The 72,089-nt window shown below is 39.7% G+C and overlaps 2 protein-coding genes across 16 annotated transcripts in view; both read right to left on the bottom strand.

The window, feature by feature from the left end:
* Positions 1–13,179, bottom strand: part of BCKDHB (branched chain keto acid dehydrogenase E1 subunit beta) — a 284,540-nt gene extending 271,361 nt beyond the window's left edge. For 2 of the 9 annotated variants that reach the window (XM_073789379.1, XM_073789380.1), the window contains exons 1-2: positions 12,939–13,177; positions 1,343–1,420 (exon numbers count right to left, since the gene is read on the bottom strand). In XM_073789379.1, the coding sequence (XP_073645480.1) occupies positions 1,343–1,420; positions 12,939–13,134 (274 nt within the window). In that variant the 5' untranslated portion in view covers positions 13,135–13,177. Of the gene's footprint in view, positions 1–1,342; positions 1,421–12,938 lie in introns of all 9 variants that reach the window. The other 7 variants (XM_073789378.1, XM_019929353.3, XR_012324710.1 and 4 more) reach the window with 6 other exon arrangements.
* A 9,220-nt stretch (positions 13,180–22,399) lies between these two features.
* TTK (TTK protein kinase) lies at positions 22,400–70,166 on the bottom strand. 7 transcript variants are annotated; one of them, XR_012324708.1, is made up of 24 exons: positions 70,017–70,166; positions 68,750–68,890; positions 66,188–66,410; positions 65,711–65,817; positions 63,368–63,511; positions 62,584–62,695; positions 62,348–62,420; positions 62,163–62,257; positions 60,188–60,275; positions 58,995–59,115; positions 54,508–54,656; positions 47,270–47,406; positions 45,784–45,910; positions 42,233–42,325; positions 38,648–38,805; positions 38,366–38,517; positions 36,874–36,998; positions 35,223–35,303; positions 32,020–32,196; positions 31,428–31,512; positions 31,028–31,125; positions 29,215–29,326; positions 27,773–27,837; positions 23,608–27,565 (listed from the first exon to the last, which is right to left on the bottom strand). XR_012324708.1 is itself a non-coding variant. In XM_033867468.2 (23 exons), exons 2-22 carry the CDS (start codon positions 68,886–68,888, stop codon positions 29,240–29,242), a joined length of 2,571 nt encoding a protein of 856 aa, XP_033723359.1. In that variant the 5' UTR covers positions 68,889–68,890; positions 70,017–70,166; the 3' UTR covers positions 22,400–22,881; positions 29,215–29,239. The 7 variants fall into 7 exon arrangements, 6 of the variants coding, with proteins under 6 accessions (XP_033723359.1, XP_073645478.1, XP_019784901.1 ...); XM_033867468.2 differs by lacking the exons at positions 23,608–27,565; positions 27,773–27,837 and adding an exon at positions 22,400–22,881; XM_073789377.1 differs by having other exon boundaries at positions 23,608–27,837.
* Between the last annotated feature and the right edge of the window lie 1,923 nt (positions 70,167–72,089).

Genomic DNA, 72,089 nt, shown 5'->3' with positions numbered 1-72,089 from the left:
CGACATCAGGGACACTTTGGACTGGTTAATTCTTGTGTCATAGTGGCCTGTCCTGTGCATTGCAGACACAGAGCAGCACCCCGGGTCTCTATCCAGTGGATGACAGTGACCCCACACAGAGCTGTAACAGCCTCAAGTCTGTCTCCAGACATTATTAACTGTGAGGGGAGGAGGGGGGATTAAAATCCCCAGTTGAGAAAGAAACACAGATCTGGAATCTCATCTTGTTTTACCCATGAAGGAAACGAGGCCAGAAAAGTAGTAAAGTAACTTAACAAGTCAGAAAGCAAGAGGCAGACCTGTGACTCACACACCAGGCTCCTGAGTCCCAGAGCAGCGTTTTTGTTTTTGTTGTTGTTGTTGTTGTTGTTTTAAATACACGACATACAATGAGAGTCAGCAATCGAAGAGCTAAAGGAACAGCATTTCAAGCTGAGAGAACAGTCACAAATAGGAAAGTGGCAGATTGCGTGAAAGAGAAAGGAGGCAAGTATGACGGATGTAAGGAACGAGGCAAAGAATAGTATAGGTGAAAACTGAGGGGCACCTCGTAGTAAGGCAAAGAGAACCAAACAACGGGTATTCACAAAGCTGAATTCCAGTCCCATTAAGGCACCTCATCGGCTTCGTGGACCTCAGGAAAATAACTCACCCTTCTCTACGGGGCTACATCAGTCATTCTCGGTCAAAACAAAGGAAGGTCTAACCATCCACTAGTCCAGCTCTCACTTCCTCCTAAAAATGAACCTGTTTTCACTTGACCTTAAAACCAGAGATTCCCAAGTAGAAACCCAAGGTACACTAAATATACATAGGAAGTCAAGTCAGTCAAATGTAGAAAATACACAGTGGGACAACTGGCTTTATAGCAATAATTTAATTTAATAAGATAAAGTTAATTATAAATAGTACAGTTATTTCCCAAAAAATCTTACAAGTTGAATGACAACGTATCCCAGAGGAAAGCACAGAATCAAACCTTCATTTTATAAATAGATAGCTGAACGAAGTGGTATTTTCCGTTTTTTTCTACATGCTAGAGAAACAGCAGTACTTATTCAAAAAACCCAGAAGGTATTAATGTAATATAAGGAGCGCACATACTGTGGGAGAAAGTTAACTTAATGATGCCAGATATAAGTGCGAACTAATTCATAATAAGAGGATTAAAAAATGTGTTTAAATATCATAATTTGATTATTTAGCCTTAAGCATTTGTTCAGGTCTTTTAAAAATTTCAAGTAGATATAATGTTACCCATTGAGCTCCAGACAAATATTTCTAGCAAATCTTCAATTCTGAATTAACACAACTACCACAGTCAAGCACAAAGGAAGTTTACCTGCAGTAGGGTCTTTGGCCAGTGAGTTATCTAAGGCACTTGTTACTGCCTGGAAGAGATTCATTTTCTGAGTTTGCCCTGTGAAAATTAAAAAAAAAAAAAATTCATGCATTGTAACATATGTAAAAAATAACCAGTTTCTTAACTGTTGATTAAAATTTAATTAAAGTCAAGGTAGATGGGACTTCCCTAGTGGCACAGTGGTTAAGAATCCACCTGCCAATGCAGGGGACACAGGTTCAAGCCCTGGTTCAGGAAGATCCCACCTGCCGCGGAGCAACTAAGCCCGTGTGCCACAACTACTGAGCCTGCACTCTAAGAGCCCTCGAGCCACAACTACTGAGACCATGTGCCACAACTACTGAAGCCCACGCGCTCTGGGACTCACGTGCCGCAACTACTGAGCCCGCATGCTGCAATTACTGAAGCCCGCGCACCTAGAGCCCATGCTGCCCAACAAGAGAAGCCGCCGCAATGAGAAGCCCACGCACTGCAACGAAGAGTAGACCCCGCTCGCCGTAACTAGAGAAAGCCCACACGCAGCGAGACCCAGTGCAGCCAAAAAAATTAAATTTAACTTAATTTAATTTAACAAAATTAAAAAAAAATAAAGTCAAGGTAGAAAGAAAGGTATAGAATATATTACGCAAATTTACTGAATTATTTACAATGATGCAGGCTCTGTAGAGGATACAAAAGCAATACAAACTTTAAGACACTTGTTGAAGAGGCAAAATTTAAACATATTAAACAATTTTAAAACGAGTATAAAAAAAAGGAGGAAGGAACATGACAAAGTTGAACGAATGTGTGTAGACAATAAATAAAAGCTATGGAAAGTCAGAAAAGGGAAGCAGCCAGAGTGGCAGCGGTCTGGGAAGACGCCCTGGATGAATCTTAGGAACATAAGCCATAACAAATACACGTGACCAATGTCATGTGCTAAATGTGCCAATAAGAACAAATGGTCATGGGCCACAGAACAGTGAGGAAGGCTAAGACAGCTGCGGCGCCCAGCGCTGCTGGTGTGTGGGGAACTCTACAACCCCACGCCTAAGCACACCAGCTTGGCCCTTCCTATTTCTTACTGCTCAAGCAGAATCTCTGTGAGCCAGTCTCTGTCTCCCTAAATGGGTTGCTGAGAGGATTAAATGGAACAACACATGTAAAGCACTTAGAACAGTACGTGAGACAGTGAGTGTTGAATCAATATTAGCATTAATTGTCAGACTCTGGTCTGTGAATGTGGCCTTCATCTGGACCTTGGCATTATTCTGAGCGGTATAAAGCTTTATGTGATAAAGTTCCAAACGTTGGAATTCAGAAACACCATGATTTTAGGGCTTTGCTTTAAGCCTCGGTGCTGCCCAGTGCCCACAATCGTCCCAGAACTGTAGGGTCAGATCATCCACAAAAGCACTACTCAGAGCAGAAAAGGCTTCTGCCTGAACCTTCTCTGATACACAGGACCCGTCTTCATGTTACTGCCTGATCCATGCACCTTAACCCATAGCCATGCTGATATCAAATCCCTCCAACACCTGCTGCCTACCCTGACTACTGGCCCATCTAACCTCTGTGAACCCCAGTGGCCTGTGCATCCCAAAAGCCAAGGTCTAATTCCCAGGGTGGGTCACAACCATGACTGCTGTTGCCTTCAACCCTGCAGCCCAGAGACACTGACTGATCAGTCATCCTTTTCCTGGAGGCCCATCCCTGGAGTGCCCTGGCTCCACAGCAGGCTCTGACCTAGGACACCTGCAACCTTCCATCTTCCCCGCCTTCTGATTCTCTGTCCAGCTCTGGGCTCCCACCTGTCTCTGATCCCTTCCACACTGTTTAATACCCAGGCTACAGGTCTCGGCGATACCCAGTCAGATCTGCCCTGATGCCCTCTGAGCCCAGAATAAAGCCTGGTTCTACTCTTATTTCTGGTGTAGAGAATAGGAATTTATTCAAGAAATCACTGTCATATCACCATCACACCCCATGTCCATAATTACTTCATAATGTATTTTTCTTAAAGGCTAAGCCATTTAATAGATACTTTCCTTAAATCCTTCTCCATTCTATAAAAACTCTTAGAAGGGTTGACTGGTGCCCAGCATCAGATGATAATCGTTTAGGGTAAACTATTTTCCCAACCACCGTGACATTCCCACTCCTTCACCTCTTTCATACATTTCCTAAAGTAAGATTTTTATCTAGGAAAATCTAATGAGGATTTTCATAGCTAAGACTCTAGGGAGGATGAAACTGCCGAAACGTCTAAACTGGTTCTTATTTCAAGTCTGCTGACCGTTTGAATTAATACTGAACGCCTCTAAGACATCTCATCTCACTGCTGCTTGGCAAGTTTCCAGTAAGGAGAAAGCAAAGACTTTAATAATAAAAATCAAACAGAGTGAATCTGAAAAGTATTGCTTGATAACCACAAAGAATTTGTTCATCTTGTATGAAAATAATTTACAAGTAAGGGTATCTAAATGTTATATTTCCACGTGAACACATAATCTTTCCCTCCTGAATACTTTTTTTTTCCCAAACAAAGTCAGAATTTTGGGGTTTTGGATTAACTGCTATTCTACTAGATGCTTTTAAAAGCTTTAAGTGACAATTTTTAGTAGAACAACATCTACTTGTGATTCTTTTTTAATCTGCAGTGTGATTTATGGATGGGTCTGAAAGAAATCACAAGTTATTCAGAGGTAACATCATTTAAATATTTATTTTCCTTAGAATTACTTATTTTCCTGGGGGTTACACCAAAAACTATTGATAAAGTATGCCTAAAGTTCCCTCATGATAAGATAAGCACACCTGGAGCATGTCTAACCAAAGCTGTGCCACTGGTAAGACCTTAAAAAGGAGAAAAGAAAAAGGCCTATGAACACCACTACAAAATTATTAAACCCAGTTGCCAAATCACACAATTACCAGTATCAATAACTGGCTGCAAAATTTCAAAGCCAGACTGACGACTCTTCTTTTCCAGGATAAAAAGTTATAACAAAATGAACATAAATATACACAGCGTGCAATTTCCCAAGCCAAGGATGCAAGCTAAAGGGTACCCATTGGTAAAATGGGGTTTTATGGTTGGAACTGAGCTGCTTACTCAAAACTGTCCTAAGTAGAACACTGTGAAAAACCGGGTCACCATCTGGCCAGTAGGCACATGAAAAGATCTCAACTTCGCTAATTATTAGAGAAATGCAAATCAAAACTACAATGTGGTATCACCTCACACCGGTCAGAATGGCCATCATTAAAAAGTCTACAAATAATAAGTGCTAGAGAGGGTGTGGAGAAAAGGAAACCCTCCTACACTGTTGGTGGGAATGTAAATTGGTGCAGCCACTATGGAGAACAGTATGGTGGTTCCTTAAAAAAACTAAAAATAGAACTACCATGTGATCCTACAATCCCACTCCTGGGCATACATCCAGAGAAAACTCTAATCTGAAAAGATACAGGCACCCCAATGTTCATAGCAGCACTATTTACAACAGCCAAGACATGGAAGCAACCTGAATGCCCATCAACAGAGGAATGGATAAAGAAGATGTGGTACATATATACAATGGAATAGTACTCAGCCATAAAAAAGAATGAAATAATGCCATTTTCAGCAACATGGATCGACCTAGAGATTATCATACTAAGTGAACTCAGTCAGAAAGAGAAAGACAAATATCACATGTTGTCAGTTATATGTGGAATCTAAAATATGCTATAAATGAACTTATTTACAAAACAGAAATAGACTCACAAAGAAAACAAACTTATGGTTACCAAAGTGGAGGGGGGGATAAATTAGGAGTAGACAGCAGATACAAACTACTATATATAGAATAGATAAACAACAAGGTCCTACTGTATTGCATAGGGAACAATATCCAATATCCTGTAATAAACCATAATGGAAAAGAATAAATTTTAATTTTAAAAACCAGGTCATCATCATTGCTGCAAAGACAAAGTGGCATGTTGCTGGGATGTAAGGGACACAATAGAACATAAGGGGGCAGAGGTTCTTAACTGCCTTTGATCAGAGCTATGTGCTCAGCCCTTACAACAGTATCTGACATGCAATAGGTGCTCAATAAATATTTGTTGAGTGAACAGCTGAACAAATAAACCTATGAGGCTGTTTCTTAAAAATTAATAAACAGGGCTTCCCTGGTGGCGCAGTGGTTGAGAGTCCGCCTGCCGATGCAGGGGACACGGGTTCGTGCCCCGGTCCAGGAAGATCCCACATGCCGCGGAGCGGCTGGGCCCGTGAGCCATGGCCACTGAGCCTGCGCGTCCGGAGCCTGTGCTCCGCAATGGGAGAGGCCACAGCAGTGAGAGGCCCGCGTACCGAAAAAAAAAAAAAAAAAAAAAATTAAAAAACAGACAAAGCAAATTGTTCATCAACCACTTAAAAACAAAGGAATGGGATAGGAAAAAATCTACCAGTGTCACAATTCAAAGACAAATTCCAGGCCAAGGGGAGTGGGGGAGAGGCAGTACTGCAGTACCAGTCTGATGAGTAGTACTCAGTTATTCTGAGTAACCATTCCATATGCAGCATGGGGTAGCACTGAAGGGAGAGAAAGGCCATCAGCAGAGCTAGAGCACCTGAGATTTAATGGGTCACACGGGTGCCCCAGGAGCAGTGTCCAGAAATAACCCAGGTCAACAGCAGCCCATGCTGACAGTAAGTGTATCTACACTTAGACCCCGAACAAATACAAATAAATACACAGCTAAGACGTGGATTGGGGTCTACTTCGGAAAACGAAGCTTCCACCAACACATCCAGCGCTGGTTCTGCTCTGGGCTGCCTGGTCCCTGGTGGAGACCTGTGTATCACAGCCCCTCCTCGTTGTGTGCCTCTTAGAAACCCCCGCGTTGAGCACACTGCCTGACACATACATGACAGGCAGTACATGCCTGTTGAAGCACGACGCATGCGTGATTTCCATGGCATAATCTGGCATGAACCACACTGTAAAATGGGAGGATGCCTAAGAAGCTACCTGCTTTCCCCCAGCAAAACCTCTTCCACCCCTCCGGATACCCTACTCTCCAGGAATCTTTTGCTAGGAGCCACGTATATACCTCTACCCCATTCTAACCCCTATTAAAGGGTGTCCCGACCTCTACCCCATAAAGTAAGTTTCGGGGAGAATCCAAGTAACAGGGACAGAACATTTTATATTGAAATGTAAATGAAGGGTCTCCAAACGCAAATGCCTTTTGAAGGTGCCCGTGTTACTGCATATCCACGAAAAGGAAGAAATTAACAGTTGGGGGTGAGGTGGGCTCATGCTAACATCTGCCAAGGCATGACGCCCATGGTAGGACAACCTGCGGCGCTTCCCTTACCTTTGCTGGCCCTAATCTACCCAGTCTCTATGATTCTTAAATCCATCTATATTGCTGGGTACTCACAAATGGGTCTCTCCAATCCAGACCTCTCCTCTGTGCTCTTGGCTTTTTTTTTTTTTTTTTTTTTTTTTTTTTTTGCTCTTGGCTTTTATATCCAACAGCTGTCAGTTCTCCACTTGGGTGTCTTGGGCTTTTCTAACTCAACCAGCACAGAACTGAACTCTTGATGTCCACTCCCAAAACCAGTCTTTCCACTTTAAAAACCGCACTAGATGGCACCCAGGTGCCCAAGCCAGAAACCAAGGAGGCATCCTTGAATGTCCTCCTTTCATCCATTCTATGTATCTAATCCCCTAAATCCTACTTCCATTGGGCTATTGTGAGAATTCAGTGAGATAACTACTATCAAATGTCCCAATATTTAGGGAGCATCTACTCTGCACCGGTTACCTTCCCTCTCCCCTAATTAGGGAGACCTTTCCAGCACAATGCGTGTCAGGCACCAGTAATTGTATGGATTATCTTATTGAGTGCCCCCAGCGACCCTCTGAGGCAGTGCAAATGAGGAAAACAAAGCTTATGAAGACTAACACACATGGCCAATGTCACAATGCTACGTTGTAAAGTGCGGCTCAAATTCTCTATCACAGCACTGTTACTTGAGGATTAAATGAATCGATACACGCAAGGCACCCAGAATAGCACCTGGCACACGGTGAGCACGGATCCAAGTGTCCGCTCTCATCGTTATCTTCATTCTGTGGGGTACCACGAGAGGTTTGGATGAGCAATGATAAAGTCAGTCAGCACAGGAAACACAGAGTAAGAGGAGAAAAGAGGAAGGACATTCACTGAGGGCAATTCTAAAAAAGATGAGGAAAAGAGACCTGGAGAGAATTCTCTGGCCCCAAGGGTTTCTACCTGTGACGTAGTTGTTTTGGTGCCAGATCAGAACTCACACCACCTTACCTCACTCAGAGTGTTCTATTCCGTCAACACTGCCAATGCTAGAGACTGAATGTTTGTGTCCCCCCAAAGGCAGATGTTGAAACTTAATTCCCAATGTGATGATATTTGGATGTGGGGCCTTTGGGAGGTGAGTATGTCATGAGGGTGGAGCCCTCATGAATAGGATTAGTGCACTTACAAAAGAGACCCCAGAAAGCTCTCTCACCCCTTCCACTATGTGAGGACACAGTGAGAAGATGGTTAAGAACCAAGAAGCAGACCCTCACCAGACACTGAATCATCTGCCAGTGCTGTGACCTTGGACTTCCAGAACTATAAGAAATAAATTTCTGTTGTTTATAAGCCACCCAGTCTATTGGCATTTTTTTTTAATAAATTTATTTATTTATTTTTGGCCGTGTTGGATCTTCGTTTCTGTGCACAGGCTTTCTCTAGTTGCGGCAAGCGGGGGCTACTCTTCATCGCGGTGCGCGGGCTTCTCATTGTTGTGGCTTCTATTGTTGTGGAGCACAGGGTCTAGACGCGCAGGCTCAGTAGTTGTGGCTCACGGGCTTAGTTGCTCCGCAGCATGTGGGACCTTCCCAGACCAGGGCTCAAACCCGTGTCCCCTGCATTGGCAGGCAGATTCTTAACCACTGCGCCACCAGGGAAGCCCTATTGGCATTTTTGTTACAGCAGCCCAAAAGGACTAAGACATCTCAACACATCCAAAATTTAAGTCACCCTCTCCCTCTCTGAAAACGTGCTTCTCCTCTGCCATCCCTCATTTCTATCAGTGCGACCACCACTTGACCATCCTTTCAGCCTCCCAGGTTGAAAATGTCAAGTCACCTTCGATACACCTTCCCCTGACTGAGCCCCCGCAGGCAAAACGGTGCCAGAGCCTCCCAAACATGCCACCATTTCCACTGACACTCACCAAGTTCAAGCTTCTCATGTGGACAATTACAATATCTCTCTGACGCATCTCTCTGCCTCTTTACCTTCCCTTCACCAATCCATTCTATAAACTTGCCCAGTGATATAACACAAGGACATCTCAGGTCACCTTCTTGCCTAAAAACACTCAATGGCCCTCCACCGCCCACAGAACCACATTTGAATCTATACGTAATGCACGGGCGCAGTGAAAGGCACGTTAGAGATATTCAACCTTTTCTTCTCCCCAAACTTTATTCCAGCTTTAGAGGCCTCCATTTACTTTTCCTAACTTGTTTCCCACCCATTTTCGTTCTCCTCCAAATAAACTCACTACTTCCTGTTCCTCACATAAACTCCATGCTTTCTAACCTCTCTTTGCTCACACTGTTCCCAACCCTAAAAATTCTAATACCGGCAAGAAGGCCGTCATCCCATAGTACAAAGATTCTTCATTATGCCGTTGATCTTTGAAAGCTGCCTACTGTCCCCTACACAGGACATCCCCGACCACAGTGGCCTTCTCGACTCCTACAGCACATCTCACCCCACCTCAGGGCCTTCACCCTTGCTTGTCCTTGTTTCTTCCTGGAAAACAAGCTTCCACTCTGGTCCTTGCAGAGGTGATTCCTTTATCAATCCTCACTGTGCAGCTTAAATGTCACCTTCTCAGAGGTGACCATGACCACCACTCTATTTAAGGAGTCCCTTTCACATGTCAAAATAACCAAAATAAAAGAATAAAAGTTATCTGTAGCACGCATGAAAGGCAGAGAGACAGTAACATAGAAAGGCAGAGAGAGAATAGGTATCTTCATTAGTAGGTACAACAGTACATGTGGGAGACTTTGGCATTAGACACATCTGGGTTCAAATTCTTGTGCTGCTTATCAGACTCGGGCAGGCCACCAACATCTCTACGCCTCAATTTTCTCATCTGTAAAATGAGCATAATATTCTCCAGCTCACAAGGTTACTGTGAGAATTACAGACTGATGTCTACCACAACACCTGGAACAGAGCAGCTGCTCAAGAATGGCAGACAGTATTAGCACTGAGAGAAGAAATAACTCCGTGTACAATTTTTAAAATACACAAAATACCCAAGTGTGTGTGTGAGCGCGCGCTGCAGACACACTCACACGCATGAGCACATACGATTCTGACACCAATTCCAAAGGGCATGTGTCTTTTTAACACATCACCAAGCAAGTCTGCAACACCAGCTGGGTGTCCTATAATGCATCTCAACTCCTACAGATTAAGGGCTCAGCCCTACAAGACCGCCCCTCCCCCAATTCAGATGCCAACACCAAGTGAGGTTGTCACCTGTGCTTCTGACTGACCAGCTTAAGATGGGAGGTTCCCACAGCTCCTCCTTGGGTTTGATTAATTTGCTAGAGCAGTGCACAGAACCCAGAAACATTTTACTTACTAGATCGCTGGTTTATCATAACTATAATAAACTATATATAACTCAGGAGCAGCCAGATGGAAGAGCTGCACAGAGCAAGGTGTGTGGGAGAAGGTGAGGCGCTTCCCTGCTCTCTGAGAATGCCACTCTCTCAGAAGCTGTTTGGGGAGGGGGGAGGGTTAATTTTTAATTTTTATTGTTTTTGGCCACACTGCGCGGCTTGTGGGATCTTAGTTCCCCAACCAGGGATCAAACCCAGGCCCCTGGCCGTGAAAGCAAGAGTCCTAGCCATGGGACCACCAGGGATTTCCCTCTCTGAAGCCATCTGAACCCTGTCCTTTGAAGTTTTAGGGAGACTTCCCTAGGCATGATTGATTAAATCATTGGCCATTGGCAATCCACTGACCTGGAGGTCCCCCTACCCTCCCCAGAGGTCAGAAGGGTGGGACTGAAAGTTCCAAACCTCTAAGCACATGGGTCACCAGCCCCCGTCCTTAGGTGACTTAGGGGCTTTACCAAAAGTCAACAGTAACATAACTAAAGACACCTTTATTGCTCTCATCATGGGAATTTTCAAGAGTTCTGTGCCAGGAACAGAACAAAGACCAAATATGTATTTCTTACTACAAATCACAGTATCACAGTACACCTGTGATTTTAGCATGACACCCAGTACTCACACTCTCACACCTCAAATAGAAGTATGAACTGGTAATTTGAACTATGCATTAAAAATCCATTAAAGTGTTCATATCTTCGAATCAGAAATCTCATCCCTGGGACTTTATCCTAAAGAAATAATCTCAGATACAGTAAAAGATACCTGAAATGTTTCTATCTGCATTATTTACAACACAGCAAAACTGTAACAACAAAAGCATAAAGGTAATTATTAAAAGTTTCCATTTACTTACCGAGTGCTTCTTAGTAGTCAGAGACTGTGTTAAGTACATTATGCACGTTATCCTTATTTAGTCCTCATAACAACCTTCCAAATTAGATATTATTAACTCCTTATAAAGAAATTGAGGTTCATGGAGGCTAAGTGATGAGTTTAAAGTTATAGGTAACAGTGTGAAGATGGAACCTAACCTAATCTGATTTTAGAGCCAAGATTTTAACCACTGAATTATACAGTGTTTCTGCTCGACGGAACACGTCTTTTTTTTTTTTTTTTGGCCATGCCACATGGCTTGTGGGATCTTAGTCTCCCAACCAGGGATAGAACCTGGGCACTCGGCAGTGAAAACACGGAGTCCTAACCACTGGACCGCCCAGGGAATTCCCAGAACATGTCTTCTTCCAAAGAAGGTTATAAAAACTATATAACAATATGGGAAAATGCTTCTGATTAAATAATGCAAATTGTATCTGTATTAAAACTACAATTAGGGGAAACTTTTATTCCACTCATTTTATTAGTGGAATACATTAATTCCACTAAACTGAAAGGAAATACTTAAAGGATACACCCCAAAATATTAGCAATATTTACAGTGGTGGGTGGTGAGATTACTTTCTTTTTTTGCTCTTTTCTATTATCCAAAATATCTGTGATATGCTTTTATTATTGTTATAATAAGAACAAACATTTTATTATCATTTTACTCAAGTTTTAGTAATTTCGTAATTATGGAAGGAGGTTAAGAAGACCGATGCTCTATTTCTCAAGTATCGGGCTAAAGTTTCTTTGCTTTGAAGACAGAATTCGAGGTCCATCTTGTTGAATAGAAAAAGTCGCTATTCGCCTTTATGGTGTCTACTATTTCACAGAACCGGAACACCTCTTAGTAAATAGTTTCCACATGCAGTTTAGCACATCGTTTAGAATGGAAGCTCTGGAATCTGAACAATTTGATTCCAAAGCTGATGCTACCACTAACTTATCTGTGTAATCCAGGACAAACCATCTCAAGGCCTCATTTCACTTAACTGGGAATAACAACATTACCTACCTCTTAAGGTTGTCCTAAGCATCAAATGAGAGGATGAATGTAAACTTCTCAGCCCATGCCTGCCTGTGGTAAGTGCTCAATAAATGTTCATTTTTATTACTCACAAGCAAATACTGGCACACTTCCCAAAATGTCAACTCTAGCATGTGAGAAGTTATTAGCCAAGGAAAAGGTAGCTGTTTTCTCATTGTTTCCAATGTTCTGATGACAGACACTGGATCTGTTGGAGATTACAGAAAACTCGCAGAAGAAACCGTAAATGTTATGCAACTGTCATACCGTGAAGCGTGAGAGGTGCTACGTGTCTGCTGCCGTTGGAAGCACTTGAAGGCTTCCTCTGCCCATCACCTACATCGTCACCTACATCGCTTACCCCTCCTTGGCTAAGTGGCAGCCTAGCCCAGCACAAGCTTAGTACTAGGCTCAGATAGGAAGCTGGATGTTTTCTGTGACCTTGGGGAAATCAATTCAGTTACTTTAGTCCCTCCGTTTTCTCTTACCTACTAAAGCAAAAAAAAGGGGAGGGGCGCTTTATTTATTTATTTTTTTAACATACCGATGCCTGTACTTTGTGGCCCAGCAATGGGCAAGCTGGGGCAACTCTGGGGGTCGGGGGGCACTTGGGAAAGCAAGGATAGAGAACGGAGAAAGGGAGGCTGTCCCTGGCACCACCCCTCCACCCCCAGGCCCTTGCACACCTGGTGTGCCTTGTCACCCATCTCGAGGGTGCCGAGGGGCTGCCTCTCGAGGGTTGAGTAGTCACAAAAATGTAGCAAGGAGGAAATCACAGTCAGACCCTAAGGTAGAACAAGGCTCCGGAGGGCAGGGCAGGGATTATGCCAGGATGCAAGGAGGTCAGCCCGACGGACCCCGCCCAGAACAGGCAGGGCGGCACCCGTTATGACCTCCCGCGGGCCTGGGAGTCTGGGTTGCGCGGGAGCGGACAGGGCAGCCGCTAGCTCACCGTACTCCAGTGGCTCCGGGTCAGGCTGGAAAGTGAAGTGAGCCACCTGCCGCCTCTGGGCCGCATCCCCGTCGGCCGAGGCGGGCTGCAGGAAGCCCCGCAGCAGCCCCGCGCCACGCAGCCGACGCCAGTGTCCCTCGGCCCCGGCCGCGCGGAGCCGCAGCAGCCTGCCAACCGTCACCGCCGTCGCCGCCATCCCCACACGCCGCCGGGGTTTGCAGGCTGCGCCGCGGCCCGCTGCCGGCAGGGAGGGCGGAGCGCCGAGGCGGCTTCCACACTGGGTGGACCGAAGGGGCGGCCCCGTGAAGCGAACCAATCGGAGCTCGGAATTCGGGGGTGGGAAAGGCGACGAGAAGAGCCAGCAGTGTTTGCCCGTTGTGCGCATGCGGAAAAGGGGCAGGTGCGCTCCAATGAGATTGTTCCTGGAGGCGGAGTCCTCCCAGTGTCAGCTGCCAGGGTCCGGGAGCAGAACGCGGTTCTGCAAAGTTCCACGCTCTACCTGGGTTTGTTCTTTTCCAACGTAATCTGCGTTGTGAGGTTCCGATGGCTTTTCCATTTTAAGATTTATATTTTCTTTTGAAATGTAACCCTTTTTTATCCTCTTCTGCTCTTTACCTTTATTATCATGTAAGTAAGGGATGGAAAGGGTTACCGATTGGCATTGGTTACTGGCTTTGAGTTTCAGAACACTGCGGGAATCGCTGCTCTAAACCTGCGCTCTTTAGTCAAACCCTCCCTGAGTATTTAATAATTTTGTATAGATTTTTATTGATTTTGTTTTTCTGGATTTAAATGAGAGTGAAAGAGGTAAATTTAGATTTCATCCTGCAAATCCACTTAATACGAATTCGGATGCAGTTTTGCCCAGGTACAGTGAAAATAGCTGATTAGCTTAGAAACCTGGAGAATTTGAGAATTCATTAATTCACGTTTAAAATAATCAACTTTGTAAATTTTCCTTTTAAAAATTCAGATGTTTAAAAGGATACCTACTCTGTCCATGAATTTACAAATTATAGCAAAATATGATAGAAACAAGAGTGAAAGTGTTTCCATCAGATGAAGGTAGGAAAATACAGGCCCAAAGCAATATGAAGAAGGAAGAGGGGGAAAGATTGTCTCCCTTCTGCTTTTCCTGGCCTCCCAATCCATACTTGGTTTTGCAAGGACGCAAAGGACAAGAGAGAAGAAATGGGGTGAAAGGAGAGACAAAGAGATGCACCAGCTGCCTGTTTTCTGATTGGAATTAAGAGACAGGAATTTAAAACTGCCCAAAGGAGAATCAGAATTCTGTCACCATTATTCCTACTCCCATGTAAGCCCCAAAATTTAACATTGCGGGGATTTTTAATCTTGTCTTTTGTTTTGTTCACCTCTTCTGTTTCATGGTGTATGTGTGTGCATGTGTACACGTGCGTGTGCATGCGTGCTATATTATGTCTTTTATTTTCATGTGAGTGAAGGATTTTTTATTTAATTTTAATGAAGGAGGGGGTAACAAAATTAAATTACATTTACATAGTCAAAATTTAATTTTTAAAAAAGAGGATAAAGGGCTTCCCTGGTGGTGCAGTGGTTAAGAATCCACCTGCCAATGCAGGGGCACAGGTTCAAGCCCTGGTCCAGGAAGATCCCACATGCTGCAGAGCAACCAAGCCCGTGCACCACAACTACTGAACCTGACCTCTAGAGCCCGGGAGCCACAACTACTGAACCCACGTACCACAGCTACTGAAGCCTGTGCGCCTAGAGCCTGTGCTCCGCAACAAGAGAAGCCACTGCAATGAGAAGCCTGTGCACCTCAACAAAGAGTAGCCCCCGCTCGCCACAACTAGAGAAAGCCCGTGCACAGCAACGAAGACCCAACACAGCCACAAATAAATTAATTAAATTAATTAATTTTTTAAAAAAAGAGGGTAAAAAGCAAGGATAAAAACCAATCAATCTGCATTTTCTCAGTTTGCTGATAGTCTGGGGAGCTGGGGTATTGAGATGATTTAGGCCTGGGGGAAAAAAAGAAAAATAATAAAAGGACTGGTGAGAATTTATTGAACCTCTGCTATGTATACCAGCTGGAAACAAGCTGCCATTGAGACAAATATGTTCAAGATATAGTCTTGCCTTTAAGAATGTCCCAGGTGGCAAAGAAAGGAGACAGATTACATGACAAGTATAATCCAATGTGATGGGGCCCTAGGACAATGTAAATAAAATGAAACATACAAAGAGCAATAAACTCTGCTTTTGTTAAGTCAAGAATGCTTCCAGAAGTAACACTGAGCTGCACCCAAAAGATGAGTAGAAGTTACCAGGCAAACTAGGGAGGAGAAGGCATTCCAAACCAAGAAAAAAATGTGAACAGGCAAAGAAAACATAGTGCCTTCCAGGAAGAGAAAACAACTTGGTACTATCAGACTCAGGGTATAGGGAAAGATACAGGAATTGACAGAAGTAGGGAAAAAAGATTAGAGGGAGATTTTGGAGGTCTTCATATGCTGGTCTAAGAAGTTTGCATTTCCAGCTGTATTCAGTCAGGAACAACAAAGAGAGCACCTAACAGATGTGTCCGCCAGCAAATCACTTTTTGGGGGGTGGGGGGTGGAATTTCTCCTACCCTCCACCACACTATCTACCCAGTAACCATGGAAATGTCTATGTTATTAAAGTGGGACCCACCCTGGCCACATTTCATTGATACTAATTTGGGAAACTGACTGTTATTTTCTGGGAATTTTGGAAAAGTACTTGAGAAAGAAAGATAGGCTATCTTTCAATGCCACTGGGAGATGCAAAGACAGTTTTCAGCAATCTCGTGGACCAGAAAAGGTAAAGAATGTGACTGTATTTGAGTTCCTAACTCTGTTTGTTCTTGAAGCCTAAACACTTTCTGGTGCTGAAGTTCTGTGAGATGCCGTGATATTCTCAAAATAGATTCTTCTCTTTGCTTAAGCTACTTCCAGTTGCATTTCTGACACCGTAACCTCCCTAGACACATACAGAGCCCTGGGGAGCCAGAGTTCAAAGTTGCTGGCCGTTCTTCAGAATGACTCTTGACTTAATTTCTGTCCCTGAGCTGAACTACTTTGCAGCCTGTACCTGTTTGAACTCAGCGTGCTTTTGGACACCCATCATTTATAGCAACATAATATTTCATAGTGATACAGCCTTATATCCTGGCCCCTGCTCCCATTCAAACTCAACCAGAGGCATCAGGGAGGCAAGTAGCCAAGGACTCAAACTCTCGCTTTAGAATTTTAAAATAGATTGTAATGCTGATGGCCAAAATAATCATTTGAGAAAAGAGTGTGAGTTTTTAAAGACTGGTTTCTCAGTATTAAACCTCAAGAACCTGAATGACTTAGGGAACAAAATTTATGACCTAAACAAAAGATTATAAGTAGCCTGCTAATTTAAGAGCCAGTCTTTCCCACCTTCCATGGAGGTAGAGCCATAGAACGCGGAAGAACTGTAGATGGGCCTGGAGGAGCATCACACGGTCCTCAAACACCCCTCCAGGGCATGGCATTTGGAATAGCAGAATGTTTCTTCTATATGGCCAACCCGGATGCAGATATGGTCTAGGGAACTTGAAGAGGCCCAGCAGTCAGAATGATAAGGAACTTATATCCGGAATATACTTTTTAAAAACTCTTAACAATAAACTGATAAATTACCCAGCTAAAACATAGGCAAAGAATTCGCATTCATTGACAGTGGGAATGCAGAATGGTTTGGAAGACAATCGGGCAGTTTGGGGTTTTTTTAACTAGACATATTCTTACCATATAATCCAGTAATCACACTCTTTGGTATTTTCCCAAAGGAACTGGAAAATTATGCCCAACAAAAACCTGTCCACAAATTTTCATTGCAGCTTTATTCATAATTGCCAAAATTTGGATGCAACCAAGATGTCCTTCAGTAGCTTATTGGATAAATAAACTCTGGTACATCCACACAGTGGAATACTATTTAGCAAATAAATGAGCTATCAAGTCATGAAAAGATATGGAGGAAACTCAAATGCATATTACTAAGTGAAAGAAGCCAATCTGAAAAGGCTACGTACTGTATAATTCCAACCATATGACATTCTGGAAAAGGCAAAACTATGGAGGCAATAAAAAGATCTGTGGTTGCCAGGGGTTGGGAGTGGCGGAGGGATGAATAGGCAGAGCACAAAGGATTTTCAGGACAGTGAAACTGTTCTATGTGATACTATAATGGGGGTAAATGTCATTATACATTTGTCAAAACCCATTGTACATACCAAGAGTGAACCTTAATGCAAACTATGGACTTTGGGTGATGATGACGTGTGTAGGTTAATCAGTCATAACAAAAGCACTACTCTGGTGTGAAGTGTTGATAGTGGGGGCATCTGTGTTTGTGTGAGGGCCAGGGGTATATAGAAACTCTCTGTACTTTCCACTCAATATTGCTGTGAAGTTAAGCTGCTCTAAAAATAAAGTCTATTTTTTTTAAAAGAGGCAACGGTTTTGAATAGACATTTCTCCAAAGAAGATTTACAGATGGCCAATAAACACATCAAAAGATGGTCAACATCATTATTCATTAGGGAAATGCAGACAAAACCATGAGGTTTCACTTCACATCCACTAGAATGGCTAAAATAAGACATCTATAGCAAGTATTGGTTAGGATACGGAGCAACTGGAACCCTTTTACATTGATGGAGAGAATGTAAAATGTGTAAAATGGTTCAGCTGCTATGGAAAATAGCTTAACCATCCCTCAAAATGTTAAACATGGTTTTATTATATGACCTAGCAATTCCACTCCTAAGAGAAATGAAAACATATGTACACACAAAAACCTGTACACAAATGTTCATAGCATCATTGTTCATAATAGCCAAACAGTGGAAACAATCCAAGTGTCCAGCAACTGATATGGGTAAACAAAGTATCATATACCTAGATGGCAGAATATTATTTGGCAATAAAAATAAATGAAGTACTGCTACATGGATGAACCTTGAAAACATTATGCTCAGTGAAAGAAGCCAGGCACAGAAGACCACATACTATACAATTTCATTTGTATGAAATGTCGAGAATAGACAAATCAATGGAAAGAGAAAGTTGTGGTTCCAGGGACTGGGGTAAAGGAGTAGTGGGGAAGGGCTGCTACTGAATATGGAGTTTCTTTTGGGGGAGATGAAAATGTTCTAAAAGTAAATAACAGTGATAGTTTTCAATTATATCTCAGCAAAGCTGTTGCTTAAAAATCGAGTCATAGAAAAATACATTTGTACACCAACATAAGTGGGTTAGGGGATCCATCCCCCTACAGCATGTGTTCCATAACATGTATGTTAGTTCACAGACTGTTTGAAATTTGTTTCAACTCAGGACTGGGCATGCTTAGATGGAAGAGCTCCATGATTTTTCTTGCTTTGCTGATTACCACAAGGAATGATCCTATTGGGATCAATCTGAAAAGAAAGTCCAAAATACAAAGTGAATGTATTATTTTCCTAAGGCTTCTGTAACAAAGTACCACTCACGGTACAGAATTTTTCTGTGCCACAGTTCTGAGGCCAGAAGTCCAAGATAAAAGTGTTGGCAGGGGCTTCCCTGGTGGCGCAGTGGTTGAGAGTCCGCCTGCTGATGCAGGGGACACGGGTTCGTGCCCCGGTCCGGGAAGACCCCACATGCTGCGGAGAGCTGGGCCCGTGAGCCATGGCCACTGAGCCTGCGCGTCCGGAGCCTGTGCTCCGCAGCGGGAGAGGCCCGCGTACCGCAAAAAAAAAAAAAAAAAAAGAAGAAGCAGGTCAATAAGAACAAGCAAATGGGGCCATCCACCATGACACTCTTCCTCATACCTATTTGGCTTCTGCCTAGACATACCCGCCTCTGAAACAGTCATCTTAAAGGAAGAAAGGAGTGACATTCATTAGCCCCTTCCCAGCACTCATCTCTCTAGACTGATAGGAAACATTGGACACTCCTCACCAGCCATTTTCCCTCTTTTCGTCTGCCACTTCTCTTTCCCCTACCACTGTTACTTCCTTCAGAGGTTCCTCTTCCTCCTTTCACCCTTCTCAGTGTAAGTATCCTTCCCAGTGCTGTCCTTGAGGCCATCTGGGTAGAAGCTGACATCCGCTTCTGACACATAGGTTGAAGCCTATTCTGTAATTTGGAGGATTAGTGTAAGTTTTTTCGTGACTCAGAGTGAAACTCAGATTGGGGTAGCTTCTATAATCATTCATAGAGTTTGGGTTTAATTGGCATTCGTTCATGATTAAATTCAGGTTATGCATTTTCTGGGGCAAGGATGCCAAAGAAATTATATTGTGTCCTGCTCATGGGGGGGATATCAGAAGGCAAAAAGGGTATGCCCCAGTCAGCTCTCTATTTTCACCAGGAGAAGGAACAGAAGCACACCATTTGCTCAGGAGACATGGCTTCTAGACCAGGTTTTCTACTGGCTTTTGTGACCTTGGAATAGTAACTGAACACACTCCATGTTTCAGAGTCCTCATCTGTGAAATGCATAATAATTCACTTAGCCTCTCTTAGGAAAATCAAATGAAACTGTAAACACAGAAGTGCTTTGAATAATATTAAATGCCATACAAATGTAAGGTATTATTATGTCTAACAGAACGCTGAGAAAATTGCGATCTATTGGCAATGGGGCAAATTCCATGGCTCTCAGCACTCATCCCTGCCAGTAGGATACTCATGTTGACAGTCACATCATCTTACCAAGTAAATCAAACTCTAGCATCCCACAGGACTGTCATTAGCCTGGCTTTAGATGTCCCAATATCTGGGACATAGCAAGTCTGCCTCTTTATGGAAACGGCATTCAGAAACCTCTCTCAACCCTCCCACTATAGATAATCCCCTCTTTTGCTATTTATTTATGTATTTATTTGGACCCTCCAGTGTAGAGAGTTAATCCATACTCATATTCTTGTCCCATTTATGGCACAGGCTCATCGCTAATACGTGTAAATATCTTCTCTTGATTTTTGTGTAAGTTGATGTATTTTTCCTTTCTCCACTACCATTGCCTTTCCCCAAATATGCACCTATTTTAATTTTTGACATGTATCATTTTATTTGTACATTTCCTTATAAAATATGTATTGTTCTGTGTGCCCTTATTTTAATTAAATGCTTTTGTGCCCAAGAGTTCTTTCTGTTTCTCACTTTCTTCGCACTGTTTTCAAGGTCTGTGCATGGTGGCCCATGGACACCTAGTCTATTGCTGCTGGCATTTACCCCTTTGATTCCATTTCCCCTGTGACAGACACCCAGATTGCCTCCAATTCCTTGCCCATAAGTGTGCTGTCATGAACATCCTTGAATGCTTCTCTGTGAATATTTGTTTAGTCTCACAAGAAGGGGCAAAGTCAAGGAATAGATGCACTATCTAATCATCAGAATCACATGATGTGGGGCAAGAAGCTCATTTGTGTATATTAAAATGCACCCATGACGGGCTTCCCTGGTGGCACAGTGGTTGAGAGTCCGTCTGCCGACGCAGGGAACGCAGGTTCGTGCCCCGGTCCAGGAGGATCCCACATGCCACGGAGCGGCTGGGCCTGTGAGCCGTGGCCGCTGAGGCTGAGCGTCCGGAGCCTGTGCTCCACAACGGGAGAGGCCACAACAGTGAGGGGCCCGCGTACCGCAAAAAAAAAATAATAATAAACAGCAATTAAAAAAGAAATGCACCCACGAGCAGTAAGACTTTCGGTAAGTCTTAGAACAGTTTTGGGCCCGTTTCCTCATTTGTACAATGAGAATATCAGTGAGATTATATCTAAATAAATATCTAGTTCTCCACTTCTTCCACTGCCCACTGCTGACTGCCCTCTGTGCCTGAGCTGTCTTCTTCAGCAGTCACAAATAAATTATGGAAAAGTTGTGTATCTACAATTTTTTTTTTTTTTTTGCAATATGCAGGCCTCTCACTGTTGTGGCCTCTCCCGCTGCGGAGCACAGGCTCCAGACGTGCAGGCTCAGCGGCCATGGCTCACGGGCCCAGCCGCTCCGCGGCATGTGGGATCTTCCCGGACCGGGGCACGAACCCGTGTCCCCCGCATCGGCAGGCGGACTCTCAACCACTGTGCCACCAGGGAAGCCCAAAATAACCCACATTTATTAAGCACTTGTTAAATGTCTGACATTGTGCTAAGTGCTTTGAAGCATCATGACATTTACTGCTCAATCACGCACGGTTTTATGAGTTTCATTTCGTAGGTGGAAAAACCAAGGCTTGCAGAGATTAAACAGCTAGGGGAAAATTACACAGTACATGACACAGCTGGGGTTCAAATTCAGATCTGAATAACTTCAAAGCCAGTGCCCTTAATGATGCAAACAAAGGATATGGAGAAACTTTCAGGTGAGGATCTGAATTATACTTCAAAGTTCAGAAGAACAGACCGGCATTAAAGGCCAAGCCTATGCTAGTCAGTGTGACAATTGCTTTTACATCATTATTTCAGTTCATCTCAGTTATTAAACATTTTTTAGAATTAGGTCTCACTTCTGAAAATTTGGGATCAAGTTAGGTATTAATTATTCTCACCTAGATAAAATAAAGATTCATATAATATAGACTCTTAAAAATTAGTAGTTATTATTTTTTAAAGCTGTAGAGATTTAAAGAAAAAATAAGAGGCCTAGGATGGTCGAGTCAGAAGATCTGGATTCTAGTTTCCACTGTGAAAATAAACAGCAGTGCATCACTGGGCAAGTTGTTAACTTTCAGGGCTCAGTTTCTTCATCTACAGAGTGACACAGAGTGGCCCGAATGATACCATTCTAAGAAGGTGAACTCAGGGAGGAAGCAATTCCCCGGCTCCTGGAGGTTCACGAATGCCAGAATCACTCAGCTTACAAAGTGAGGAGTGAAAAAATAGGAGGGAATCAGGAAAGAAATCGGCACGTGGTTGGGATAGGTATGGGAAAAGCAGGGAAAAAGGGAGACAAAACTGTTTAGACTTTCAATCTGTGGACTGAAATGGCAAGGAAAAACAACAAAAAAGGAGAATGTTGGACATAGAGCTGTCCTGATTATCAGAAGATACAAAATCAGTCTTTGTTATAAGCAGTGGCTGCTTGAATTGATCCCTTCCTGCTTGTTCCGTTGCCCCCAGTCATAGAAGATTAAGCAGCACGGACCAGCTGATGAGGACAAAATAAACACAAAGATTTGCAAGAATGCAAGGAAAGTGGTCTGGGCAGTGACCCAGACAGATTGGGTAACCTGTGATTGCCAATGTCTTTCAACCTGACCTGACCCACTTAGCAAGCCAGTCCCTGGCTGAGCCCTACAGCATTGTTTCAAGTGAGTCATTTATGCAGACTCACACCCAAACCAGAAATTCTTTTTTTTTTTTTTTTTTTAACATCTTTATTGGGGTATAATTACTTTACAATGGTGTGTTAGTTTCTGCTTTATAACAAAGTGAATCAGTTATACATATACATATGTTCCCATATCTCTTCCCTCTTGCGTCTCCCTCCCTCCCAACAAACCAGAAATTCTTGCCCAGGACCAGAACCACAACTGCTGTCGCTGCTATGCCACACTGGCCTGGGGGCTGTGAACTTTGCCGCACTAAGCCTGGCTTCCAAATTTCTGGGGTGAGCGGCATCTCCGCTCCTACCACAAGGGGGCCCTCTCCAGCCAGCCAAGCGCGTGGAGCAGAGCGAGCCTCAGCCTGGGGTGGGGAGAGCATCTGGGGGTGACAAGCAGTCAGTTCTGGGGAGTCTGCATGCGAGAGAGAGCCAGGGAGCCCCTCAGAGTCGGGGAACGATGGTCCCCGCCCTCACCTGCTTCCCAGAGCTGTGGGCACACACAGGCTCACTGCTTGCCCGTTGTTCCTGTCAAACTTCCAAAGCGTTTGCTCTCCTGTGGCGTCAGCGCAGACTAGAAAGTCAATGCCAGGACATCTGGGCTACAGCAAAAAAAAAAAAAAAAAAATTCCCTTCATATCTTAGGAAGAGGAGAAACACAGAAATAAGCACCCAGGGGCAGATACTTCAGTGTACTTCATTTATTTGAACACAGAAATACTGCATCTGGGACCGTGTCCTGTAACGCCTCTGGAAAGGCAGATCCTGATTCTGTGTGCAATCCTATCAGTCAAGGGCACGCCTGGAAGAAGGGTCTGCCCCTGTGAACATCCTTGGCTCCTTGAATACCAGTGTCGCAAACCAGGTCACGCTGAACAGGTGATCGCCATCAAGGACATCTCATCTTGTCTAGTGCTCTAGGGGTTATTACAGCCGTCTGCTGGGCTAGCCACGGTTTGCTAAAACGGCTCCTATTGTATATCCTCCGTAAGAAATGTCTTATAATTCTCCCTTTCCAGGAAGAAAAGCTTTTATTCATGTTTCCAACCAGGATGTATCAAGTGGCAACTACAGGCCAGACACTGTGTTCAGCGCTGGGGATACAGGAGTGAACAAAACCAATAAAAAGGTTTGCATTCTGGGACTGGTATTACAATGGAGGGAGATGAACAGTAAAAAATCAATTATAGAGAATGTTAGAAGGATAAATACTATTATAAGTAATAAAGAAAGTAAGGGGATTATGGAGTACAGGGAACAGGGGGATTATGATTTTAAATATGCTGTTTAAGGAGGGTCTCATTAGCAAACTGACATTTGAACAAAGATGGTGTCACGATGTTTATTTATTTGTGGATTTATATTATTAGTTATGTTTTTGGACAAACATTAACTTCCATTCTTTAAAAACAAAACAGCTTTGTTAAGGTTTATTCTGAATTATTTTACACAAAATAAAAAATAAGGAAATATGATTGTATATTCACGTGATAGGACATTTCATAGGAATTAAAATTATATTTATGAAAGGTTTAAATGACTTAGGAAAATGCCTATGAGAAAGGTAGGTGAAAAAACAGGAGTATAAAGTTATTAACATATTATCTCAATTGTGCAGATATGCCAAATGTTATCAGTAACTAACTCAGGGTGATGGGATTAGGTGTAACTTATGCTTCTTTCTACTTACTTTTCAACTGGATTAAGATGAGACTATTTTCAAGGAAAAAAAAAAAAAAAAGGAATTCCCTGGCGGTCCAGTGGTTAGGACTCCACGCCCTCAGTGCTGAGGGCCTGGGTTCAATCCCTGGTCGGGGAACTAAGATCCCACAAACTGTGGTACACCCCCCCCCCAAAAAAAAGAGACCTTTTTCCTTTTATAATAACATTAAAAAACACACTAAATGGGGCTTCCCTGGTGGCGCAGTGGTTGAGAGTCCACCTGCCGATGCAGGGGACACGGGTTCGTGCCCGGGTCTGGGAAGATCCCACATGCTGTGGAGCGGCTGGGCCCGTGAGCCATGGCCGCTGAGCCTGCGCGTCCGGAGCCTGTGCTCCGCAACGGGAGAGGCCACAACAGTGAGAGGCCCGCGTACCGCAAAAAAAACAAAACAAAACAAAAAAACACACTAAATGAACAAACTAGATAGTCCACAAGGACCTACTGTAGAGCACAGGGAACTCTACTCAATACTCTATAATAACCTATATGAGAAAGGAATCTGAAAAAGAATAGATGCATGTACATGTATAACTGAATCACTGTGCTGTACACCTGAAACTAACACAGCATTGTAAATCAACTAGACTCCACTATAAAATAAAAATTAAAAAGAAAAACCAACCCACTAAATGACAGATGCACAAGGAAAAGCCTCCATCTATGACTGCTTTCCATTTATCAAAAGAAATGAACTGGAGGAGGCAACGTCCCAGGTTTATTTGGGATGATCGGTCCCATGGAAGAGAAGAGAGGCAGCATGCTCGAGCCTCCCCAGATATGGCTCCTAACCCTTCTCCAAAGAATCTCACTCCTCTCCCTGCTTTCAATACCCCCCACCCAGCCCCACCATCACCACAGACTCCACTAGACTTTTCTCCCGGCTAGAGTTAGCTAGCCCACCATTGCTCTGTGACTAGTTATCATTTTTCTTCACTGGCACATGCTTTGAAAAAAGCATATTGTACCTCCGACATATTAGATATCCTATAAGGACATAACATATAGTAGCCTTAAACTAAGTGGAGACTTTGTAACAGAGTTTGGGCTGGGCCCTCTGCTTCACTTGCTCCAGTGCCAAGGAGACTTTGTAACAGAGTGTGGGCTGGGCGCTGTGCTTCACTTGCTTGAGTGCCAACTGTGTCAGAATGTGAACGGCCATCCACAATCACCTCCTCCTTACCCTATCTGTGCCTATAGAGGCCTTTCTGACCTTATTTTCTCAAATGCACTAATTTTGTATATTTCTAATAACATAGCATACAGATTATGTATATATTATATGTATTCTATACATAATTTTTACATTATTATAGCTCTACAAACATTGTAACCCAATAAAGGTTATTTCTTACTTTAACTATTAAGCAACTAAGTAGTGTAATTACTCATACATTTTCCTCTTAGGTACAATACACTTTCTCCAAAGGTAAAAGTGGAGAAGTAGAGGAGAGAGGAAGGAAGGAAGAAAGAAAAGAAGGAAGAGAAAGGAGAAGATTCATGGAGAGCATCCCCAAGTTGTTTGTAACTACTTCGGGAAAGTAGCATAAAATAAAACCCCTCCAAAGTGACGTAAGAAAATAGAATACTTCTATTCTCTTTGTGCCACTCAATACCCAGTAGTCCTGGGAGGCCCTGAACTACAGGGTAGGAACACTTGATTGAAGCAAAATAAAAGAGTATTGCTATATCTTCTGATAAATTTTAATTGGTGCTGTTCATCATATATTTCTAGCTCTTTTTTTCTTTTTCTTTTGAACACATGGTTATTACATTTAACCATGTAAATTCTTTAGCCAATGAATTGTGAGTGGAAGTAAAGGGTGTCACTTTCAAGGGGTAATTTTAAGAGAGAATGTATAAAAAAATGATAAACCACAACCAAGTGGGATTTATCCCAGATATGCAAGACTGGTTCAACATTCAAAAATCAATTAATGTAATTGCTAGAGGACGGAAGAAATGAAAAGTGCCCACTGAGCTGGAAAGGCATCTTGAGACGGACAAACTGATCCATACAATCAGCGGACCAGTTTATTTTATGGTAATTTAATCATTGGGTGGGATTGGGATTGGACAGATAATGACCCGGAAGCATTCACAGCTGCACTCGGCACGCCGAGGGGCCACTGGGACAATTTTATAGTTAACTTAGGGTATGGGGGGTAGGTGCTTGGAAACAAGACAGAGTGCAATCCTGCGCAGGGTCAGCAGCAGGACAGGAGAAACTAGAAGGGCCCAAGATGGTGTCAGTTATAATAACACACAATAACACATCACATCAACAGGCTAAGAAAAGATAAATCACATGACCATTATTGATCGATGCGGAAAAAGCATTTGACAAAATCTAACACCCATTCACGATAAAAACTTTCAGCAAGCTAGAAACAGAGAACTTTCTTAATTTGATAAAGAATATCTATAAAAAACATACAGCAAACATCATACTTAATAAAAACTTGAGGTTTTCCCCCTAAGACCAAAAACAAGGCAAAGACTTGGCGTCACTCCTTCCAACATCATACTGGAAGTATTACCTACTGCAATAAGAAGAAATAAAAGGTATACAGATTGGGAAGGAAGAAATAAAACTGTCCTGTTTGCAGATGACGTTATCATGTACGTAGAAAATGCAAAAGAATCCATAAAACCACTCCTGGAACAAATAAGCAACTATAGCAACACTGCAGGATACAAGGTTAATATATAAATGTCCATCATTTTCCTATATAACAGCAAAGAAGAACTGGAATTTGAAATGAAAAACACAATGCCATTTACATTAGCAGGCCCCAAAATGAAATATTCATGTACAAATCTAACAATGTATGTACAAGGTCTATATGAGGAAAACTACAAAACTCTGAAGAATGAAATCAAGGAAGAACTAAATAAATGGAGAAATAGTCCATGTTCTTGGACAGGAAGACTCAATACTGTCAAGATGTCAGTTCTTCCCAATTTGATCTACAATTGGGATTCAATATAATCCCAATCAAAATTCCAGCAAGTTACTTGGGGATACTGACAAACAGATTTTAACTCTTTGTGAAATGGCAAAACCCCCCAGAACAGCCAACACACTACTGAAGGAGAAGAACAAAGTTGGAGGATTGACACCACCTGACTTCAAGACTTACTGTAAAGTGACAGTAATCAAGACAGCGTGGTATTGGTGAAGGAAAAGCTAAATTGATCAATGGAACAGAATGGACGGCCCAGAAATAGAACCCCATAAATATAGTTAATAGATCTTTGACAAAGAAGCAAAGATCTCACTAAAGAAGGTATCAGGTGGATGGCACGTAAGTATATGAAACAATGCTCCACACATCAGCTGTCATCAGGGAAATGCAAATTAAAACAACAATGAGGGGGCTTCCCTGGTGGCGCAGTGGTTGAGAGTCCGCCTGCCGATGCAGGGGACATGGGTTCGTGCCCTGGTCCGGGAAGATCCCACATGCCGCGGAGCGGCTGGGCCCGTGAGCCATGGCCGCTGAGCCTGCACCTCTGGAGCCTGTGCTCCGCAACGGAGGAGGCCACAACAGTGAGAGGCCCATGTACTGCAAAAAAAAACAAAAAAAAAAAAACAATGAGATACCACAACACATCTACTAGAGTGACCCAGATCTGGAACACTGACAACACCAAATGCTGGCGAGGATGTGGAGCAACAGGAACGCTCACTCACTGCGGGAGACAATGCACAACGGCACAGCCACTGTGCAAGACCGTTTGGCACTTTGTTACAGAACTAGACATACTCTTACCATATAATCCATCAGTCATGCTCCTTGGTAGTCAACTCCTCTGAAGCTGAACACCACACAAAGCCCTGCACACAGATGTTTACAGCAGCTTTATTCATAATTGCCAAAAACTGGAAGCAACCAAGACGTCCTTCAGGAGGTGAATGGATAAACTGTGGTCCATCCAGACAATGGAATACTACTAGGCACTAAAAAGAAATGAGCTCTCAAGCCATGAAAAGACATGGAGGTGCATGTTACTAAGTGCACATTGCTAAGTGGAAGAAGCTAATCTGAAGGGCTATGTACTGTATAATTCCAGCTATATGACATTCTAGAAAGGGCAAAACTATGGAAACAGCAAAAAGATCAGTGGTTCCCAGGGGTTGGGGGTAGGGGAGGGATGAATAGGTGGAGCACAGTGAATTTTTCAGGCACTGAAAATATTTTTACAATAGTATAATGATAGATGCATGCTATTATACATTTGTCCGAATCCCTAGAACATGCACCACCAAGAGTGAACTAGGTATATGTATACTATAGACTTCGGGTGATTATTACAGGGCGTCAACATAGGTTCCTTCAATGTAACAAAAGTACCACTCTGGTGGGGATGTTGGTAATGGGGGAGGCTGTGCATGTGTGGGGCAGGGGTTAAATGGGAAATCTCTGCACCTTCCCCTCAATTTTGCTGAGAATCTAAAACTGTTTTAAAAGCTAAAGAAAAATTTGGGGAAAAGAATACTACATGGTAATATCCTTAAGTAATCTGTTCGATTCAGACTCAGAAATTCTGGGACCACATTTGTAATTACTCATTACCAAGCAAGTCGTACAATTGAGGTCATGCCCTATACAGACTACATCTTAGAATCCAGCATGATACTCTGAACACCCAAAACAATAGATACTATGAAGAATGAAACGGAGAATTAAGAAAGCCAAGTGAAGCCCTAAAATGCTGGAGTATTATCGGTGCCATAAAACAACTGGAAATCTATTTTAGAATTTGAACACGCTGGAATTTTTTTTCCCCCAAAGTTAATTTACTAAGGTCTACTCTCATGTTTCCCCTTAATCCATTTTTATTAAGAATTCTGTTGCCTCACCAACAATATATTTGCTTGAAGAAAACAGTTCTACAACTTTGACATTTTAGTGTCATTTTATACTATACAAAGCCTATTTACATAGTTCTTCAGAAAATATTTCCACTTTTCACCCACTATTCCAAGTGTGAAAATGATATCAAATAGATTAGATTTACAGGGAAGCACAAAAGAGAAAACAATTCTACAATTTAGTACATACAGTGTCATTAGTGGTTTTTTACAGTTTTCTTTTGAGGGTAATCCACTGAATTTTTCTGCCAATGACATTTCAGAGTGAAGTTGTCTTCAGGAGTAGATTTCCACACAGAATCAAGAGTATAACAGTCCAATATATTTTACAGGTGATACCTGACAGTTTATGAGTAGGTGCAAATCATTTTTTTCCCCATTTTTTTTCCAAAGTCTTGGATGATGAACAGGAATCATGGCTCTCACCACCACTATAGTGCTCATATAAAGTCTGAAATTAAAAACACACATCTGATTTATAACTTTTAAAATTCAATGTATTACCATATCAGATTAACAATGGTTTAACTCCACATCTTCTAATATGTAACAAATTTCTCCCTTGTTCTTATAATTAGGAAATTATTTTATACACTATTGGAGATAATGAAAAATTTTTAAACAGCTAGCTTGGCCTAAGAATCAGCGATCATGCAATGCAGATCAATCTTTCTGTAAGAAAAATGTAACATAGCTATTTATAAGCATATATATGCATCCTCAAGGCCTTCTTAATCTCCCTTACTTTTTCTTTTTCTTTTCTGTTTCAACAAACCTCTTTTTAAATTGTTTATTTTTATTGAAGTATAGTTGATGTACAATATTGCATAGCAAAACTTTTTTTAAAAATTGAAGTACAGCTGATTTATAATATTGTGTTAGTGTCTGGTGTACAGCTAAGTGATTCAGATTATATCTATATCTGTATCTATCTATCCCTCTCTCTATATATTGTTTTTCATATGCTTTTTCATTATAGGTTATTACAAGATACCTTACTTTTTCTTAAATAAAGCCAGTCTTAGATAAATTCCTATACTGTAAAATACGCTCATCAGGAAATATACTTTCAGCTGATATTTAAACTAAAGAATGGAAGACATTTAAAAAAAATACAACTGCTATACAAATAAGTATAATTAGCTATATTAAAATCTACATATTTAGTAAAGGACTTAAGGCTAAGCCAACATCTAATTTATGAAGATGAAAGGTATCTTTGCCATCAAGGAACACATAACCTTAGTGATAAAGGTAACCCACCTCAATTTTATTTATAAAAGACTTTAAACAATACACTGGTAGAAATTTAAAACATAGAGATATGAAACATAGAGAAAAATTACAAAACAAATTTTGTCCAATTTCAATTCCTAAAGCCATTGATTTAGCTATCAGAACTTGAGAAAATTTAAGAAAAAATTTATCTTATATCATATGGATACAAATATAATGGTGAATATATAGTAAATTCCTCCAAAACTGTATCCAAGTTCTTAACATCTTAGATTGGTGTTATCCCTATCCATAGAGCTAACAGTGATTTTAGTTTAAGCTCCCATAATTTTACAATAATGTTATAACTGATATATATAACTAGTAACTAAAGTCAAGAAGCATACCTAGTGTTCTGGAAATGACTAGGTGTTTGATGTCAGTGAGATCCAAAAAATTATGGTATAGATATAAAGAGGCATTGGGAGACTAAAAGATTTGAGACATTTGCTTTGAGAAATGTACTGACTGCTATATACAGCCTCACAGAAGTCATTACATGTGACAAGTACTGTGATTTCTCTACGATGGTTTAAAAATAAAGTTGGCTAGAAAAAAATGAATTCAAAAGCTGTGTTAAAAATGGTGTTGATTTAAGCTTCCTTATTGAATTTATTCCAGTTGAGACCCAACAGCAGTCTTTTCAATGCACCCTGTATGACAATCCATTTTCAATTGTGCTGTCTGCACAGTAAGAATATAAATCAAATAAATCTATATTTGTCAAAAAGTACATGTTAAGTATCTAAATACAGAAACACACTTCATAGCTGATCTGATGATTGGGCCAACTTTCCTTTGCATTACCTGTTTAAGTGTCTAACTCACTAAATTATACAAAACGATTAAAATTAGTGTAGACAAAGAATAGACATACTTTAGCAGTTTTCAAAATGGAGTTAGGAGAATTCAGGCCAACAAGTTGGCCCAGAACATATTTCATTTCTTCAGTGGTTCCCTTAGCCATCTGGTTCCCTGTAAAATAATATATATAATCAATAGCACACTGGTATCAAATAAGAAAAATATAAGTTCATATATAAATATGTATTCTGTTTAAAAGCACAATAACTGGCATTCTTGTAACTTATCACTGATCATAGCCCCTTACCTAGGATAGGTAAAAATGAATGACAGCAGGTAGAGAAAGGTGATCTCATTTATTTTAGTATTTAGCATTAAGGAATATCCTTAAGGAAGGAGGCAGGCAGGAGGAGAGCAGCCAGAAGGCTGTTTATATTAGCAATCTGGTAATAAACTTATTTTTAAAGAAGTACCTGGATGAGTTTGAATCTGAACATATGGATGTGCCAGGAGCTCAGGAATGGAGATCCTCTGTTTAGGGTCCCTTATTAAGCAACACTATAAAAATAAAGATAAATTTTTTAAAAAAACGAAGCAAGTTTTCTTATGCAATATTGATACAGTATTTTCCCAGACTGCATCATATTACAGAAGTTGCTTTCTAGAGAACCTACTTAGAAATGACAAAATTATTTTACACGTCATTTTTGCAAAATCTCCAAGTATTCATAAGTTTTAAAAACCTTCAAAGTGAACTTAACACATCTTTAAAAACTAACTCAGTAAGCAATTCCTCTCAATAGACCTCTCAGTTATATCTAAGCCAGTTACATAATTCCAATCATTTCAACTATTTCTTTTTCTTTCTTTTTTCTTTTCTGGGTGTGCCATGCGGCTTGTGGGATCTTAGTTCCCTGACCAGGGATTGAATCCGGGCCATGGCAGTGAAAGTGCTGAGTCCTAACCACTGGACAGCCAGAGAACTCCCTCAGCTATTTCTTTAAGTAAACAATTAAGTACTACATGAAATATAGCTCTTCTATATGTATATACTATTAATGTTACCTTTAACACATCTTGAAGATCTTTCTCTGGAATATCAGGAAATTCAATTTCATGATTAGGGTCAATTATGGCATGTAATTTAGAAATCTGATTAATGATATGCTGAAACGGTGTTTTCCCGTAAGTCATATAGTACAAAATGCAACCTAAGGACCAAACATCACTTTTGGGGCTTATCTAAGTTAAAAAAAAAAAAAAAGTTACTGTTATTTTAACATAAAATTAAAATATTATACACACACACACCCCCCCTAATATTTAAAATCATAACTAAATCTCAATAAATGTCCAACTATTAGACTATGTTCATGACAAAACATCCTCTTCTCGTTTTGATTACACTTGGTTATTTTATCAAAAGAAATGAACTTCAGTTTAAATCTTTCAACAAACTCATAATCAAAATATTTCAACTGAAACAAAATATGACATTCTTGTCAGCCTGTGAAAACACAAAACTAAAAACCCTAAGTGCACATTTTAAATTTACATGTTTTCCCCAAAATTACTGAATTAAAATAAGTTTTTATATAAATTCATAAGTATGTATGGATTTTAAAAAGGTTATTTAAGTTGAGCTATCCTAAACTTAAGAACACAAACTATAGAGCCAGACTGGGCTGCGCTGGGCTTGAATCCTGGTCTTATCACTAGCTAGTAATTCTACATGTCTCTGTTTCCTCATCTCTAAAACAGAAATAACAAAAGTACGTTGTCATGGGCCTTAAATGATGTAACCATGAGATATGGGTAAGCATAGAGAATAGTTTCTGGTACAGTAAGTACTCAATAAATATTACTTATTATTAAATGTTCTTTGTATTAAATAATCTCATTAGAAATAATGTGATATTATAACATAATTATGCTTTTGACTTTTAAAAGAACATGATTAAGACCAAACACAGAAGTGAGCATAATAAATGAGAATGGCTAAATTCCTCTTTTAAAAGATACTCAATATGCATTAAAACAAAATGTAACCACATGCTCTACACAAAGGATTAATCTAAACCAAATGACACAGAAAGGTACAAGGAAAAAAGAAATGGACATCTATAACCAAATGCAAGAAAGAAAAAAAAAAAGGAAATGAAAGCAGAGACAGCAATATTAATATTAGAAAAAGAGAACATGGCAAAATGCTTCTAACAGAAGAGAGAAAGCCATTTTACAGTGATAAAAGGTACAATCAACGAAGAAGAGATGACAGTTATGAACTTCTATGCACTGAAACCACATTTAATAGAACTATATAAAGCAAAAATTGTATTAAATTCTTTGAAGGAGGGCAGATTTAAACATGCCTTTCAGAACATGATAGAATAGATCCCGTTATCTGAACACAAAGAAAACTGAAAATTAATAAAAAAATAACCTGCTCTTCCTCCAATTTAACCACTTGGAAATATAAGTCCATTTCTAAATACTAAATCATGAATTAAAACTGGAAAAATGGCTGTGGCCGTGTGGTTTTCAAACTCTCCAAAGCCCGAGATAAGACAGACAGAGCAGCCTGGTAGCAAAACCATAAACATATGGAAAATATTTACAATAAAAGCGGAACGTGAATGGAGACAAACTACCCACAGCCACAGGTCGTGCGTGGTAGAGGCATTTGAAGCAGAGAGGAGAGAGGAGTAATGAATGGGCCCAACAGACCTCAGAACAGGAGCCCCAGATGGCCAAGCCTATTCACCGGAAAGCAGTTCAAGAACAGAGGGAGACTGGGAGGGGCTTTGAGCTCTTCCATAACAAGGATTACCTCCCATGTTGGGATAAAAATTTATCTTCTATTCAGAATCACTAGTTGAGATTGACCAATACGACCTATTTAAGTACTGAGTTGATAACTGAAAAGAATCTGAACACTACATGCAGTTCAAAGTAAATTTTATTTTAAAGTAACAAAGAATGAAACAATTTTAAAACTGAAATTAGAAATTTTGGAAATTAATGAAAATAAGAAACACTACCATAAAACCTAGAAGTAGCAGCTAAAGTAAAACTCAAAGTAAAATTCAGTTTTAATGTTTTAATTATAAGGAAGAATACTAAAATTAAATTAGCAATTATTTAAATGCAGAAGCTGGGGGGAGAAACCTAAAGGGAATATAAATAACAAAGATAAAAGCAGAAACTAATTAGAAGACAAATGAAAACAGAATTAATAAATGAAATGAAGACCTGGATCTTTAAAATTAACAAAACCCTGGCAAGTCTAATCAAGAAAAAGAGAAAGACAAATCTAAGTATTAAAAGAAAAGGAGAAGCTAAAGAGGTATAAAAAGAATTTTTATAAGAGAGACTATTTGGCATAATTTTATGCCAGCTATTTGAAAAGATATTTAGAAGCCACAATTTCCTAGGAAGGAAAATATAATTTAGTAAATGAAAGCACATTTATTAAGCAATTGTTTCAAGCTGGACAATGTACTAAGTGCTCTGTATTCTTTCTCATTTAATCCTCAATTACTTTTAAAATAGGTACTGTGTGCAAGCCTAACTTGCAGATGAAGAAACTAGGCAAGTTCAGTCACAAAGACAGTTGATAAAGAGGCAGATCTATGACTTGAACGCAGGTACTGCACAGTGGTCTGTGCTTGCATCCATTTGAGGACACTGGTATAGAGAAAGAAGGATTAGCTTGGGAGCCAGAGGCACCATGGCAGGCGGAATGGACCCAGCAAGGGGCACCAACGAGGCTAACACAAAAGCTCACAGAGGTGGTGAAATAAGAAAAGTGGGAAGGCACCTGGGAATATTACCTACTAGAGTTGTTCTTGGAAACAGAAAATTAACAAATGAAGAAACGGTAAATAAAATTTAAGAATCAGAAAGGAAACAAAGGTTATCAGTTCACTGTTATTTAATTTAAGGTGCCCGTATCAGAGCTAATTTAGTCTTATTTTTTTTCTTTATTTTTAAAACTCAAAACACATCCTGTGTGCATTTCTTACAGGAGCACATTGTGAGGCATCACCATATTAAAAGCGCAATATTAAAAGAACAATCTCAAATCAATAAAGAAAAGTGAAACTGAATCCCATGACAGTTTGCTTAATAAAGCAAGGTCTCTGTAATGGCCTAAAAAGTTTTAGAACTTAAAGAAATAAATTTTCAGTTATCTGTTAAGTTCATTCAGAGACTAGCCCATTCCCTATTTGTGCCAGAGAAATGGTATGTAAATAACCTTACGGTACCTTCGATTTGGATTTCCCATTTTCTCTTGAGGAAGACATATCTTTGATTGCTTCTGGTGGCATATAATTAACTGTACCAACCTACTTGCCAAATCACAGAAAACACAGAAATCAATGAAAATACTTCATTCTGCTTTAGATTTTTTAAAACACGAATGCCAGATTTTTGGCAACTTGGAGAGTTACAGGTTTCAGTTAATATATTTGAGAAACTCTAATAACTGAGAAAAATATTAAGACATAAATTTCTTCACAATTCCAGCAAAATAAATTAGATTCATAATAAAAATAATTGACTCCTTACAGAATGCTGAGCTATTTCTTATGGTGGGCAGCAACCATAAATCTTTCCAGGATAAAATTATATTAATGGCCATAAACTTTGAAGGAATTGATCAATCGCTCATTTCTGTGCTGGAATAGACCCAGAACACTTTTTTATTTTTTTTATTTTTATTTATTTATTTATTTTTGCCGTAAGCGGGCCTCTCACTGTTGTGGCCTCTCCTGTTGCGGAGCACAGGCTCCGGACGCGCAGGCTCGGCGGCCATGGCTCACGGGCCCAGCCGCTCCGCGGCATGTGGGATCTTCCCGGACCGGGGCACGAACCTGCGTCCCCTGCATTGGCAGCCGGACTCTCAACCACTGCGCCACCAGGGAAGCCCCAGAACACATTTTTAAATAAACCAAACAACAACCAAAAATCTAGCTTTGTCTCCCTGGGCCCACGTCCAAATAGAGATGAGATGGGTGTCTGCATTATGCAAGATTTTCCACAGCAGGAGTATGCCAACCTTACACTGCATTCATTTTATTCTAAAATGATTCTGCTTTCAAACACAGAATACCTATACTTTAGAGCCTTACCATAGACGATATCGTCAAGCTGATTTACAACTAAATGTTCAGCCATATTTTTGATCTAGAAAGAAGTGATTGTCAAATAGAATTGTTTGAAGGGCATGCTGCCCATCTACTCCTGAAAGAATCCAGTTTTACTGCTAGGATTAAGGAAGATCCACGTCAGCAATCTGTATACATGAAACACACTGTCTTGGCTCCAAGCAGGATTATTTTTAGTCATTCTTTGGTTGTCATCACCTCAGTTTTTAGGGGGACACATTTATTAAGATTGCTATTGCATATCCTATTATAAAAATGCAGCTGAGTATATTTATTATGGTGTTTCCAATAGGAAGGCCCAATTAAGAATTTTTTTTCAAATGTAAGTGATAGGGAAAGCTTTACTTCTCTGGAAGAATGAAATAATTTTACCTTATGGACAATGAAAAACATGAAACTGCAATTCTCTCTTTGGTTGCTACCAGGAAACTGAGACAAAGTTTCAGGTGAATTTTAGATAATGACCAAGATGATTTCCAAGGCAGATATTACTGCTTCTCTACCTCAGCTATAGGAAAATCATTCAAAATTGCTGGATATATTTCTACCGGATCTTGACTTTCTATACTAAAATTGTCTTAATCATGTGATTAATTTGTTTTTTATAGTTATAATATCTGTTCTTGTAAAAAGGCTTCAAATCCTTTGAAAAATGAAGTAGGGAAAAATAAAATCCTCATTAGCAAAATAATACTTCAAAGGTGAAAAGGAATTGAACTCTACTGTGTGGTAACCAGCCATTCATTACCTGAGAGTCTTTAACAATACTTGTTGTATCTGGTTGCATTTGGTTTGCAATTCCAAAATCAATTAGCTTTAGCATTCCATCAACTATCAGAAAGTTAGCAGGTTTCAGATCACTGTGAACAATACCTTCAAAATAAAAATCCATTATAATATTAGACCATGATAAACATCCTAAGTACAAAAAAATTTCACAATCTGCTGAGTTGATTCCTTTAATTAGTCAATCAAATTAAATATTCACTTTTAATGTACACTACAAACATACAGCACTTGCTACGTGCCAGGCACTATTTGAAGTTTGTCGCTTGTATTGAATCATTGAACCCTCATACCAATGCTGAGGTTAAGTACTATTATTATCCCCACTTTTAGCTGAGGAAACTAAGGCAGAGTTTAAGCAATCTGTTCAAGGTCACACAGCCTAAGTAACAGTGTCATGAGTTGAACCCAGGCAGTCTGGCTTCAGAGTTTATGCTCTTAACAACCACTGTGATTCACTGCCCACGAGAGAGCACTGTAAATTACACTGCCAGGTGGTAGGACCCTAATGCTCCTGACATATCCTTCCCTACAGCCTGATCTTCATCACTGGTGAATTATCTTTTAACTTATGGGACGGGAGACACAAGGAGACGATTTACAATTACCTACATTATCAGTTATTTAAAATAAGGAAAAGGTAAAGGCAAAGAAGCCATAAAAAGAACCAAGGCCAAGTAAGGTGAAAGCCAACCCAGAATGTAGGGCTAACAGTTAAAAAAAAAAAAGTAAAACCAACTCCCATACAAGGTACACAATACAAAACAACTAGGAGAATAAGTGAAAAAAAATCTCAGATTTTTAGGATACCTGAACCCCAGTCTCATATCTGCTATAATCCAAGTATTTGGAGACCCAGGATTATGGACTATGTTAATACTGACAAAGATACATTTCGTATTATGCATGCTCTATGGATGTGGGGATTTGAGTTCATGCACTATATCCTCTCGTTAACAGCATTTTTTTTTAATTAATTTATTTATTTTTGGCTGTGTTGGGTCTTCGTTGCTACGCGCGGGCTTTCTCTAGTTGCCGCGAGAGGGGGCTACTCTTTGTTGAGGTGCGCGGGCTTCTCATTGCGGTGGCTTCTCTTGTTGCGGAGCACGGGCCCTAGAGCGCACGGGTTTTAGTAGTTGCGGCGTGTGGACTCAGTAGTTGTGGCACACGGGCTCAGTTGTTCCGTAGCATGTGGGATCTTCCCGGACCAGGGATGGAACCCATGTCCCCTGCATTGGCAGGCGATTCTCAACCACTGCGCCCCAAGGGAAGTCCCTGTTAAGAGCATTTTAAAGAAATGGTTTTGTCCCTTCATCTTTATTAAACTTCCAAATATTTAGTTTATCTAGCCTAAAGGTGCCAATAACCAATACCTTAAAATTATAGGTGTATTTCTCTAAGATAGCACTACTAATGAATATTTTAATTTTACATACGAAGAGATTTTAAAATACCATGTTGATGAATCGTGTGAACTGCCTCCAACATATTTTTCCAGTAACTCTTGCGTTCCCATGGATTGATGGATTTTTTCTTTTTAAGCCAAGTATTAAGATCAATATTTCCACATTCCATTACCATGTAGATGTACTGATCTGTGATTTCACTGGCATTAAAAACAAACAAAAACAACAAAACAATAAATGGTTAGGTTATACTACTAAGATTTACAAAGTATTTATCTTAAGAATTAGAGAAAAAAAAGTCTCCTTTTTAAGTTAAAAAAAAATTCTTACTAATCATAAAGTCGGATGATTTTATCACTGTGTTGTTGTAGTTTATTCAGATAAGCAATTTCATTCCGGTAACTATCAATTGTTTGGCTATCTGCTTCTTCTAAGTTCACATACTTTATAGCATGTATCTGTTTCTTTCCATTCAACACCTGAAATACCTATAGAGTAGAACAAATGAAAAAGGTTAGAATACACTATTTACATACTGCCACAATATTTCTACATTAATAGATAAAATCTTAGATTAAGGATTATTGATGTGAATAATTTAAAATGTCTGGGTTTATTTTGAGTATAGAAGGAAAAAAAGCATGTTAGGAGAGTAACAGTACATTCTCAACTACCTATGACAATGGGCATAGGTAGTTGCCCTATCTACGTATAAGAAAGGTAATTTAAATTTCATATACATTCATAACACTCTGTTAGATGTTGCAACCAGAAAAAGACATTAAAAAATGCTAAGGAAGACTAAGGGCTGTAATAAAGATAATTCATGGCACAGATGGTGTTTATTCCACTGTGCCTGGAGTTGACAATTTCATTCATGTGGTCGAGAATATTTTAAAATAGGTACTAATTGTAAGCTATCAGTATACTCGGCTGTAAAAAGTAGATCAGGTCCAATTTTCAAAATCAAGTTGACAGGAACAAGATGTTCCTGTCAGCATATTGAGGTCCAGGTCAAATTGCTCTGGCTATAATGACAGTCAACTTCTAAGCAATATTGATAAGGCAGATAGTACATTTCGAAAACACTGCTAATGTGTCTAACTTTCAGCAAACGTGCAACAGGGATGGGGCTTCTAAAATGCAAGAATTCAGATACAAAATGCTAGTGTAAGCAAGAAAAATTACATTCATTTATCTCCTTGCACCCACTGAAGTAAAACATCATTTATTTAAAAGCCATTAACCATGACTATCCAGCAGATGCTGGCAAGAAGTGAGAAAAGAGCCAAAGTGTAGATGAGGTTCATGCATTTCAAGTGCACTGTTAAGCAGAGTCTGTCAGGTACAGCTGAGTTACCTGCATTTTAAATACAAAACTCTAACAAAGTATTACTAGTTTTACTTGCACAGAAAGCAAATTAGAGGAGGAGGGGCATAAAACAGTGATAGGGCAAGAAGCGGCAGAAAGTAGCAAGGAAGAAAATTTTAAAACAGCAGAAAGCCATTTTGTGTGAGGTAAACAGTCTTATAGTGTCAGAGTTAGAATCTGTCAGTTTCATGGAAAGTTAATGAAAGAACTAGAAAGGTTAGTGTTTTGAACATTCCCACTAGCCCTATGAATTTTCTAAATTCTCTTAATAGGGTGTAAGTTGGTCACTGTCTATACTCTAGCATAGACAGCATAAACAATGTTAGTTTCATCAAGCATGTTACCCTCTTTTCCCTGAGGCGTGATGATTTTGTCAACGCCGTCATAATAATTAAATAATAATTCAATCGCACTAAGAAAATATGGGTCAGTCATAGCCTTATCACTTGGCCCTTGACTTAAGTAAGCTTACATTTTCATTATCCTCCAAGGAAAAAATGTTTAAAACACTGTTAAGATTATTGTACATCTTCTGAAAGCATGCTACTAAATAAATAAATATGTTGGTAAAAATCAATTCCATCATCCTTTTATTCCCATGCCTAAAATGTAAGGCAAGGAAGAGAACAAAGGAAATGTACACAGAAATTAATATTATTGAACAACTGCTAAACATGGTAATGTATACACCTTATTTATAGTAAGTTAACAAGACATCTTAAGCAAGTCTAGTTATTGTCAGCTGGCTTAAAAAATTATAATAAAACTTAAAATGAACCAAACAGGCTGTGTTTCATGTATCATCCTTAACAACTTAAGAGTAGCAAAAGAGCTGAGGAGGGCTTTTCATTCAACAAACACTTCAGTGTTTGCTATTTTTCCAGCCACTGTTCTAGATAACGGAGCAAACATTGGTGAGCAAATCAGACAAACACCCCTACGCTGATGGAACTCACATTCAAGTGCAAGGGGACACAAACAACAAAACCAAATAAGTCAATTACAGAGCATATTAGCAGATGAGCTACAGAGAAAAATAAAGCAGGAGAGGGGAACGGAGCTTGCTGGCAACTGGAAGGTAGGAGTTGGGGTTGTAGAGCATGGTCAAGGAAGCACTGATTGAGAAGACACTAGAGCAAAGATGTGAGGGTATCGAGGAAAATCGACTCTTATGCTAAAATAGGCCAGGAGAGCAAGGACTGAGTCAGCGAGACTAGTTAGAGGGCGACTGTAACAGTTCAGGTGAAAAGATGAAGCTACTTTGGCCGAAGGGATAATAGTGGAGGTGGTGAGGAACAGTCAGATTGTGGACAGACTTTGAGGTAGAACCAGTAAGACTGATGATTGGCTGGGTGAATGTCGAGAGAAAGTGCAGTCAGTGACGACCCCAGGCTGCTTGGCCCAGCAACTGGAAGAATGAAGCTGCCATTTACTGAAATGGGAAAGACTATGAAGCAGCAGTTAGGCTTGGGACATATTAAGTTTTAAGTATCTATAGACACCCAAGAAGAGACGCTGAGCAGTCAAATTGGATACGTAAGCCCGGAATTCAAAGAAGAAGTCTGAGCTGGAAATACAGATTTGGGAATTGTCAGCATGTACATGGTACATGAAACCACGAGACTGGATGAGAACGCCAAGGGAGTGAGCGAGTTTAGATAGAGAAGAAAAGAGAAGAAAAGCCAAGAACTGAGCTCAGGGGCTCTGCACCATTCAGATCAGGGATATGAGGAGGACAGAGAAGGAACGGTCGCTGGCCAGGAGGAACACTGAAAGAGGCGGAGTGGGAAAAAAAGCTTCAGTGAGGAAAGAAAAATCAACTGTGCCAATTGCTAGGTAACCCACAATCAAGGCTAACAATTAGTTTTGGCAAAAACATGGAGGTCATTAGTGATTTTGATAACAATTGTTTGGTGAATAATGAAGGTAAAAGTAAAAATCTGATTTAAGTGGATTTAAGTGAACAAAATGAGAAGAATTGAAGATGGGAGGTTTAGACAACTCTTTTGAGATCCCTTCCAGCCAGAGAATTAGAACCATATACATTTAGAACCCAGATAAATTTAGGAAATGATCTATTCCAAATCTAGAAATTCATGTGTTGCTAAATTCTGTTTCTGAAAAGAAAAACTCAGAACAAAACAAAACCCATTAATCAAATACCTTGCTGAATCATCCTAGGCATAGCAGTTATTCACATCACAGTCTGACTCACTTTTAGAAAGACTCTGGTGATAATACGAAGCTGTCATTTGCCACCCCCAAGTCAATGTTAATGTTATTTAGAGAAGAAATATGGAATCATAGGACATTGGAGGGAAGAGCAGGGAACTGAAATTAAGAGGTGGGTCTAAAGAAATATGCCATTTGCTGAGGGGAGGGGATGGGGGGAAGGGATGGGAGAAGGGGATGAGAAGGAGTTTTTGGCTCAAGGGAAATACAGGCCCCTAGAAGTTAAGAAAAAAGGCCTCAAAAGGTAAAAAGACAAAGAGAGGAAAGTTTAAAATATTTTTATCCATTCCTTAAATATTCAGGATACCTACCTTACTTGAACCTCCACTTCCTAGCTGCTTCAGTATGGAATACATTTTTCCGTTAACTGAAATGCATTCATTTGCTGAAGAGGATGCTGAAATCTAAATCATTAAAATAGATAAGGATTCAAATGTTCAGAGAACATGCCTGAGAAACTAGCTTGCATTTAGTACAGTGAAATGCTTCCAATTCTGAAATTATCTTAACTCTTAATTAGATGTCACAATATTCCAATATTTTAAAGAAGCAATTTACATACTTTAGTCAAAAAAATAAACTTATTAAATTAATATATAGGCAAAGTTCCAAAGTCTCCCCTTCCAACTTGCCTTTACTTCTTAACATAATACATAAATAGAAAATTTAAGGGGGAAAAAAACCCTCTTAATGTCCAACACACAAACTCACAAGCTATCGCTTTTCATCTTTCTTACCTGTTCTTTTTTCTTACACAAACCTTTTTACTTACATACGTACATATATAAACACACAACTTTAACTATATATTTTTTTCTCCTGGAGCATTACATTATAAAGGAAGCAGCATGCTAAGGTGCTAAGAGTTCCAGAGTCAATCAGACAAATGCAGATTTTAGTGATGCCCCCTTTATGCTGGGTGATATTCAACAAGCTGCTTATTTTGAACTTGAGCATCTTCCTCAGCAAACTCTCAACCGATGTACTACATACAACACGCCTCCCCTCTCTTCCCTGATGCTAGACCATCTGTGGACCTATAAACGCTCTGAACAGATGGAGTGTGTGAGGACTTACTCTGAGCTGACAAGGAAGCTGGAGACACAGAGAGTGCCTGATTAGCTGATTAACCAAGTTGAAACAAGGTCTGAATAAACCTCAATTCAACTAAGTCCTGCTTTACAGCCCAAATGGTAGAATCTTTCTCACATGCTCTCCTTCTACATAACATAAAAGATAAGCCTTCTCATAATTCAAAAACAGTCATGTATGCACCCCAATGTTCACTGCAGCACTATTCACAATAGCCAGGACATGGAAGCAACCTAAGTGCCCATCGACAGATGAATGGATAAAGAAGATGTGGCACATATATACAATGGAATATTACTCAGCCATAAAAAGAAATGAAATTGAGTTATTTGTAGTGAGGTGGATGGTCCTAGAGTCTGTCATACAGAGTGAAGAAAGTCAGAAAGAGAAAAACAAATACCATATGCTAACAGATATATATGGAATCTAAAAAAAAAAAAAAAGGTTCTGATGAACGATTTTAGGACAGGAATAAAGACGCAGACATAGAGAATGGACCTGAGGACACGGGGAGGGGGAAGGGTAAGCTGGGACGAAGTGAGAGAGTGGCATGGACTTATATACACTACCGAACGTAAAATAGATAGCTAGTGGGAAGCAGCCGCAGAGCACAAGGAGTGCTTTGTGACCACTTAGAGGGGTGGGATAGGGAGGGTGGGAGAGAGACACAATAGGGAGGGGATATGGGGATGTATATATACATATAGCTGATTCACTGTGTTATACAGCGGAAACTAATACAACATTGTAAAGCAATTATACTCCAATAAAGGTGTTAAAAAAAATAAAAAAAGATACGGTTTCTAATTTCTTTAATCTAGGGCTGAACAACACCGTTGAGTCATGAAGTATGTTTTCTGTAAGAAAGTGTTAGGCTTTGAAACATGTACCCATTATTTGTCATTGAGTTGTAACTTCATCACAAGTCTTCACTGCTCCCTCCCCTCTCTTGCTTTTGGAGCTTCCTCTCCTACTTAAACTGAAAATTTCTGAGAGGAAAGGAAGCCCTTCAATAGTCTTTGCCCCTAGCTGCTGAAAGTTATTAGATAAAGTAATTCTGACCTATTTCGGATTCAATGCCGATGTGACATTCAGTCTCCTACACCGGACATCCCGCAAGGCGCTTAGTCTAAGGTCACTTCACTTCCCTTCTCCAACCTGTGCCACAGCTTCCTATCTATCCCTCTTGGGGCAAAACTTAAAGGGCCCAGCAGAACCCTCAGGGTCACCCCTGCCCCTTGGGGAGCTCTAGCCACACTCTGGCCTCCTTTAGTTTCCTCCCGACACTGGCCTCTTCTGGAAGGCTCCTCGACCCTTCACTCGGTCATGTCTTCTTGGCTTTCAGAGTTCAGCTCAAACAGGCTGAACTACTACTACATGACTAGTAGCTCAATGAATGCTTTTTGAACGAACGTGTGGGCAAACCTGGTCATCCTGCTCTGTCTCCTTTATAGTCATTATACTGCTGAGTCAATCAGAGTTCAGCTCAAACAGGCTGAGTTACTACTACATGACTAGTAGCTCAATGAATGCTTTTTGAATGAACATGTGGGCAAACCTGGTCAACCTGCTCTGTCTCCTTTATAGTTATTATACTGCTGAGTCAATCCTCAAAGCACTATTATCTCTTTCCACAGTGAGTATACTCTACTGTTGGCTAAATTTTTTATTCCATTATTTTTAAAATTATGGTAAAATTTACATAACACAAAATGTAACGTCTTAACCATTTTTAAGTATACTCTTCAGTGGGGTTGAGTACATTCACACTGTTGTACAACCATTACCACCATCTACCTCCAGGACTTCTCATCATCTCATACTGAAAAAACCCTGCACCCCTCAAACAGTAACTCCCCATTCCTCTCTCCCTCTAGCCCCTGGTACCCATTGTTCTACTTTCTGTCATCTAGTTTTTTAATCTCTTGATTTGTTTAGTTAATCACTTGTGGTTTATTTGGGGTTTTTTTTGCTGTTTTATTTAAACAATTGCTGCTAATTCTATTATTTACTAAGCACCAGGCTCTGTTGTAAGAACTACGTATATATTAACTAATTTAATCTTCACAATCATCCTATGGGGTAGATAGGTTTATTACCCCCATTTTAAAGATGATGAAATGAGCACAAGAGTTTATTTAACTTGTAAAAGGTCACATAGCTGGTAAGTAGTGAGGCCGAGAGTCAAGGACAGGCAGTCTCCCTTCAAAGTCTATTCTTTCTACCAATATTAAGCTGCTTTTCAGATAGTTATTAGAAACAAATTTTAGTATTGATGTCGAGAGAGTCTCTAAATAATTTTTTTCCCAGATGGCAATACCTTACCAGCCAAAAATTTTTTACCTTATCAATACTTCATAATAACTACTTTATAATATATTCTAGTAGTATCTCATATTGCTATTCTGATATTCTTAAAAATTTACTTGTATATTAAACAGCCAGTGAAATGAAGCTGCTCACTAACAGCTGGTTTACATTGTTGAACAGAATAAAAAAATAGCCTAGATTACAGAAGAAATTTTATCTAGCTACTCAAACTAGATACTTCGGGCTAGTTAGTGAAAAAAGCTTCATTAGCTTCTTCAATAACTAACCTCTCAAAGTCATAAGGCACCTTTACGAGAATAGCAGAAAAGAGTTTTGCCTAATGGGACTAAGAATGGACAAGTCTTTAACACCATTCTTAAAAACTAGATCCTGCAAAAATAAAACCTTTGAAACTGATCATACCTTAACATGTACCATTTATAAATAAAGCTTATCAAACCTGCAAATTTTGAAGTGGAGTAACGGGTACTTGCTGCTGTTGCTGCTGGAAATAGGGAAGGTGGCTATATGGTGTTGACAACTGACAAGCAGGTAGAAAGTCGTTCTTTACAACTGGAGTCCTGAAACTGGGAAAGGTATTTTTCAAAATTTAAAACATTAAAGCTTTGAAAACAAGATTCTGACTCAGATTTTGTATGGTGGATATACATTTACATGTGTTACATCAAACAGAATCCAAATGAGTTTTCCTAGTACATCTGAATTATTTATCCTTGAGACACCATCACCAGAAATTTCAGTTTGGGGGAGTTCTTTCTGAAAGTAATTTTTTGTCCCCAGACAAGAAATCCTTATTAAAATAAATAAGATGTCATTTAAAATATAGAGTTGGGGTTATTTTATAAAATTTAGCCAAGGCAAATCTCAGCCTGTGGCTGATCACAGATTTTATGAGTGCTCTTAACGATAACGTTCTACACAGCCTCCTGGAAGTATGTGAAAGCCAATTACATCAGAGGAGTTTGGCCTTTGAGCATAAAGCAGCTCAGCTCCCGTTCGTGCTTTGCTTGTCTTGTCCACTGTTGTATTCTCAACACCAAGAATGGTGCTTGGCACAAAGGAATTCTACAAGTATTTGTTGACAGTAAATAGTTTTGCAAGAAATAACTATATACCTTGTTTAGTTAGCTATCATTCTTTAAAATATTCTAAGTATAATAAAATTAGGTAATATATAGCAAAATTGTATTAAGTAGGAAAGAGACTAGGTTATAAAACCCCAAGGCCAGTTCTAATTAAGATCAAAGATTACATTATGAAAATGAAAAGCAAAAGGCATCATGGATTTCCGTTATGCTCTAAGACATTAAAAATATAGCCCCTAGTTATAGGATATGCCACATCCCTTTCTTTCTTTTCTTAGAAATGCCATTGATTTGCTTTTCAATATCCCTTGTGTTTCCTGTCAATCAACACCGACCAACTTCTTCACTCATCCCTCACTGCCCGCCACTCCGGTCTTGAACACCACCAGAACTATATGAGCTGCACCACCAGCAGAGACCAGCACGCTCCAGTTAACACCTCCTTTGCCGTGTAATGTATCCACACTTTACCCGCTCTAAGAATGCTAACCTTTAAAATCTCTCTCTCAATTACAGAGAGTTATCCGTGTGGCGATGCATGATTATCAAGAAGTTTTGCATACTGAGAGTATTTAAAGGTACTGCCTATAGGTAAGTATAAAAAGTATAGAGTATATATAGTAGGTACAGATTACAATATGACAGAGACTTTCATTACAATCCTTAAAAATATATCGTAGCCACCTTCCCCTCCCCTTTTACAGATAAAAAAACTGATGCTGAGAAAAATAATATGAATTTGGAAAGTCTTTAAAGTAAAAGAGCGGGATCCACCTCCAGATCCATTTGGCCCCGAAGCCCATAGTATTTCTATTGTACCAAGCAAAGAAAAGTAGTTACCAGCTCATATAATCATCCAAGACACTGTTGCTGGGTGTCTTACAAATAGATTTTGGGTCAATCCATTTAGGTGTTGATATCAGTGGCGACTGCTTTGAAACCAAAAGGGCAGGTTGCTCAAAACTGGTTTGTTTCTGCTAGACCAAAATAAAAAACACCACGATTTTGGGTTTTTAAATTAGTCACCTGTTCAACAGTTTCACAAACATAACTTCTAAAAGAAAATTAACATATGAAATACAAAAGCATGCTCAAATAGGTAGACGTATGTGTTCCAGACTTTCACTAACTTTTTAGTACAGCTCTTTTACTCTAAATTTTGAAGCCTGTTATATTTTCCTCAAAGGGACTACAAGTAGAGGGAAGGTACACAGCATTGTTTAACAAAACAGGATCTAATATCCTCTCCCATTAGGGCTACTATCACTAGCATTGAACTTTTATAATCTAAGTAAGTACTCTGTGCTTCAGAAAACTAGTCTTTCTTTAATCAGTAAAATCATTCCCTACTTTTATGTTTGGAGGGAAAATGACCAAATACTAATTATTTAGCAAAATTTGAAATGGCAAATACCTATCTAGTGTTCTTCTTTCTCCCTTGTAAAAGACATAGAGCTTGTAGAATTTATCTCATACAAATCCCAAAGCAATAATGAACATCCTCTAGAGTAGAGATTGGCTGAATCTGGCCTGCTGCTTATTTTTGTAAATAAACTTTTATTGGAACACAGCAATGTCTATTTGCCTACATCTTGTCTGTGGCTGTTTTCATGAGATAATGACAGAGTTCAAGAGTTGCAGCAGTGACCATCTGGCCTGCAAAGCTTACTAGGCTTTTGCAGAAAAAGCTTGCCAACTCCTGCAAACCACATTTTGCTTGAACGCTATTAGTGAGCGCTCACTACCTCTACTTCAATTTGGGGACAGCTTTAGCTGTTAGCAAGTATTCACAGATATTTAGGTTAAATCAGCTTCTATATTATAATTTCAACCCACTGGGTCCACATTATGCTCTGGAGATCCACAGTGGATAAATCTATACTATTTTCTGCATTTCAATCCTTTGAGTTTTTGAAGATAGCTAGCATGGCCACTGTATCTCTTTTCCTGGGTAAATTTTCCACTTCCTTTAAGACTTCCTCATATATATATCTGGATTAGTGGTCAGGATGGTATTAAGAATCTGTGATAGTAAGATTATTAAGCAAGGTAAGTGGAATGGTTGTACTCATAGACTGGGATGTTTGCATTTGAGATTTTGGAGATCAGAATTGAGAATATAGGAATGGGTAGCTAAGGTGACATTAAGAAAATGGGCATGAGGGAGGAAGAAGTTATGAATCTGGAGGCCAGGTGTAGGACTAGCGATACACAGGGGTGAGAAGCTAACAAAACGTGATGATAGATGTTGGGTTGAAGCTGAAAGAAGTGGTCCAGAGCCTAATGTTTTCAAAGAATGATGGGGAGTCACTAGGATGTTCAGAGATGATGGCAACGAGCAAGACAGGAGAGCATGTCCAGAAGGCAGGCGCCTCAAAAGGACAGGGTTTTGGCAAGAGAAGAAATGGTCTGGACATAGCTTCGGGGAGCTTGTAGGTAAGTGAGATGGGAGACAAAAACAGCCTCCACTTGAGGGCTGCTGCAGAAGTAGCAACCTCAAGAAACTGCCTAGTTTTTTCTTCTTTACCTAAGTGTACTATTCAGTGGTTTTTAATATATTCACAAGAGTAGGCAATCATCACCACTATTTAATTACAGAACGTTTTCATCATCCTAAGAAGCAGCTCTGTATTAGCAGTCACTCTCATTCCCCACTCCTCCTGGGCTCTGGCAACCACTAATTTACTTTCTGTCTCTATGGATTTGCCTATTCTAGACATTTCTTATAAAAGGGATCACAAAATATATGGCCTTTTGTGACAGGCTTCCATCATTTAGCATGTTTTCAAGGTTCATCCATGCTATAGCATTTATCAGTACTTCATTACTTTTATTATTGAATAAAAAAATGAAATAATAAAATCAGAGTAACACATTTGCTTATTGACTCACCAGGTGATAGATATTTGTGTTATTTCTACTTTTTTACAATTATGAATAATGTTGCCATGAACATTCATGTACAAGTTTTTGTGTGGATATATATTTTCAATTCCCTTGAGTATATACCTAGCAGTAGAATTGCTGGATCACATGGTAACTGTATGTAACTTTTTGAGGAACTACCATACCATTTTTTTTTTTAAATTCAGGACATTCTAATTTCAAATTAAGCACAATTAGTAATTATGATAGGTGTTTTACTTTTTAATATCTTCCCCCCAAAATTCTTAGGAATTAAATGTTATAATGAGCACTATAATTGATACGATCATAAAAAAATGCATGAATAAACATAAAATAACTAAGCGTACAAAGCAATTTTTATGAATAGCGGAACAACGCAAGTTGGTGGTTGATGAAGCAGCATATAGATACAAACCTGGAGGGCAACTAGCAGGCAGAGGAAAACTAGACCTCACGTGCAACCAGGAGTAAAAGGCAGAAAATTACTAGTAGGAAATCTCTTTTAAGAAGGCACATTTAGATTTTTTTCTTAAGTGTAAATTTTCTCAACTAGCACCTCATAATAACTCTGGTAAGGTGGTCACCATTTATTTAGGTCTCAGAATGGTCCTCTTCTGCCTTGACCCAAGAAGAAGCAGTGGAGGTAAGTTATACTGCTATACCATACCATTTCAAGTGACTGCACCATTCTACATTCTCACCAGCAGTGTATGAGGGTTCATTTATCCACATCTTCATCAACACTTATTACTGTCTCTTTTTAATTATAGCCACCTTGGTGTGTATGAAATGGTGTCTCATTGCAGTTTTGATTTGCATTTCCCTAATGACAGATAAATAGTTTTAAGTCCCTTTACCATTCTACCGGTTTACAAGTTTTAAAAAGAAAAAAAGAGAAAATGCTGTTTGTCCAAGGTTCAACCTGTCAGGATTCTTCTCATCTAACATTTGTTACCTACTCCATTACTTAGATCAACAGTTCTCAAAGAGTGATCTAGAAATAGCAGAAAGAGAGGGGTTCCCAAGATCTTTTCCTGGAGTCTGAGAGGTTAAAACTATTTTCATAATCATACTAGGACATTATTTGCCTTTTTCACTTTCATTCTTTCATGAATGTAAACTAGAGTTTTCCCAAGGCTAGAAGGCACGTTATAGTGAAATAGATTGAATGCAAAAGTAGATACAAGAAATCCAGTCTTCTGTTAAGCCAACCATTATAGAAATTGTAAAAATTGTAAAACAATATCACTCTCTTCACTGTAATTATTTTGTTTTGAAAAATACTTATTTTTCAGAAGGAACATAGCTCAACATAATAAATCCATGTATGACAAGCCCAGAGCAGACATCATACTCAACGGTGAAAGCTTTCCTCTAAAATCAGGAACAAGACAAGGATGCCCACTCTTCACACTGTTACTTAACATGGTATTGGAAGTCCTAGCCACAGGAATTAGACAAGAAACAGAAATAAAAGGTATCCAAATTGAAAAGGAAGAGGTAAAACTGTTACTATTTTCAGACATGATATTATATACAGAAAGCCCTAAAGACTCCACCAAAAACACCTGTTAGAAACAATCCCATTAAAAACAATAAAATACCTAGGAACAAATTTAACCAAGTAAGTGAAACACTTGTATACTGAAAACTATAAGACACCAATGAAAGAAACTGAAGACACAAATAAATGGAAAGATATTCCGTGTTCATGGATTGGAAGAATATTGTTAAAATGACCATAACTACCCAAAGCAATCTACAGATTCAATGCAATCCCTATCAAAATTCCAATAGCATTTCTCACAGCAATAGAACAACCCTAAAATTCATATGGAACCGCAAAAGATCATGAATAGACAAAGCAGCCTTGAGAAAGAAGAACAAAGCTGGAGGTATCACGCTCTCTGATTTCAAACCACATCACAAAGCTATAGTATTCAAGACAGTATGACACTGTCATAAAAACAGACACACAGATCAATGGTGTTGGGAAAACTGGACAGCCACATGCAAAAGAATGAAACTGGACTACTTTCTCATACCATACACAAAAATTAACTCAAAATGAATTAAAGACCTGAATATAAGACCTTAAAATATAAAAATTCTAGAAGAGGGCTTCCCTGGTGGCGCAGTAGTTGAGAGACCGCCTGCCGATGCAGGGGACACGGGTTCGTGCCCCGGTCTGGGAAGATCCCACATGCCGCGGAGCGGCTGGGCCCGTGAGGCATGGCCGCTGAGCCTGCGCGTCCGGAGCCTGTGCTCCGCAACGGGAGAGGCCGCAACAGTGAGAGGCCCGCGTACCACAAAAAAAAAAAAAAAAAAAAATTCTAGAAGAAAACATAGGTGGTAAGCTCCTTAACACAGGTCTTGGCAATGAATTTTTAGATCTGACACCTAAGGTAAAGACAAAAGCAAAAATAAATAAGTAGGACTACATCAAACTAAAAAGCTTCTGCACAGCAAAGGAAACCATCAACAGAATGAAAAGACAATCCATGGAATGGGAAAAAATATTTGCAAACCACATATCCAATAAGAGGTTAATATCCAAAATACACAAGGAGGGGCTTCCCTGGTAGCACAGTGGTTAAGAATCCACCTGCCAATGCAGGGCACATGGGTTCGACCCCTGGCCCAGGAAGATCCCACATGCCATGGAACAGCTAAGCCCATGCGTCACAACTACTGAGCCGCACTCTAGAGCCTGTGTGCTACAACTACTGAGGCCCATGCGCCTAGAGCCCGTGCTCCGCGACAAGAGAAGCCACCGCAATAAGAAGCCCACACACAGCAACAAAGAGTAGCCCCTGCTCGCCGCAAACTAGAGAAAAGCCTGTGCACAGCAACAAAGACCCAACACAGCCAAAAAAAAAAAAACCACAGGGAACTCATTACAACTCAATACCAAAAATCAAATAACCAACTTATAAATGGACAGTGGAGGTGATTAGATATTTTTCCATAGAAGACATACAGATAAATAGCCAACAGATATATGAAAAGATGCTCAACATCACTAATCATTAGGGAAATGCAAATCAAAATCACAATGAGATATCACCTCACACCTGTCAGAGTGCCTATTATCAAAAAGAGAAGAAATAAGAAGTGTTGACAAGGATGTGGAGAAAATGGAAGTCTTGTGCAGTGTTGGCGAAAATGTAAATAGAACTACCATATGACCTAGCAATTCTACTTCTGGGTATTTATCCAAAGAAAAGGAAAACACTAACTTGGAAAGATATCTGTACCCTCATGTTCATAGCATCATTATTTACAATAGCCAAGAAATGGAAACAACCTAAATATCCATTGATGGCCGAATGGATAAAGAAAATGCAATACATAAACACAACGGAATATTATTCAGCCATAAAAAGGTATGAAATCTTGCCATTTGTGACAACACCAATGGACCCTGAGGGCATTATACTAAGTGAAATAGCTAGAGAAAAACGAATACTGCATAGTATCACTTACATGTAAAATCTTACATGGGGAAAAAAAAACCCAACAACAACAAAACACCAAGCTCACAGATAGTTTGGTGCTTGCTGGGGGTGGGGATGGGTGGGTGGGAGCGGGGCTGGGTGAAGAGGATCAAAAGGTACAAACTTCTAGTTACAAGATAAATAAATCATGGGGATGTAATGAAAAACGTGGTGACAATAGTTAATAATACTGAATGGCATATTTGAAAGTTGCTAAGTGAGTAGACCTTAAAAATTCTCATCACAAGAAAAAAAATTTGTAGCTATGTATGGTAAAGAATATTAACTAGACTTATTGTAGTGATCATTTTGCAATAGAGTTGATCTTTGAACAACTGGGAGATTAGGGGCACCAACCTCCCATGAAGTCAAAAATCCACATATAAGTTTACAGTTGGCGCTATGTATCCACAGTTCCACATTCTCGGAATCAACCAACCAAATATCATGTAGTACTATAGTACGTATTTATTGAAAAAAATCCATGCATAAGTGGACCCACACAGTTCTAACCCATGTTGTACAAGGGTCAACTGTATATACAAATATACAAATATCGAATCATTATGTTGTACACCTAAAACTAATATAATGTTGTATATCAATTATATCTCAATAAAACAAAATACTTATTTTTAAGTGTATCTACATTCACATGTAAAAAATTTATTCTTGTTATTTTTAATAAATTAGTAAATATTTAAAAAATGTATTGGCTTTACTTTCTAATATAGCAAATACAGATAAACATAGCCTACGTAAACCAAAGCTCTTTTTTCCCCCATTTTTGGCCACGTCGTGCAGCTTGTGGGATCTTAGTTCCCCGACCAGGGATTGAACCTGGGCCCTTGGCAGTGAAAGTACGGACTCCTAACAACTGGACTGCCAGGGAATTCCCGCAAAGCTCTTTAGGAACCTCGATGATTAAGAGTATAAAAGAAGGCACCAAGACCAAAATATTTGAGAACTGCTGAGTTAGAATACAACCGAAAAGTAATAATGACAAGAGTATGGCCATGGACTACATACAGGTATGGCTCTCTACCAGATCCTTGCTTCTGAAATGGAGCCCAGCCAGTGGGAATGATCATTCAACCTATTATGAATTCACATTATCTAGTCTATATTTTTCTATTTTATCCATGAGGACGACAATAGGAAATTGTCAAATGCTTGGTACAGCATTGCACTGGTTTAGCCATCTGCATACTGTTTTCTGTAAAAGGTAAGATAGTAAACATTTTCAGCTTTGCAGGCCAGGTGGTCTCTGCTGCAGTTACTCAGCTCTGCTGTTTGTTACAGTTCAAAAGCAAGCACAGACTGTAAGTAAATAAACGGGTATGGCTGTGTTTCAATAAAATGTTGTTTACAGACAGGCTGGGAACTAGATTTGGCTCCTAGGCTGTAGTTTGCTGACCCCTGCCCCAGTCTACCAGCATCCAAAAATACTATTGAAAACAGAAAAGAATTCAGCTTGACATATATTCTTACTAAACTAAACCTTTATTACTGATCATTGTTTTGTGAATTAAAAGCAAAAAAACAAAAAAACACACACTTGAGCAAACTGCTCCACTAAATATGGTACACAAGAATTTAATAAAAGAAGAAAACATTTAAAATGATCATCACATTATGAACAATAGCAATGCTACACTTGAAAAGGAAAGTTACCTCTGTATCAACTTTTGAGATTACCTCTGAAATTTGCCACTGATTTGAAGATGCAGCAGGATTCTGGTTTACACATTCTGACTTTCTCTTAGATGGCCATTGTTTCTGGTTACTTTCTGGAACCTTTGGTTCTTGATGTTCTTTAGTTTCTGAAATTGTATTTGTTGCTATTGTCATTAAAAGGCAAGAATATTTGATAATAACAAAATAAACCTAAATGATAGAACATGTTAAAAAACTGCATTAGCATTTTTCTCTTAAAAAACAAAGAAACTAAAAACTTTAAGCCAGCTGCTGACAATTTGCTTTTAGCAAGTTAATTTTTCAAAGCTGAAACAGCCATCTTCCTAGGTTGTTACCTAGAGCTTTACCAAAGACCATTCTGAATTTAAATGCTTCTGGTCTTTACCAGAAAACAAGGAAATAAATAAGTAAAAATTTAAAAACATGTATGTCTTACTAATAAAGAGAAGCTAGTTCACCACTTTTCATAGACCTCTAGCTTTTTAACAAAATTTTTACCTTAAACTAGCCTGTAATTTACTTTCTTAAGCGTCTGAACAAAAGAGCCTCAACAATAACATTGACTATTTTATGAATGTCAATATTCTGTCCTTATCATAACAGATGCAAAAATTCTAAACAAAATATTTGCAACTGATATACAAAATATATAATAAATTATGACCAAGTTGTGTTTATTCCTAAATGCAAAGTTGCTTAACACTTGAAAGTTAATTCAATAATATAATTGCCATAATAATAGAGGAGAATAGTCTGTGGTCAACTCCAAAAATGCGGAAAAGGCATTTCATAAAATTCAATACCCAGTCACAAAAAAACTTTTCGTCTAGATATAAAGCAAAACTCACTCTGTTTTGATATTTGATAAAGAATAGCTGTAAGACTCTAAGGCAATTATCATGTGAGGGTAAAATAATGAAAGTGGCTCTCTAAAATAAGGAGTGAACAAAAACGCCACCTATCATTCCTTCTATTCACCATTATGCTAGAGGTTATAAGTGCAATACAGCAAAGAAAAGAAAGTTAAAGGACTAGAAGGCAAAAAATGTTATATTATTTTCAAACAACATGAAAGAATTTATAGGAAAATATTAGAATTATTCAGTGACTTTAGCAATGTAACTGTAAATATGATAAATAGCTAAAAATCAGTTGTATTTTTACATATCAGCAACAAAGTAGAGGATAAGTATTTTTTTTAAAAAAGATCCCATTCATTATCATATCAAAAAAAAATCAGATCTCTAAGTACATGTCTAGCAAAAGATAAGCAAAATCTCTACACAGAAAAGTATTTCTTCAAAAATCTTTAAAAGATTACTTAAACGAATGAAGGGATATGCCAGGTTAGTGGACTAGAAAATTCATCTGTTAAGATGTCAACCTGTCCCACTAGATCTCAATCAAAATCCCATTTAAAAAAAAAAAAAAATGGGGCTTCCCTGGTGGTGCAGTGGTCGAGAGTCCGCCTGCCGATGCAGGGGACGCGGGTTCGTGCCCCGGTCCGGGAAGATCCCACGTGCCGCGGAGCGGCTGGGCCCGTGAGCCACGGCCGCTGAGCCTGCGCGTCCGGAGCCTGTGCTCCGCAGCGGGAGAGGCCACAACAGTGAGAGGCCCGCGTACAGGAAAAAAAAAAAAAAGGAAATCTGACAGATTCTAATATTTATATGGAAATCCAAAAGGCTTAGAATAACTAAAATAGCTTTGACAAAGAACAAAGGTGGAATTTACGCTGACAGATATGAAGACTTAACTGCAGTAATTATGTCAGTATTAGCACAAGGACACAAAGGACTATGGAACAGAGAAGAATTCAAGACCAGACATCAAACACAGACTCACCTAATTTATAACAAATCACTGAGGGGAAAAAGGGTCTTTTCAATAAATGCTGCTGGATCTACTGGATATCCACATGGGAAGAAAAAAATGAATCCAGACACTTGATCTTAGCTATACACAAACATTAAATTCAAGTAGAATATAACTCTAAATGTGAAACGTAAAATGATGTCTTCTGGGCTTCCCTGGTGGCGCAGTGGTTGAGAGTCCGCCTGCCGATGCAGGGGACACGGGTTCGTGCCCCGGTCCGGGAAGATCCCACGTGCCGCGGAGCGGCTGGGCTCGTGAGCCATGGCCGCTGAGCCTGCACGTCCGGAGCCTGTGCTCCGCAGCGGGAGAGGCCACAACAGTTAGAGGCCCGCGTACCGCAAAAAACAAAAACAAACAAACAAAAAAAAATGATGTCTTCTGCAATATATGGAAAGGGCTTCTTCCCTGGTGGCTCAGTGGTTAGGAATCCGCCTGCTCAACGCAGGGGACATGGGCTCGAGCCCTGGTCCGGGAAGATCACACATGCCACGGAGCAACTAAGCCCGTGTGCCTCAACTACTGAGCCTGTGCTCTAGAGCCCACGAGCCACAACTATGGAGCCCGTGCGCCACAATACTAAAGCCCGCACGCCTAGAGCCCAAACTCTGCAACAAGAGAAGCCACCGCAATGAGAAGCCCGCGCACTGCAACGGAGAGCAGCCCCCACTCGCCGCAACTAGAGAAAGCCCGCCCGCAGCAACGAAGACACAACGCAGCCAAAAATAAATAAATAAATTTATAAAAAAATAAATTAAATAAAATATATGAAAATATTTTTATGATCTTGAAGGGGGAAAAGATTTGTTTAAAGTCACAGAATACACTCACCACAAAGGAAAAGACTGATAAATTAAAATGCATGATAATTAACAATTTCATCAAGTCTTCACCACATAATAGGAGAAGTTACTTGTAAAATATATACCCAACAAAGGAGCTGTATCTAGATCATATTAATGTCTCCTAACATCAATGCGAGAAAGAAAGGAAACCCAATGGAAAAACTGGGGAGGCTTGAACAAGTACTTCACAAGAGGATACCCATATGGCCGATGAACACAAAAAGGCCTTCAGCATCGTTAGACATCAGGGAAATGCGCATTAAAACCACAGCGAGATATCACTTAGCAGAATCAGAATGTTTAACATTAAAAACCAACAATAAAAACTATTGGGAAAAATGTGGAGCAAGAGTAACATAAGTGCTGGTGAAACACAACACTTTGGAAAACCGTCCAGCACTATCGACGAGACGTATATATACAACATCCTGTGACCCCACAGCCCCACTCGGAATACACTTGACGGAAATGTGTGTGAAAGAAATGAAAGCATTAAATTAGGTGCCAGGTCAGTACTATAAACAAGAATTTTTGGTAAAGATGATTTTTCAATCATATCCGTTTGTAATAGGTGCCATGAAAATACAGAATATGAGTTTCCCCCAATTACTAGCAAGAGGAATCTACAGTTGGCCCTCCATACCCGCAGCTTCCACAGGGCTGACTATACCACATCAATTTACAGAAGGGACTTGAGCAACTGCGGATTTGGGCAGCCGAGGGGGATCCTGGAAACAATGCCCTGCTGATCCGAAGGGACGCTGATGTTCCCAATCAAAATAATGGCTGCCCAGTTTGCAGGGATGGAGGGCTTTCCTGTGACATGGGACTTTCCGGGCTAAAACCAGAAAAGTCCCAGTGTTCCTCTTCAGTCCAATCAAAAGAAAACATTACACCCAATCTGGCAAACTTTGTCTGGACAATGGTCATCCAATTCATGATCCCATTCAAAAACCTCTGATGGTGCTCTGACATCTAAACAAATAAAAAATTTAAGCCCGACATTCTAAGTCTAACTAGTCTTATCTCCCACTTCTATACTACCTGTGTTACAGTTTTCAGCATAATTGACCATCTTTGTTCCTAGAATATTTTATTCTTTTGCTTATGTTACTCCCTCCATCTGAAATACTCTATCACTGCCATTTCTTCCTATTTAAATGCTATCAATGCTTCACGTTTCTTCTCCTCCACAAACTATTTCCTTATTTCCCCTAAACCAAATTAGTTCCTCAGATTTCTCCTTGCACTGAATCCTCATAGCACTTTATTGATGTGGTTCTCATGATACTCTATATTCTACCCAGCATTATATTTATCAGCAGATGTCCCACACTGCTGGGCAATCTCCTTGGGACCCTGTCTCATTCATGTATATATCCTTAGAACATGCACCACAGTACTCATATATTGGAAAAGCAAATGTTTGACAAAAGAGGAAAGGGAGAATTATCATAGAAATACAGCCTCTGCGTCCTTTCCAGAAAGTATTTATCAGGCCAACTGAGAACAGTAACTCCGTGCCACGGTATTTTCCCTCCAACCTTCCTTTAATGCACCTTTTAGGCAAATAAACTTTCTTTGCTATAGAATTGAATACTTTTCATACAATCTATAAAATTTAACTGAAATACAAGATAAAGGGACACAGTCATAGTCTTACATGGCAATTGTTAGGTGGCCGGTCAACTTTCACAAGTACAAAGTGATTCTCTTAATTAAAGAAGTAGTCTGTTTTGTCACTCTTACCTTCTAATTTTGTTAGAAGGCTTGATTCACTTTTATTCTTCAGGGTTACTGAATCAGTAATAAGTTCAGAACTCTTCTCATCTGACATCTGAGGTTCCTTGGAACGAATATTTTTAACAGACTACATAAAAAGAATAAGATTTGATTGGATTTTATATAAAGTCTCATCAACGGAAGTAGTACTAATCTGTCTCAGTGTTCAGTATACTAAAGTCTCGCCTATATGAAAAGACTGCTAGGAAGATTATCTATTATACTTGCACGTGGACTCACGTGCAAGGAAGATAACTTCTTGAATTACTGAGTAGAGCAACGGGAATGGCCACAACCATAAAACTGGCCAATTTACTTTCAATAGACATATTAATCAAATGGTAAAATTTAGTCACTTAAAACGAGAGGTTGGAAAATTTGAATCTAACATAAAACACACTTCATTATTTTGTTACTGTGATCATATTTTATCACCAAAAATAACAGCACTGGTCAAAATTAAGATTTGCATAAGTCTAAGACAGTATTATTCTAAATCCAGAAAATAAACTTTTGACACAACTATGCACTATTCTCTAAGATAGCTGTAAACTAGTTAAACTTATTATTTAAAAGCAAAGACCATGAAAGAGAGAGACAAATTACAAGGAATCGAAAATCAAAAAGACCTACATTGTGATGCCAGGGGTTTAACTCAACTATAGGAACAATAGTATAACCCCTAAAAATCAGTGCACCAGGGATTAAAGCTGTCTCCTGTCTTTGAAGTTCACACATCTGCCATATCAGGACGCCAGGATTATCTAAGCCCTCACCTCTGCCCCATCACAAAGCCACTCCCTCATTTTTGTCTAAGATGCCCTGCGAGGTCATATGATTAAACACACCAAGAAACAAAAGCTGGGGGGCATGGCTCGCCCGGCTATTCCCAAATCCAGGCCAACTAACCTGCTAAAACATTATATAATAATTGCTAATTCAGAGTTACCCCAGAAGATCGCTGATCATTGCCCTACCACCTCAACTGAGGAGAAACAGTTTAGGACTTATGTGCCACTTCCCGTCAGTGGTCCGGCATATCTTGGGGTTTCAGGAGCACTGCTGGAGATACATAAATCATGGACTCCTTTCCCGGAAAAAGCTCCATGGACCCTGGGTCAGGAACCTTGCTTCATGGAAAGATTTAAAAATGGACATACCGTTAAATGTCTCAAGTCACTGGAATCATTTCCACTTGATTTAGATCCAGAAACGACTGTATCTCGGCATTCTGATCCAGAGATCTGTCTGTTACCCATGAAACAAAACAATTGTAATGTTTAACCTGAAATCAATCATTTCAACGAATTATTTTTTCAATTTTAAAGTTGACTTTTTAACAATATGTACACCTTTTAATTGGAAAAATCACTTGGAAAGATTTTTTTAAATAAATGTATGTATGTATGTATGTATGTATTTTTGGCTGTGTTGGGTCTTCGTTGCTGCGTGCAGACTTTCTCTAGTTGCGGCGAGCGGGGGCTACCCTTCACTGTGGTGCTTGGGCTTCTCATTGCGGTGGCTTCTCTTTGTTGCAGAGCACGGGCTCTAGGCATGCAGTCTTCAGTAGTTGTGGCACACGGGCTCAGTAGCTGTGGCACACGGGCTTAGTTGCTCCGCGGCATGTGGGATCTTCCCGGACCAGGGCTCAAACCCGTGTCCCCTGCACTGGCGGGAGGATTCTTAACCACTGCGCCATCAGGGAAGTCCCCTGGAAAGATATTTTTAAAAATAACAAGATTCCAGTATAAACGTGACTGAAGTGCTGGGCAGTGATAAAAGTGAGAGAGATGAGTAGTAAGTAGGTGATTGCCTACCCTGTTATGTAATAAGTAACAGCTGGAGTCAAGGTATGACTGTGGAAAAGGACAAGGGAACAGCAGTATGTAGATCAAACTACACTTCAGGTTGCAAATAGCTTAAGGATAAGAACTAGGGTGTAGGCCCTCCTATGGGAGACTGCCTAGCTCACAATCTATCAAAACAAGCACCAAGAAAATGGCTGGCTTGTTTATTTTTTTGAGTGGGAGAAAATCTCCTAAGCTAGCACTTGAAATGGAGATGACAAGAAAATAGTCATAAGATTTTGGAGCTTAACCTTGACATCCAAAATGCTCTTTAATATCAATGTTCAGTCAAGCCCTAAGTATAATAAGAATTTAAGTATAGAAGACACCAGCTAAAGACAAACGGTTATATTTCTAAAGTTTACTTGTAAAATGATTTTCTAGCATCCAAGGAGCCTTTCCCATTAGAAATAATGTAATGAATAGTGGTTATAGTTAAAAAGAGAGTAGAAAAATGAGGTCCCCTAGCTAAGCTGGAATACGAGATTCTCAGTTTTCAAGTTGAAGGAAGGAGAACACATTAGATGTAGTGAACAATACTTCATCTCTACCTACCCTGCCCCACTTCTTGAAGCCCTAGGCTCAGAAGCAAATGAGTGGGGACTTCCCTGGTGGGCCAGCGGTTAAGACTCCCTCCCAATGCAAGGGTTCAATCCCTGGTCAGGGAACTAAGATCCCACGTACTGTAACTAAGCCTGCATGCCACAACTACTGAGCCCATGCACTGCCAACTAGGGAAGCCTGCATACCGCAACGAAGACCCAGCGCAGCCAAAATAAATAAATTAAAAAAAAAAAAAAGAAGTAGAAGGGCTATGCTGACTGTAAAGTGAGGTGCACATGTAAAAAAAGAAGGAGCAAGTGAGTGAATTAATCATCTCTCCCACTGATAGCTGCGCCTTTCCTTGAACTAGCTGCAAAAGAAATTGTTCCCAGACCTCCCTTCACCCCTATGGAGACTTCCATACCCACTCAAAAGAGTCTTACCAGAGAGGCTACCATAAGGGAGAAATGTTCAAACATCAGGAGTTTTTACCCCAGGGCTGTTTGCATAGTCTTTTTAAGCTTCGTGTTGACTTAATCTTTTTTCCTCTGTGTTTCCTAATTCTTTAATAGTTCTTTTAATGAATATTTTAATGAGTGCAAAAGCAAAATAAAGTCATATCTCCCACTCATACTAAATAAAAATGTAATCATAATTACTTTCACATAGTAAAAGACTTTAAGATCATTCTGCCATCAATCTTCAAGTTTTGAAACCAAATTAAAAAATTAAAACTCAAACATACCTTTTAGTAAAAGGTGGTGCAACTGAAGCATCTGTTTTCTCATGGTAATCCGGGCTACTTAGAAGGTTAACTGGGACTCTTCCGAACGGGCATGACTAAAAATGTTTTGAAAGATTAAGTAACTAACTAGGAAATAAGTATAGACCTCACCACTACCATTTTAATCAGAGTTAAAAATAACTTACTCGTTTAGCTTTGTTTGTTTGTTTCAAAGGATTTCGATGGCCTATCTCTGCATCTTGAGGGGGTATGTTCTCCCTAAACAGAAAGAAAATAGTCCTGATTTTTAAAAGAATAATACTGACACATGCATTTTCATCAACTGTTAAACACTGTTATTGTAACATGAAAATATATATGCAGATGTATAAATAATATAAATGTAGGACGAGCATTTAAAAAATGGATTCAGTTTCCTTACCCATACAAAAACCTGGCTTTAGTCTGTGCTCTGGAATCACAACTGATGTTCCTATTCGGTAAATGTCCAAGTGTACTGGGGAACGGTTCTTGCACATTTGATACTGTAGATGCTGTAAACATTTGAAATTGTAATTAAATTTATAAGGACATAAGAAATACACAAAAAAGTAATCTCATAAATAAGAATGTTTTAAAAGTCAATTCATAGTAAATATTTGTCCCCAAATAAGATATGCAGACATGAAGATGTTATGAAGATAATTCTCTACCTATACTTCAAAACTATTCCATAATTATATAACTGTTTTCTCAAGAGTAGACACATTCCTTATTTCTAATAGCAAAAAGTCATTCTCTCGCCTAGATCAAGTTTTTGTTTGTTTGTTTTTAACTGAAGTATAGTTGATTTACAATGCTGTAATAGTTTCTGGTGTACAGCAAAGTAATTTATATATATATGTTCTTTTTCATATTCCTTTCCATTATTGTTTATTACAGGATATTGAATACAGTTCCCTGTACTATACAGTGGGACCTTATTGTTTTAGATCAAGCTGTTTTTAATGTGTTACCAATTAGAGTTTGATTACGGAAAAAAAAATTCCAACAAGAAAGTAATGACTTTGTTACTTCTAAAAGTCTTACCTCCTTTACATCTAAAACGTAATCTTAGATTTTGATCATTCTAAATAAATGATATTTTTCTATAAAATATTATCCTGAATCCTTTTTTGCAGGACAAAACACCACAGAAAAGTATTAGCACACACTAACGTATTTACCTGATAAACTCTTCTTTTCTTCCTCTGAAAGCAGCTGCTTTTTTTGAAGGTTTAAATTCCGAATGGCAATTTCCAGCATTTCTAGGGGTACTGCTCCACATTCCACAGCTTTATGAAGAAGTTGCTTACTTTTTTTGAAATTACCTAACAAAGTAAAAAATAATCGTCATTTTAATGCAGCAACCTTTACTCCCCAGAGGCGTATTCATCAGGACCTAGGAAAAAAATTGAAAAGTCTTAGGCAAAAATGTTTACTCCAAGGCTCACGCACGTTATTCATAAAAAAATAAGCAATTTCTCACTTCTGATAACAAGTCATGTCAAACAGTTTACTTGTGTAAGATGTAACTGATGTGATTATGTATTGGTTTATTGCCACGGTCCGTTTTCACAAGTAAAAGAAATGTTAGCAAAGCAGTTACAAAATGGGGGCAGCAAAGGTCAACTCAAACAGAAACTTGAGAGAATTTAGTAAAAGGGAAAACTAAGCCTTAGATGTTGCAACAGTCTCAAGAGCATCAATCTGTTACAACACAGCATAATAATTATCATTTATAATAACATTTAGTCATTAAGGTTGACACCTTTTGCTAAAGGGAATTCCCATCAAAAGGATTCATGTGAAAAAATGTAACAATAAAGGTTAATCTTCAGCAACCAGACTTAGCTACACCACCCCCAAAATGCAAAATAACTGAGAAACTACCAAAATCACCTTTTGACTACAGATAAATTACCAAACAAATTTTCTTTCAACTGCAAACTTACCCAATACATTTAGTTTAGAATTTCATTTATAAATATTAAATGTATACGTCATGTATGTTATGAAATGTGTTAGCATTTTTGGGAGCCACTAGGCTATGCTATGCACTTGGCACTTGGGTGTAAAAATGGTTAAGAGTCAGCCTCTAGTTTCTCACAGTTTACAAATTTTAAGAACATAAACATATTTGATAGAGACTAAGACTACATTTATTCAGAGTACTGAGATTTCATATATTGAGCATTTCAGGATAGCAAAAGAAGAAAGAAAGGCTTGGACAGGAACTAGTAATTAGGGAGCTTACTAAGGTCATAGACCCCTTTGAGAATCTGATAAAAACTATGGAATGTCCTCCACTCCTACAAAAATACACATACACACCAAAAGCACATAGGACTTTGGGGATTTTGCATTTTTCCTGAAACCCTATTCATCAACCTTGTTCAAAATAATCACAATTTGGACCTTGAGGTTACTACTACATCCCAGTGGTACCAATGAGGTTTATTTCTTATTTACAGATAATATAATTTGAGATTTTCAAAATTTGTATTCTAAAGATATAAGTTTATAGCTGCTGTGGATAGGCCATAACACCTCAAAAATTTTAAAAAGTAGAATGAAGGAGAGATAGATGATCTTAAAGGCCTGGCCATACTCTAACGAGCAGTGAGTCAGTTCTCCTAGGCAGGAAAGGGATGATTTTTTTTTTTTTTTTATGTCACCTGATAGTGCACAGGATAGACCAGAGAAGATGATTCAGATAACTAGGACTCAGAAATCATCTGCATAAGTAGAAGTTCAGGATTTGAGTTTATACAGTGCTTTTCTCCAACCTCGGTCTTGGCGAACACTCTCTAAGGAGTTAGCCCTGCTTTGGACACGACTACAAGGATTCCGGCTGAGCCAAAAAGAAAAAATGGTAATAATATGTGTATTACTGGTGGGAAATGGGATCAGGGTTGGAGCGGCAACAAGGCAAATGGAAAAACAGGAAAACATGGCCAGAGGGCCAGCAGGATAGATCCAAAGGCCCCAGAAAATGAAAGGAGTAAAGGCTAATGGCCAGGCTAAAAGTGTCTGAGGAAGAGACTGCCCTTGTTCTATCTAAAATGTCCAGACTAGGGAGAACCAAGTGAGCAAGAAATAAAAGCTTCTACAGCAGTTTACTTTTTTTTAATTGAACTACCAATTAATGCTACAATTATATTCTGATATATATTTTGGTGCTATGACACCATCGCACAAGATAAACTTATCTAAGCTCTGCTTTAAATATCTTATATCCTCATCCCAGAAATACTCAGTAAAGAAGCCACTTTCCTTTAGATGTTTCCTGAATCTAATAGCACACACGTGATGTTCATGCTTATCTTCCTGGGTTACTCCTCACAAGTGGAAGGGCCAGTATGACAAATATTCTCCACATGTACACTTAGGTAGCATTCTTCCCCCATATTCTCACCTGACGTTTTGCCTCATACTTCTATTTCATACACATGATTTAATATTCGAATGTACGTTACAGTAGGAAGTTATCTCCTACTTAAAATTCGGACTTGACATTTTCAGATTACCTTGTGATAGTTCAAATTGTGCAAAAGATATATGCACGAAAGCAAATTTCTTGCAGTTTGCTCTGGCCATCTGAAAGTAGTCGCGTGCGTCATCTGGCTCTTGAATACTGAAATAAAGATTTCAGAGTCAAGCTTTAAGAAAAAAGACACATTTGCCTAAGTTTGATAACTCCTCATTCTATTTTCCAGAGGACACAGGATATTGTTCTTTTTTCTGTATGTAAAATTAAATAAGTTAATTTTTACAATCTTTTTAGGCAGAGTCTAGAGTATGTAACTTTGTGGAAATATGTACATAGTAAAGATAAAGAAGGTTTACATTACTCACTTGTTAATTATAAACAAAAGAATTTCGTCAAAAAATATTAAATTTCTTACAAGTAATTCTGACAACATGTTTTCATTTTACCTTTTGGTGATGTAGTTATGTGTTATGTAATGTAGTTAGCTAAATGCAGTTAAAATGGTAATACTTACGCTTTTAATTCAGCAAATCTCACTTGAATTCTAGCAAAACTCTCATTTTGGCCATATTTATCTGGAGGAAGTGCTTCAATTGCTTGATTGTAACGACCAATCAATTTATTTAAAAGGGCATCATTTAAAGGGACACTGTTTTTCTCTAGTTTGAGCAACAAGTTCAACCAGTCCTCTGGGTTGTTTGCCATCATCATAATTTGGTTAACAGTTCCCGAGTTATCTGAACAGGGGACAAAACATACCACAACAGAGGAAAGACATAAAACAAATGCCAAATTGCACTTTTCTTTCAAATTACAGTTAATCACTGATACTCTCAGTATGAACATACACAAACTCCCTAAAATACTTTTTTAAAACTTTAACAACTCATGTAAATATAAGCAAACTTATTTACTGTATATATATTTTTATGATGGTATACTGTACTACAAAAAGCTATATATTTTGAAGGAAAAAAACCTTGGAAATAAATGTTTATGAGGAGCTTTAGAAAACCATACGCAGTCTAAGAATATTGTATGCTGCAGCAGCATAATTCTATCTTAGCGTCCTAACGATGCAAAGAAAACCTGAGCCTCTCTCACCACCACCAGTACCAACTTTCTTGGAAAATTCTTCATGCTTATTCATTCAAAATTTAGAAACTTACTGCCCTAGTCCTAACATAACCTTTACAACCTTATTGATCCAACATTATATCCATATTCCTCAAACTTAGTTTTAAACCGATCAAACAAAACCAATTTACAAAAGATAAGCAGCTAGTATGGTCATTTTCCTCTCCCTCCAGTTTACCCACATTTCTCCAAAATTTTCATGTTGTTAATCTATTTTTAACCTTCTTTAGTGTTACTAGTTGTCCTGTTCAGGATATTTTAGTCATTATTAAACATTATTAAATTTAGATTTCTCAGAGAAACTATCGTTCCTTCTATTAGTTTCAGTTACCTTCAACAAGGGTTAAATATTTGCTTTTACAAACAAAATTACTGTTTCTGCTTTTTACTAAAAAAAAAAAACCAAAAACCAAAAAAACAGATTCATAACTTTGTTTTTACCCTTAAATTTAATCTGGTCTGATCTTAACTTCATTTTCAGTTTTACCTCCCATCGCCTTCCTAACAAGTTAGGCTTCAAGGTGTCTAAAAAAAGGTCTTTGAAGATGTATTTCTCATACCCCATTCTCCCTCTGTTAAAACCTTAAAGCATCCTGTCTTATTGTGTTAGTATTCATTCGATGTCAAACATATGTTACAATGCAGCATAGTAGATACTAAATTCTTCTCATCTAGAAACCACGGTTTTAATCTTCCTCAGTATCATGTCTTACATCCCAATTATCAATATATGTTAAGTATTCACAGTTTTGAGCAACTAAAGATTTTAAATAAGGACTTATCTACCTTGGCGTACAAGCTTTGTTACCACTGTTTAAATACACAAAGTGTGGTGATAGAATATCACCATATTAAGAATTTGCTTAACACCAAAATGATCAGTTTCTAAGTGGTTTCAAGTGAATATGACCTGCCATCATGACTAGTTACAGGTTCTTCCATTTGCTTTCAATCCCTCATCCACTTAATGGTTAGTACAGATACAACAAACTTATCCAAAGGTCACTTTTCAAAAATCTCAACAATCTAAAATATAGTAAAGAATTCGGCTTCTGAACTAATACTTTTCATAAAACTAGGGCATTAAACTTTGGGCACTTTCATTCATTCATTATTCAATAAACATTTAAGTACCTACTACTTGCTAGGCACCATTCTTAGTTCTGCAGACACAACACAACAGATAAAAGCCACACCCTCAGACAGCTCACTTTCTAGTGGAGGAGAGAGACAATAAACACATGAGTAAATGAGATATAAAGTGATTAGTGCTATAGAGAAAAATAATACAGGGAAAGGAAACAGGGGACACACACCCAACCCCACAGGTTGCTATTTTAAATAGGTGGGTTAGGGAAGGCCTCGATGAGATGACATTTGAACAAAGACTTGAAGGAGGTAAGAGTGGGCAGGTAGCTGGGGAGCGGTGTTCCAGGCAGAGAGCAAGGACGAAGGCACTGGGATAGGAGCTGGTCCAGCACACAGGAGGCATAGCAAGGAAGTTGCTGTGAGCAAGGGAGAATAGGAAAGCCCAGGAAAGTAAGAGGAAGATTCTTCAAATCAAATACTGAGTGTTTAACCTTAAACCTGTACATCCTTTTATTGAGATTGGTGAGGTTTTCTCAGTTTGCAGCAAAAAAAGGAATGGAAAAAAAATGGCATACCTATTGATAGCAGGCATATCAGCAGAAATGAGAGCTGCCAATAATGGAAGAGTTATGAAAATTACCTCTGAGCACACTGTAATATGTGATGTTAAGTATCCTTTCTTAAGAAAGTGGAAAATTGTGGGAATATTTCCACACAAAAGGGTTAAAACATAAAATGTTTGTGCTCTAACTGGTGAGCGTCAATTACTGAGAAAAGTACACCATGTGAACACCCAGTGGTTAACATTTCCTTCCTTTACCGCAGAGGTATTCAAAACAAGGGAACTCACCTGTAGTATCAGCAGAGGCTTTATTCAAGCTTAGCTCATCAGTAAGGTCTTCGTTTTTAAATTTATTTTTAATATCTCTTACTTTGTTCATTATGGAATCAATTGTCAATTCTCTGCCACTTAAATCCTCAGCCTCCATTTCTAAGGAAAAAAAAAAATCGAACTATTCAGAATTCCTATTTTTACTAGCATTAAAGAAAAAAATGTTGCAACTAGCTGTTTAGAACCCAGGAGACTAAAGCATTATAAATATGAATATCTCAACACAGATATTATCAAGGTAGTATTTATGAAGCTATGTGCACAAAAACAACAGCATGTCTTTGTAATCTACCCAGCAAGGATTCCAACACGTAAGTCCACCTCTTCTTTCCACCAGAACATCAATGAAGCCATTGCACAACACAGAAGTTGCTGCCCCCTTTCAAACTTTCCATTTTTCTTCTCTGCCTTCCTTTCACTCTTTTTCCAGAATTATTTTCTCTGGGCCATCTGCAAATTCAGTCGTTTAAAAAAATGTGATGGTATGTTTGCTTGGATTCTGGTAGTGACATATAGGCATAAAAAAACCCTTTTGGTAGTGAGAATAACCATTCATTTATTTATCTGCTTTATGTCAGTAAACCTGCACATTGCAAGTGCTTTCAAAGCATGATACATACAACATCACTGTCCTTTACTGATAAATGGGGTATCAGCAGCTTGTTCTTGTGCATATCTGGCAGAAACATGATGTGCTACCTTAATCATTCTAATACCAAGAATCTACTGTATTAGTACAGTACTGAGCACTTGCTCATCTGCATGGTGTTGATGTTTAGTCCGCAAAGTGTCCGCAGTCTTTCTTCCTGTCAATCTCATCTTTGTGATTCTCAAACCCATCAATCCAGTAACCCAGGGCCACTGATATCAATGGCGCCCCAACCTCGAGCGTAACAATGAAAAAGGGGGATAAAGCGGGCAGCTAGGTATCACCCCTTGAAGCCAGGTTCCAAAGGTAACTGTCAGAATCACGGCCACCATCTCCTCTCCCTGTTCTAAAACACCAGACAAGAGAGGGAGTCTCCCCAGATGCCCTGCCAGGCCCTCTCTCCAGCCAAGTCCACATCTACCTCTCGTTTCCCGGGTTCTCAACAAAAAAAATCTCCGGCACTACCGGGAGGATTGGAGGGGCAGAGAGCCCGCCCCTCCCCCTCCAGCCCGTTGAGCCGCACCCTACGTCTTCTCCCAGGCTGTGAGCCCTCCCCGCCTCGCCCCCACCGCTCACCGGCCCGCGCGGCGCGGCTAAGGAGCCCACACACCGGCCGCCGCCGTCCCTCCGTGCGCCGGCAAGGTCGGACTCTCCGCCGGAAAACTGAGTTGAGAACAAAAGATGGAATCCCAGTCCCGCTCCGCAAACACGTTTGAATTTCCCCGCCGCGGCCGCTGCGGCCGCCTATTGGCCAGTGCTAGCTACGTGAACACGTCTGCCGTGATTGGTTCGTGTGCCCTGGCACCGCCCCTTCTACTGCGGCCCACGAGCCCAGCCCCGCGGGGTCTTCCGGTCTGACTCTGACCCCTCGGCGCCGGGAGTCAAAGGGATGCTGGCTGTCGGGGGGTGTCCCCGGGGCGCCGGTAGACTGGCTTTCCTGCACCTTCCCGTTTAACCAGGCCATAGTTTTGCCCGAGAGGTAGCCACTCCCGGGCAGAGTGACCCGGTGAAAGGAAAATAGGAGTGCGGACGCTGCTCCCAGCATCAGGACCTAAAAGGGGCCGTGTCAGTCGGCCCTTGCCCGCCACCGCCCCCTCACTCCTCGGTTCTTCAGGCTCCTCACTGCCCGACTTAGGGAGGATGCGGCCAGGAAGGATCGTTCACAGCGCCAACTCAAGAATCTCAGTGCTTTTTGTCCTTGAGCTTCCACTAGCCTTAGTTCTTCCACTATACTTAAATGACTGTATGCCTCGTCTTCAAGCCAAGGCCCTCCCGTTTGTCAGAATTCTGCGCAAAACTCACATGCCCATCACTGTTGCTATTTCTGAACTCGCCTTGTTAGCCCCCCTCCCTCCGGGCCTGTCCCACTTTAGAGGTCAAGTGCCCTCGGGGGAAGGGCACCTCCCTGGTAATTACGCGAGGGCGAGGCTCTGCGGCTAAGTGGCTTTGTGGTCCAAGGCAGTGCTTCTCTTCATTTGCGAAACGAGATGCCTGTTGTACCGGCATTATGACATATGCTCTGTGGCAGGACAGGTTGGTTAGTTTTGTGTACGTGTAGGAAACTAACTGCAGCTGTCACTTGTTAACTCCAAAGCTGTCCTTAGAACCCTCGCATTCCCAGCTCTGACTAGCCACCCGGCCAGCCTGAAAGCCCTTCCTCACCGAATACATCTTTCCATATCTTCTGGCTCTGTATTTTTGCTTCAGCACAGCAAAATGATTTGCTATACCTGGTTGGCTAATCACTACCTTTGCATCATTGAGCCTAACACTGCTTTTAATTGGAGGAATATACTATTCCACCAATTCTTGTTGATCTCTTTGGGGTCTGATCTCAAAACTTGCATTTTGAAATGCATTTTGAAAATTGCATTTTCCTGAAAATTCTGCTACTAACTCTTCTTTCTGTACACTCACTCCTTTGGTAAGCTCCTCCAATCTTACTTTATTCTTTTTTTGCGGGGGGGGGGGCCGCACTCTGTGGCATGCGGAACTTCCCTCACCAGAGATCGAACCTGTGCCCCCTGCATTGGAAGCAGGGGAGTCTTAACCACTAGACCACGAGGGAAGTCCTCAAATCTTACCTTTTAAAATACCACCGTTGGAGACTTCCCTGGTGGTCCAGAGGTTAAGAATCTGCCTTCCAATGCAGGGGATGTGGGTTCAATCCCTGGTCAAGAACTAAGATCCCACAGGCTGCGGGGCAACTAAGCCTGTGTGCCACAAGTGCGCTACAGCTGGAGAGCTGGGGGACCCCAACGAAAGGTCCCACGTGCCGCAACCAAGACCAACACCTGACGCAGCCAAAAATAAATAAATATTTTATAAAATAAAATACTATCTATGTGTTAATGATTCCCAAATGTATAACCCCAGCAGAACTCTCTCTCCTGAACCCCAGACTCAAATATCCACTGTCTACTTAACGTCTCCACTTAACTGTCTCATAGGTATTTTAAACTCAAAATGTTCAAAACAGCCCCTGATCTCCCCACTCCCAACATACTTCCTACAAAGTCTTCTCTGTAAAAGACATTCCTTGTTCCATTTTTAAGCCCCACATCTTGGTGTCATTCCTGACCCCACATCTAATCTGTAAGCAGATTGTGTCAGGTCCAACAAGGTAGTCCTGGAATCCTACCACCTTTC

This window comes from Tursiops truncatus, chromosome 12 (genome assembly GCF_011762595.2).
Source record: "Tursiops truncatus isolate mTurTru1 chromosome 12, mTurTru1.mat.Y, whole genome shotgun sequence".
Lineage (NCBI taxonomy): Eukaryota > Metazoa > Chordata > Mammalia > Artiodactyla > Delphinidae > Tursiops > Tursiops truncatus.
The sequence above is the reverse complement of the archived record's forward strand: the minus strand, read 5'-3'. Positions and strand labels throughout refer to the sequence as shown.

What these genes read in the sequence shown, in the direction of transcription:
- TTK (XM_033867468.2), bottom strand. Translation starts at nt 68,888, where the DNA reads ATGGAGGCTGAGGATTTAAGTGGCAGAGAATTGACAATTGATTCCATA. An exon ending in AGATTTGCTGAATTAAAAGC is followed by an intron (nt 65,818 to 66,187) that starts GTAAGTATTACC and finishes TCTTTATTTCAG; the next exon opens with TATTCAAGAGCCAGATGACG. An exon ending in TTGGATGATTATATGAGCTG is followed by an intron (nt 45,911 to 47,269) that starts GTAACTACTTTT and finishes TACCTTTCCCAG; the next exon opens with TTTCAGGACTCCAGTTGTAA.